The 72,089-nt window shown below is 41.5% G+C and overlaps 2 protein-coding genes across 3 annotated transcripts; one reads left to right on the top strand and one right to left on the bottom strand.

Moving 5' to 3' along the window:
- Positions 1-12,534: 12,534 nt before the first annotated feature.
- Positions 12,535-47,003, bottom strand: jak3 (Janus kinase 3 (a protein tyrosine kinase, leukocyte)). Of its 2 annotated transcripts, XM_041890375.2 has the most exons (24): positions 46,915-47,003; positions 46,213-46,443; positions 45,693-45,810; positions 45,359-45,476; positions 44,956-45,101; positions 44,534-44,846; positions 31,361-31,483; positions 31,071-31,228; positions 30,874-30,985; positions 23,692-23,872; positions 23,304-23,428; positions 22,977-23,108; positions 22,150-22,237; positions 21,606-21,730; positions 21,204-21,342; positions 20,851-21,002; positions 20,338-20,488; positions 16,256-16,380; positions 15,370-15,559; positions 14,757-14,881; positions 14,484-14,656; positions 13,998-14,115; positions 13,649-13,762; positions 12,535-13,319 (listed from the first exon to the last, which is right to left on the bottom strand). In XM_041890375.2, the coding sequence occupies exons 2-24, from the start codon at positions 46,403-46,405 to the stop codon at positions 13,200-13,202; spliced, it is 3,339 nt and encodes a 1,112-aa protein (XP_041746309.2). In that variant the 5' UTR covers positions 46,406-46,443; positions 46,915-47,003; the 3' UTR covers positions 12,535-13,199. The 2 variants fall into 2 exon arrangements, with proteins under 2 accessions (XP_041746309.2, XP_041746310.2); XM_041890376.2 differs by lacking the exons at positions 12,535-13,319; positions 13,649-13,762; positions 13,998-14,115 and having other exon boundaries at positions 14,520-14,656; positions 14,762-14,881.
- A 4,268-nt stretch (positions 47,004-51,271) lies between these two features.
- Positions 51,272-70,227, top strand: slc5a5 (solute carrier family 5 member 5). Its single transcript, XM_041891082.1, has 15 exons — positions 51,272-51,426; positions 57,711-58,136; positions 58,375-58,440; positions 60,909-60,960; positions 62,529-62,596; positions 62,704-62,858; positions 62,978-63,118; positions 64,269-64,398; positions 64,800-64,888; positions 64,985-65,097; positions 65,265-65,335; positions 65,485-65,571; positions 65,871-66,073; positions 66,305-66,408; positions 69,937-70,227. Exons 2-15 carry the CDS (start codon positions 57,771-57,773, stop codon positions 70,137-70,139), a joined length of 1,848 nt encoding a protein of 615 aa, XP_041747016.1. The 5' UTR covers positions 51,272-51,426; positions 57,711-57,770; the 3' UTR covers positions 70,140-70,227.
- The last annotated feature ends 1,862 nt before the right edge of the window (positions 70,228-72,089 follow it).

Raw genomic sequence — 72,089 nt, 5'->3', positions numbered from 1 at the left:
TAATCCATGGCTTCTGGTTGGGGTATGTACGTACGGTCACTGTGGGGACGATATCATCGATGCACTTATTGATGAAGCCAGTGACTGATGTGGTGTACTCCTCAATGCTGTCTGAAGAATCCCGGAACATGTTCCAGTCTGTGCTAGCAAAACAGTCCTGTAGCTTAGCATCTGCGTCATCTGACCACTTTTTTATTAACCGAATCACTGGTGCTTCCTATTTGCACATAATCTCTTGCACATCTAGCATTCCAGTGTTAATACTATTGTAATCATTCTGCACTATAGCCTATTTATTGCCTTACCTCCATAACTTGCTACATTTGCACACACTGTATATATATTTTCTGTTGTATTTTTGACTTTATGTTTTTTACCCCATATGTAACTCTGTGTTGTTTTTATTGCACTGCTTTCCTTTATCTTGGCCAGGTCGCAGTTGTAAATGATAACCTGTTCTCAACTGGCTTACCTGGTTAAATAAAGGTGAAATAAAAAAAATAAAAAAAATCCTTCCAGTGTCAGGTGCGAGCGTGGATGTGGTGTGGGAATCAAGCGCAGGACAACAGAGGCTTCATCCAAAAGTCTTTAGTAAAGACACGAAAAACAAACAAACGGCTACAAACGAGCCGGAGGCAAGTGAACTTACGCACACTGCGTAAACCACAAAGTACAAACAAATGCGCACAACAGCGCGGACACTCTCTCAAAATAAACAAATGGAGAAAATATAACTCACAGCTCCTGCTGACCGGTGAAACAATTACACACAACACAAGACTCAAACAACGAGAACTTATAGGACACATAATAAGCACAAAACAGAAACAGGTGTACCAATAAGACAAAACCAAACAAACATCGAAACATACAACGGTGGCAGCTAGTACTCCGGGGACGACGACTGCCGAAGCCTGCCCGAACAAGGAGGAGGAGCAGCCTCGGCCGAAACCGTGACATCCAGCACCTAAAAGTCTGTCACTATCTAGGTTTCCATCCAATCGGCGACAGATTTTTATGCGAATATTCTAGAATCCTTGTAAAGAAAATATGTGCATTTTCCCATCAATGGTATGTTTCCACCAAATGGATTTGTTGCGGATAAAAATCAGTGCGTGATGACATAGTGGACACAAAATATACTTTTTCGCTCAAGTTTTCATGTACTGAATAAAAATCTAAAATGCAATGTGTTTCCATCGCATTTTAAACTCTACCGATAGTTTTGTTACAAAAACTGTTGTGGCCCTGTGTAGCTCAGTTGGTAAAGCATGGCGCTTGCAACGCCAGGGTTGTGGGTTTGATTCCCACGGTGGGCCAGTATGAAGAATGTATGCACTCACTTAACTGTAAGTCACTCTGGATAAGAGCGTCTACTAAATGACTAAAATGTAAATGTTAAATAGCAAATGTGCCTACTCTGGTATCAGGTCTTGGCACCTGCGCTCTAGCCAACAGCTTGCAGATGCTGTGCGGGTTGGCTAGTTTACATGTTGACATTAGTATGGATAAGAGTGAGAATATTCTTATTTGTCAAGCATCATTCATGTCACCAGAATAAGACCCTCGATATTTATTGGAAATCAGCATCAAGCTCATCAAGTGAAGCTCATCACCGTGCACTTTCACCACTATGTGAAGTTCATCATAATTTAGTTGATCTGTAGCCTACTAAACTGCTTGGTTTCCCGAGTGGTAGTGGGAGGACCACACACCATATCATCGCGTGACTCCAAATTTCCTTCAATATGATGGTTATTATATCAATATTTGCGCATAAACACATTTACACTGCCATTTCCTGCGTAATTAATTTTACCGACACAAAAAGATCCCACCATGTCGAACGAACAAATTATCAGTCTGCATTTATAAAATTACACCGAAAGTTGTTGCCATCACAGCTGTTCTTGATTTTTTTTTATATTATATGACTTTACTCGCATAAAAACTGTGGATGGACACTTGATTAGTGATATGAACACTTAGTAGAACTGTAATACAGAAACCAGCTACCCTCTGAATGTACACATTGTGTGTATTATCTGAAAAAATAGTTATTCTATGGAAAATGTTATTCCTATAATTTCCTCCAATATTCTATATGTACAACTTGTTATGTTATTTGGGTTGCTATAACACTTGGTTTGAAGTGGCATTTAGGATTTGAGCATGCTTTTTGATGTATCCTGCCATAGGCCCTACCACCAGTCCCATTGTTTCACTAGCAGTGATGCTAATGCTGGCTGTGGAGTAAGTAAATAAAGAAAACTGAGCCATATTTTTTGTCATTGTCTCACAGGATCAATGGATGAATCACTTTCTGTCAATAAAATTACGTTTATTTCAAATCTTAGTGTACCGCCCCGTTCTTACCACATAAATATGGCAACATTAATATTTACTTCTACAATCAAATGAAGGCAAATCAGCTTTTTAGTACTAATAAGGATTGTACTTTGGAAAAAAGCTGCACATTATTTAAGGAGAAAATGCATATTTTCGTTGTACATAATATGCAAATTAACAGTAATTTTGCTCAAATAACAGTCTGTTGTGTAATTTTTTTGTTGTTGATAACATTACATGTCTAATGATATTTTGATAAGAATTAAGTTTATATTTTGCTATGATTGTTGCTCTATGATTGTCGCTTCAAAATGACCCCAGTTGGTAATCCATGTATGTAAAATATGTTGGTAGTATGAGAGTTAAGTCGTCACCTATAGTACTTTGTTTGTAATGCAGTTAGTGTTGAATAATCAACTTTTATTTAATATACTTGATAAAAATGGCAAAAACTTCAATCTGAGGCGCTTTTTAGAGTACTGTAGACAATTAGCCTTTTAAAAGCAATGCTCCTGTGTTTTAATAAAACCAATTAATGTGGTCACAATCACACTGAGCCAGTTGCACAAAGTACAACTACCACTCTTCTGCTATGATATCTATCAATTTTTTGAATTCTATATTCCCAGGCTAGGTTTTGTGAAGTAATTCTAGCAAGTCCTTTAGAATATTGGTTTAATACAACATGTCTCTTGGTTTAATATGACAGCATGTCCTCATTGGTTAGATTCAATGTATGTTTTCTTTAAAGATTAATTAAAGTGGAACTGACAGCGTTTTAACTACTTTGCAGATATGAAACAAACAGACAATCATAATATCAGTCAAAAATATCAAATGCCCAGTTCATGCTACAAAACCAACTTTATAAGAGGTTTAAAAATAGGTTATATTTGCCTCAACATTCCATGACGTACAATAAGGCATTGTTGGCAGAATAGATTGATGCAGTTCAATGCATGATTCATATAATTCATCAATAGATTTCTTGGTAGTCCAAAAAATATTGCTATCAGGTTGTAAATCACAGCTGGCCTGGTACAATGTTTGCTGCCTCTATTTGGGATGCTCTGTTTCAGTTTCAATGGATCAATATTTTGGATAGAAACGGACAAATGTAACTAAGGCTGGGAATTACAATACAATCAAACTAACAAGGGCAATGATCACAAGTCAGTCATAAAGTGGCTAATAGGCTAGTGTATCTATTTATGTAGCAAGCTAAAATCATGGAGCCTAACGTTAGCTAGCTAGCTGCTAGGAGGATGTCATGTCATGTCATTGGAGGAGTGGTGAGTGACTGACCTTTTCCTCTCATATCATTTTTTGGTGGCTATAAATAGCTAGAGATGCAGATGTAATTTGGTTAGCTAGCATGAACTTGAACAACTGTTATCCAGTCAGCATATCTCTTGCTTTCGCAAACTCACTCTGGCTATCTAGCTATCTACTCTGATTTCAGAGCACTCTCGTCTGAGTGTGCCAGAGCGCAGAATAACTGATGAATTTACGAATGCGCAACATCCGCTGAATATGACCGGTGTAGCTACTAAGGGTAAGTTATAACCTACATTTAGTTTTGTTTTGTTTTTACATACTGGTAACCAGAGTCGTTCAAGGGAATTCGGGACATGGGTGACTAGTTAACGTTAGCTTGGCTCTCTCTGTGTGTTTGTGCCGTGGGAGGAGGGGTTGGTTCGTTGGCAGAGAGCAATGGCTAGCTAGTATGCTAACTATTCTAGCTAACTAACTGGCTGAATAAGTTGACGACGTACTCACTCAAACTGTCAAAACTAACCCAGAACTTTACACAACGTTAGACACGGACACTAATTATCTGTTTGCCGTGTTAACACACTGGTGGTTTGTTGTAACCGAGTATTGGTGCTAAACCGTGTTATTGGAGGCTGGCATGCTAGTTGGCTATGGCGTCATAGGATTCGGTGCCCTGGACGGTTTTCACGGAAGAATACTGTACCAAGTTAGCTAGCTGAATAAACTAAGTTAGAGTCTATTCCTAGAAAACATTGAACCGCTGTAGTTTACAACAATTATAATTTCTAAAGTGGAAGTTGGGAGAGTTATATTTGAGTGTTTCAGTGAAACGTAAGTGAGGGAGGCCCCGCTCTCTCGCTTTCCCAGATGTTTAGTTCATTTAATTCCAATCTCCTTTGCATTATTGTAGCCTTTTTCTGTAGCCTGTCAACTATGTGTCTGTCTATCCCTGTTCTCTCCTCTCAGCACAGGCCATACAAACACTTCACACCGCGTGGCTGCTGCCACTCTAATCTGGTGGTCCCTGCGCGCAAGACCCACGTGGAGTTCCAGGTCTCCGGCAGCCTCTGGAACTGCCGTTCTACGGCCAACAAGGCAGAGTTCATCTCAGCCTATGCTACCCTCCAGTCCCTCGACTTCTTGGCGCTGACGGAAACATGGATTACCACAGAAAACACTGCTACTCCTACTGCTCTTTCCTCGTCTGACCATGTGTTCTCGCAAACCCCGATAGCATCTGGTCAGCGCGGCGGTGGCACAGGAATCCTCATCTCTCCCAAGTGGACATTCTCTCTTTTCCCCTGACCCATCTGTCTATCTCCTCATTTGAATTCCATGCTGTCACAGTCACTAGCCCATTCAAGCTTAACATCCTTGTCATTTATCACCCTCCAGGTTCCCTTGGAGAGTTCATCAATGAGCTTGACGCCTTGATAAGTTCCTTTCCTGAGGATGGCTCACCCCTCACAGTTCTAGGTGACTTTAACCTCCCTACGTCTGCCTTTGACTCATTTCTCTCTGCCTCCTTCTTTCCACTCCTTTCCTCTTTTGACCTCACCCTCTCACCGTCCCCCCCTACTCACAAGGCAGGCAATACGCTTGACCTCATCTTTACTAGATGCTGTTCTTCTACTAATCTCACTGCAACTCCCCTCCAAGTCTCCGACCACTACTTTGTATCCTTTTCTCTCTCGCTCTCCTCCAACACTACTCACTCTGCCCCTACTCAGATGGTAATGTGCCATTGCAACTTCCGCTCTCTCTCTCCCGCTACTCTCTCCTCTTCCATCCTATCATCTCTTCACTCTGCTAAATCCTTCTCCCTCCGTTTTCCTGATTCTGCCTCCTCAACCCTCCTCTCCTCCCTTTCTGCATCTTTTGACTCTCTATGTCCCCTATCCTCCCGGCAGGTCCTCCCCTCCTGCTCCGTGGCTTGACGACTCATTGCGAGCTCACAGAAGAGGGCTCCGGGCAGCCGAGTGGAAATGGAGGAAAACTAGACTCCCTGCGGACCTGTCATCTTTTCACTCCCTCCTCTCTACATTCTCTTCCTCTGTTTCCGCTGCTAAAGCCACTTTCTACCACTCTAAATTTCAAGCCTCTGCCTCTAACCCTAGGAAGCTCTTTGCCACCTTCTCCTCCCTGCTGAATCCTCCTCCTCCTCCCCCTCCCTCCTCCCTCTCTGTGGATGACTTCGTCAACCATTTTGAAAAGAAGGTTGACGACATCCGATCCTCATTTATTAAGTCAAATGACACCGCTGGTCCTGCTCACACTGCCCTACCCTATGCTTTGACTTCTTTCTCCCCTCTCTCTCCAGATGAAATCTTGCAACTTGTGACAGCCGGCCGCCCAACAACCTGCCCGCTTGACCCTATCCCCTCCTCTCTTCTCCAGACCATTTCCGGAGACCTTCTCCCTTACCTCACCTCGCTCATCAACTCATCCTTGACCGCTGGCCATGTCCCTTCCGTCTTCAAAAGAGCGAGAGTTGCACCCCTCCTCAAAAAACCTACACTCAATCCCTCCGATGTCAACAACTACAGACCAGTATCCCTTCTTTCTTTTCTCTCCAAAACTCTTGAGCGTGCCGTCTCTAGCCAACTATCCTGCTATCTCTCTCAGAATGACCTTCTTAAACCAAACCAGTCAGGTTTCAAGACTGGTCATTCAACTGAGACTGCTCTTCTCTGTGTCACGGAGGCTTTCCGCACTGCTAAAGCTAACTCTCTCTCCTCTGCTCTTATCCTTGTAGACCTATCCGCTGCCTTTGATACTGTGAACCATCAGATCCTCCTCTCCACCCTCTCCGAGTTGGGCGTCTCCGGTGCTGCTTACTCTTGGATTGCGTCCTACCTGACAAGTCGCTCCTACCAGGTGGCGTGGCGAGAATCTGTCTCCGCACCACGTGCTCTCACCACGGATGTCCCCCAGGGCTCAGTTCTAGGCCCTCTCCTATTCTCTCTATACACCAAGTCACTTGGCTCTGTCATAGCCTCACATGGTCCTATCATTGCTACGCAGACGACACACAATTAATTTTATCCTTTCCCCCTTCTGATAACCAGGTGGCGAATCGCATCTCTGCATGTCTGGCAGACATATCAGTGTGGATGTTGGATCACCACCTCAAGCTGAACCTCGGCAAGACGGAGCTGCTCTTCCTCCCGGGGAAGGACTGCCCGCTCCATGATCTCGCCATCACGGTTGACAACTCCATTGTGTCCTCCTCCCAGAGTGCAAAGAACCTTGGCATGACCCTGGACAACACCCTGTTGTTCTCCGCTAACATCAAAGCGGTGACCCGATCCTGCAGGTTCATGCTCTACAACATTCGCAGAGTACGACCCTACCTTACACAGAAAGCGGCACAGGTCCTAATCCAGGCACTTGTGATCTCCCGTCTGGATTACTGCAACTCGCTGTTGGCTGGGCTCCCTGCCTGTGCCATTAAACCCCTACAACTTATCCAGAACGCTGCAGCCCGTCTGGTGTTCAACCTTCCCAAGTTCTCACCCCGCTCCTCCGCACACTCCACTGGCTTCCAGTTGAGGCTCGCATCTACTACAAGACCATGGAACGGCACCTCCTTATCTTCAGGCTCTGATCAGACCCTACACCCAAACGAGGGCACAACGTTCATCCACGTCTGGCCTGCTAGCTCCCCTACCTCTACGGAAGCACAGTTCCCGCTCAGCCCAGTCAAAGCTATTCGCTGCTCTGGCACCCCAATGGTGGAACAAGCTCCCCCACGACGCCAGGACAGAGGAGTCACTGACCACCTTCCGGAGACACTTGAAACCCTACCTCTTTAAGGAATACCTGGAATAGTATAAAGGAATCCTTCATCCTCCACCCCCCATTTAAAAAAAAAAAAAAAAAAAAGAAAAGGTGGTTGTCCCACAGGCTATCATAAGTTGAATGCACCAATTTGTAAATCGCTCTGGATAAGAGCATCTGCTAAATGATGTAAATGTAAATGTAATACAGTGAAAAAAATTGTAGTTGTTTACAATGTATTATGATGGTCTGTGTCCCACTGTTTCTTTGGGTAAAGTGACCAAAAACATAGTAATTTATGGTACTCACAGTATTCAACATTTGACTACTTGTGCTACAATGGCAAAGCGTAGGCCTCGTACCCTCTTAAACCCCTTTAGCTCATAGTGAAAAACCACAACACACATGGTATAGTAGTGTAGTGTACCCTCTTAAACCTTGGGACCTGGATAGGGTATGGTGAGAAGAATGAAGGGAGTCTGAAACCTTGAAGATTTAAAATAGTTTATCTGGTGCTTCTCTCTTCAATACAGATTTGAGTTGGCTCTCACTCATTCAACTGACTTGGCTACTCTTATACAATTCTAAATAGCCAACATACTAAAACAAACAATTTGTAAATGATTAATAATCATCTTATGCATAGATACATTTTCTTCATGTAATTCTCAACATATACCTAAAAACAGTAAATTACAATGATTATCTTTGTTTACACTCTGGGTGTGTTGCTAATTTCAATCTGGAGAGCCAGAGAGCGCTCAGAGTGCGCTCGTTGTCAGTTTGTCAGTTCGTAAATTCAGAGCGTTTCGCTCTTGGAGCGTTCAGAGCGCACACTGGACGCTCTCGTTGAGGATTAGGGTTGATCCGCGCGTTCTGACCTCACAACCTCAGTCAAGCACCCAGGCTAACTGGCTAACGTTGGCTAGCTTGTTAGCTACTTCCATACACAAATGAGAGAACACCTCACTCTGACCATTTTACTCGCCCTAGCAGAGCTGGTTAGGCTGTTTTCATGTTATCCAGAGCGTTGATGACTGTAACTGTGCTGCTGGCAACAATTTAATTACGCTTTTTTGCCAACTCACTTTATCAGAAATTTGCCCATACTTGTATATAAATAGATCAATATAATACCAACCAACCTCACTTGACCTTGGGGGGTTGATTTATTTAATGCATTATACTGCCATTGTACTATGGTAACGCACAATTAATAAAGATGGTACCATATGATAATTTTTGGGACCATTTATCATAATTGTGCGTTACCATGATAGAATGTATAATGCAGGTTAAAACCATGGTATTTCCATGATCCACATTTATACCATGGTAAAGATGAGGTAATACCATGGCACTATTTAGGTGGATGGCAGTACCATCATACATTAAAGCTAAAACCATGGTACATTTCAATGATTCAGATCAATACCATGGTATACATTATGCAATACCATGGTAATATTTAGGTACAATGGCAGAATCATGGTAGTACCATCATACTTCAAGGCTAAAACCATAGTACATTTCCATAATTCAGACTTTATCATGGCATAAGTTAAAGTACTGTAGCAGTACCATGGTATGAATGAAAGTACCATAGTAGTACCATGGTACATTTTTGTAAGTGAGCTACCGAAGGACGAGTAGGCTACAATTAATTCCCCATCGTTTGTCAGTGCAATTTTGACTGCCATCTAGCTGAATACGTTTGAGAGGGTTTATTTAATGTTCCTTCGTTAGATGTTAGCTCATCTTTCCACAAACTGTTAGGGCCTACATAAAGCTGTCCCAACAGCAGAGCTTTCTTTTCAGCACCATGGAGTTAATCCTTACCACTGCTACACCTGGCTATCATCGGAGCCTTGTCTGGCAGCGAAACAGTTCATTCAGCCTTTTAGTCATTTATTGCCTTTAAAAAAAACATAGCTGATTTGGCTGACTTGCTTAAACAAATGTGGTTTCTACTGACAATTGAGATGTACAAACTATGGCATAAAGGGACGACGAGCGGATAAGAGGCAATCCGTAATTTCGAGTAAGACATTAATGAGCGAGCTAGGACGGACGTACTGTAGTCAATATAACTATTTGTTCAGCACTTTTGAAATGTACAGCGACAGAATTCAGAACATGGGCCGTTCTTACAGTATTCTCCCTGTACAACAAGTCAGAACAGTAGGATAAATAAAGGGGGCATATAAGCAGACAATGAAAGCTCTTTAAATATTCAATGATTACATTTCTCTAAAACAGGCTTTAGGCTACATGTGCACCACCAAGTCAGAACAGTAGGCTAAGTTATGAGGGGGAAAGGGACCAAATTATTAAGGTGAGGCACATGGGCTACTAAGAGTTTACTACACAACATACACTTAGTATTACTTTCTTAGCTACAGTATACATATCTCCCTGGCATATTACATCATTTATGCAGTAGCATACAAGACATTTTTGGATTCACCTTGTTGTGCTGTGCTCACTTGAACAGGAAGGTGGCGCGGCGGTCCTTCGTGGGCAAATTCTGTAATCAACGTTTGTCATCAAAGTCTGGCATTCTCTGGATTTATGGTGCTTTCAAGACAACTGGGAACTCGGAAAAAAAAAAACAGGTCGAATCATGACGTCAGTGATCTTCAGGTCGGAGCTCTAGAAAGAGGCCCGAGTTGGAGCTTGTTTTTTTCAGAGTTCCCAGATGTCTTGAACTCACTGAAGTCTGAGATTTCCCAGTTCTGAGTTTCCAGTTGTTTTGAATGCGGCAGAAGTCATGCTGGATTGACAGCATGGCCAATGTATTCAACCTTTTATGGCTGTTGAATGTTTATCCTTTTAAGCTTGGAAAAGAGACCCTTTAAACCCAGACTTTGACATGATCAGTCCAATCAAAGCTATGGTAGATATAATGTGATTTGACGTCATTTTATCTGTGACCAATGACCTTGAGCCTTCTTGGATGGACACTTCTAATGTAACTCTATGAACTCAATGATTTTTTTTTTTACATTGTTTGCAAACTGATATGTGACACGTATTAATGCCAAAATAACATGCAAAACAGGCAACAAAACAAAAACAAAAACGTGTTTTTATTTGTATTTTAGCTAAACAGGTTGGGCTCTGCCCCACCTGCCCTGAATGACGGGTCGCCACTGCTGCTTTCCCACTCTATATTGCTATAGAATTTTCCAAAATGCTAAGAATTGATGTAAACTTGAAAATTACCATATCTAAGTGCTCGCTTGTCAGAAAATATTTAAACAAATGTCATATTCTTCCTGGGGGTGTATATGAACAGATTTTAATAAGATTTAATGTTGCTAAAATGCTGTCAGTTCCACTTTAAGTCAGCATGTACTGTAGGTGACGTCATCTGTCTGCTTGCATCACAAGCTGCAGTGTTGACATATTCAAGGAAGACACATTGTCCAGTGTAAGGAGTGCCCAGCCACCAAGTCATTTGCAATCAGTCATAGGTTTCTGATGCCTCAACTGTCTTTGCTGGCACTCCCCTTAATCTATTTACCAACCTGTAAAAAGTGGGTATTTTCAAAGCTTGTGTGCTAACAAGTGAGCTGTGCAGGCCTAAGCATGCATCCTAGTATGGTGACATTGAAAAGATGCTACACAATGAGTTTGCATTTGAATAAATAAATACAATAAACAAAAAGCACTTGAGTAGGCCTTATCATATTTCATTTTGGGAAAGCAGAAGCAAAGAGCAATGTTCTGCCGTTTGTCAACGTTCAGGTTCTTTTTCAGGTATCCAATCAGATTGCCTCGAGTGTGCGATTTGGTCAAGACCTCATAATTTATTCTCGTCACACTATACCCACAAAATTGTATTGACATTGCTGTTAACCTGTGAAAACAGCCCACTGTCAATTATTATATAGCCCTGGGCCCAGTTTTTCAAAAGTTATCTGATCGGATTTGGGCAATCGGATAGGATTAAATGCAAAGAAATAGAATGAACAGAACGGGTGTCCCCATTCAAGTCAATGATACTTCTCTAATAACTAATAATTCCTGTTTGTTAAAATACGGAAAAAAGGTCACTCTTGTGCATGGCCTGATCAACCTGCTTAAAGACATGGAGAGTGATATGAAATGGTATGGTCTATTGAATTTGGGTTCTTCACTTTTGTTTAAGGATTACCTGGGTCGGACTTAAAAATTGAATTTATGGAATTCAGCTTTAGGAATAGGGAAGCCTATATGTTCTTGAGAGATGAATGTCATCCCAGAACCCCTGGCCCCTGCTGGTATAATGTATCTGAGCTGTTTTGACCAGAAGATAGTATGGATTGCAGTTGGGTAGCAAAAAACTCTGGTCTCTGCTGGTCACATGATGATACAAAATAAGGCTAATTTCTAGGGTTGTGTCGGGATCTTTTATTTGTGTATCAACCAGTTTTACAGAAACGTCCTATGTCACAGGCGGGAACTGAACCTGGGTCCACCACATCTTACCAATTTGACGGGCTGAGGGCTGACACTGACTTTGAGATCGCAGGCAGGACTACCTCATCATGAGACTATGAGCCCGACTCATGTCTGCTACATACAGATATATGATCTTAATTTGAGAATGAGAATTTTCCTGCCCTGAGCTTCGTGATTTACATAAATTGACTGAAAACCCGCACTAACACACAGTTATATTAACAGTATTGCACTTTTCACGTAGCCTACTTTTGTCCAGCTAATAGCCTAACCACCGATCAAGCAACATTATGGACTAAACGTTCAAATCCCGTTGCTGCAGGATTATTTTGCTGTGACAATACTGGTCAAATTAATATCCAATATCGGTACCTATCTCACATCTGGTCACATGTTCCCCTGCACAGAACTAGGGAAAACCACATTTGGTTTCTGTACCCCTCAGCCATGGAATGAATTCCAACTGAAGTTGGAAAATGTTCTCCTTTACGGTTGTTGTAAGACTTTAATAGGCTACTTATTCTGTATTTTCTGTATATTCTGTAATGTATTTATGTATTTTGTATGTAGGGATTTTGTATGCAGGGCTCAATTGTAAAAGAGACCTGGGCCTCAATGTTGACTTCCCTGTTAAAATAACAGTTAAATTAAATAAGTTAAAAAGTAAACCTGAAGATGAAAAGCTCTTATAAGAGTATTGTTTATTTGTGTGCTTAGACACGCTAAAGATTACATCACGATTTACTCTCAAAAGGGTTCTTTCCAGTCGTTGTTAGGTTCTGAACAAACAGAGTAGAAACTCAAATGGATGATTAGAAAAAGCTCAAACCAAATGTATTCAACCCACTGGATGCTTCAGCTGCAAACACACCATACAAGCCACTCAATGATATACCTTCTGACTAGGGGGAGTCACATCCTTGTATGTCTAAAATAAACAATCTGTCTATGTTGCTAGGCAAAAACTCAGTCTGTTCCTCTTACTGGTATTGTCATGACCCTACTTAAGTTTCTTCTCTCTTCAACTGTTAACCTTATCTCGAGTTGAGTTCCACATCCTTCCTGGTACTACTTTCCTGGAAACTGGCCTGCCTTATCAGGAACTGAGACTGTACTGTTGATCTTTACCTCCTTCCTTAGGAACTTCATATTCAGCAATAACATGTTTGCCCCTTCTCTCACATGTTTGCCCCTTCCATACACAACGTTCCTATTCACCTTTCATTAACTCCTAACATATACATTTATTATACATGTAACGTAATCAATAAGTTCTAATATGGTAACATGAATAAGTATATTTCAAGTTAGAATCCAACATTGTCTAATAGGGTTGGCTTCAGTTATATTCATCCTTTTGAACCTTCTCTCTCATCCTGGATGCTGGTCTCAATCTGATCTCCCAGGGTGGAGAAAGTTGTCCGTTCCTCAGCGCTGTATGCCCAGCACGTCGTCATCATACTATAAATCTATCAAATAAAACAATGTAAGGTTACAAAAACAGGCGAAATAATCACTTTCAAACCTGAGACATCCCAATGTCTAGTGTCTACGTCTGTAAAAACTCAGCACAGGACCAATATTCATTTCTTTCTCTTAAAGTGTGACTTCGTGCACTCCTCTCCACGCATTTAAAAGCATTGTGTTGTTGTAAGCATGGACTAGCTAAAGCAGCGTTTCCCGAACTCTGTCCTCTGGACCCCAATTTTTCACCTTGTTGGCTTAGGTATTTGAACCAGTGATCTTTCGGTTACTGGCCCAACAATCTAACCACTAGGCTGTGTAAGGTGTCTCTTACTCTGGGAGGGCAGAGTGGTGGGGCAGGCAACCTCCAGTTGTCCTTCAGGATATCAACCAGATGCATTGAAATGGAGAGACCCTGCATGTCATTGCCAATCTCCTGCATGTATAGCTTTAAATGTGCAGTGGATGGGAGAGAAAATATGTCATTATCAAATTTGGCATTTATGGGCAGGTAATGTACAGTCATAACAATTGAGTTAAAATCATTGACACAAAAAAGACAAATATTTTTTATGAGCTTAAAGTAATGTCAGTGTGGGTAGATTTGAGATAGCTCAAGTTGAAAAACACATATTTAATGAGGCCAGTAGAACAATGTATTAAGGCTTGGTTTAGCCACTTACCCTCTTTGGGTTGTGGTTGTGCTCACAATAGGAGAAGAGCTCATGAAGGACAACTCCAAAACTCCAGACATCTGACTTGTGGGAGAATTTGGACTCTGTGATGGACTCGGGGGCATACCTGGGTATGAACAGAAGCCTTATTAGAAGACAACTTGCTTTAGAGCTAATTTCCATAGAAAATGACAATGCTCTCAGCAACACTTCAAGTCTATTGCCCTGGATTCATTGGAGAATCAGGTGCGTTAGTGCATGAACAGAAATGTGCACATACTAATATCCTTTCCACACTATCGCGCTAACCCTAACAGTACTGTACTTTTACTTTGTTCCAGCAACATTGATGGATGTTTATCCAGCATAGCGCAGTACAGCTCAGTTTGGATCAGTAGTGTGAAAAGGTAACAAGTGTCTCCAGGAAGAACACTGAAGTAGATCATGTCATTTCCACACGAGTGGAAAGTCAATTCCAAATGCAATGGCAGTTACCAGAAAATTGGGCTTTCTCCAGGATGTGTGACTCTGTAGTATTCCTTGTCAAAGGGAATGATCTTTGTCAGGCCAAAATCAGCTATTTTGACCAGTGTGTCACTCGCTACCAGAATGTTCCTAGCAGCCAGATCCCGGTGCACGTAGCGCATGCTCTGCAAGTACTCCAATCCCTAAGTGTGCAAAACAACACAAATTTCCCCTTTACAATGTAGAGATAAACAGTCTTGTATGGAATAGCCAGGAATTCTGCTATTTTAATTGGGCTCATACTTTACAGATTTGAGAGGCAAAGAGCAACATCCGCCTGTTGTTGACGTGCTGCCGGTTCTTCTCCAGGTATCCAATCAGACTGCCATAAGGCAAATACTCCATCACCAAGCTCATGCTGAGACGACCTACCCAAAATGTGGATAAACATGCAGAGAGTTAACACAAACATTCCTACCTTGAAACAGCTATCATTTACATATAGGCTGAAGGTTCTTCCTTCTAATACACTACTTAATATTTTACATGTTTTTCCAAGAATAGGAAGAGAAGGAAGTTCCCTCTGGGGAAAAACAAATATTTATATTTTATTCAGTGTGTTGAGTACAAATAACAAAGAGGGCACATTTAAGAACCTAATAAAGATATGGAGGTTGACAAAGACAGTTTTTAGATGGTCTAAAGTTATCAAGTAATGGCATTTCTGGCATTTCAGCTATGATTATGAAAATCACAAAGATTTCAGCCCATTTTATGGTCCATTGACTGTTGCATGGTCTATTGACATTGACTGAAAGGATACCAAATGCCCCAACAAACTTAAAATATCAGTTTGTCTAGCCTACAAAAAGTGTTATTGGGGTCTTGGTGTATGAATTATTTGCATTGTTCTTACCCATGCTGTAGCAGACGCCCCTGTATTTGACAATGTAGTCACAATGCAGGGAGCGAATGGTGTTGATCTCCTTTTGAAAGTCTTCCAGGTTTGACTGCTTGTTGGGCTGTAGCTTCTTCACAGCGATCAGCTCGCCTGTGTTGTCCCCCAGAGGATCATATCGGCACAGCTCAACACTGCCAAAGTTCCCCTAAATACAATGAGGACAGAACGTTGTATATTAAAACATGGACTGTAATATACAACAGGGTGGGGGTGTTTATATTTTAACCTAGTCAATTCTAGGATTGAGTTCTAAATGAGATGAAATTGATGTATTGAAAACTGTCATAATTGAAAGTAATGGTCACCTTTACAATTCCTGAAATAAAGTTGAAATAGATTTGACCCTTGGTACAGGGTGCCTAAAATGTTTTGTTCTGCATAGTGTGGATTGCAGAAGGATAGGAGAACACTGTCCTCTTGTGGTACATGATAAAAAGTGAAGTGACCATTTCTAGGGCTTCGTTTTAATACTTTAACATGCTTTTTTTCTCATTCTCTTCTTTCGTTCGCCAAATAACATCTGAAAACAGAGGGTCAGTTGGCTTGCATTCAGCCATGCGTTTTTCCAGAATCAACATAAAGGCACAATGGGTAATTTCAACTGCCTGACCCTGCCACTTTGTTGGTGAGCCAGGGGATAGGGCTGGGGAAATGCAACCACTCTCAATGTCATAGACGGAGCTATGGATGCAAGGACTGACAGTAGCCTATAAGAAATTGATCGTCATAGCTTTTTAAAGTTATAAATTGTTTGTTTACAAAGACTCAATTAACAACAAAAGGAGATGAGGAGAGGAAGCTACAGATTGTGGGAATGCAACTCATGCAGGTGACAACTTACCTTCCCCAGAGGGGAGATGTAGCGCAGGTGTCTCTCCTCATACACTGATTGGTCCTGCTGGTGGGAGTGGCTTAATGCTCTGTCCCTGTCAGGGAGAGGCTCCGCAGCATGGAGTATCACGTAATCTACGGCACAGGAAGAAAGGCACTCAGAGGCTATATCACTACTGATGCCTTTCATAAATCTGCCTGTCACATAGGGCCAGATGTAAAATTGTTTGCCTCAGAGCAAAGATATCCTACAAATTAAAGGAATAAAAGGTTTATCAATAAGTAGAGATCAGCTTAAGATAACTGTCCAGTGTTTCCAGATTTCTATGAAATATGACCTATAATTACTTACAATATGAGTGAAATAGTTTTCCTTCCAAAAAATGCTAATTAAGTATGTTAAAAGCAGATTTTCTGTGTTGGAATGGGTTCTTCGGCTATCCACATAGGAGAACCCTTTTTGGTTACAGGTAGAACCCTTTTGGGTTCTATGTAAAACCCTTTCCACAGAGGGTTCAGAGGGTTCTACATGGAACCCCAAAAGGTTCTACCTGACATCAACAAGGGTTCTACCTGTTAAGGCTGTCCCCGACAATTTGTTTTTTGGGTCAACCGAGAGTCTTCTGTTCTTTCAACCAATTGATTGGCCGAAATGTTAAAACTTGTATTTTTCCATATATATCAACTATATGTAGGCTACTGAGCTTGTCTGATGCTTTAAGTATTGTGATTAAAAATGGAGACACACAAATTACTAAAGAGGGAGCCAGAGATCAATATAGCTTAGCCAGAAGAAATAAACCTGTTCCCGACCCTCCTCCTCCCGCTGTCCGCTGCTGCTGGCCTTTGCAGATTCTGCCTTTAAGCTCCTGAAGTTGCTGGTAATAGGCTACACCTTTTTCATTTGGAGTGCCAAGTTATCGTACAATTTCTATTGAGCTGTGTGCCAGTTATGATTTTCATATGCACATTTTCGTGGAACAGTTTAATTTAATTTATAATGAAGTCTTTATATCTGAAAATCAATGTCATGTAGTTAATCAACATTTTATCTAAATGAAAATGATACAAATCTAAAAGTAACTTCTATTGCCATTGCCAATATGTAAAAATAGCCTACATAAAGACATTGCAGCCCGCAGGTAGAAAATATCCTGATAAAAATGTCCTATAAATCACATTGGCTAAGCATGGCCTGTCTGCAAGGAACTTGAAACATTGTATCAACTATTAACTTGGTCCTCCCTGAAGCTGGTGCTAGCAAACTTGCAACATTGTATAAAATATTTCCTGCGCCAGTGAGCTCCAGACAGACAGACACAGCTGTAGGCTATTTGCGCAAGGGATAAGAAGTACAGTGAGGGAAAAAAGTATTTGATCCCCTGCTGATTTTGTACGTTTGCCCACTGACAAAGACATGATTAGTCTATACTTTTAAAGGTAGGTTTATTTGAACAGTGAGAGACAGAATAACAACAAAAAAATTCAGAAAAACACATGTCAGAAATGTTATAAATTGATTTGCATTTTAATGAGGGAAATAAGTATTTGACCCCTCTGCAAAACATGACTTAGTACTTGGTGGCAAAACCCTTGTTGGCAATCACAGAGGTCAGACGTTTCTTGTAGTTGGCCACCAGGTTTGCACACATCTCAGGAGGGATTTTGTCCCACTCCTCTTTGCAGATCTTCTCCAAGTCATTAAGGTTTCGAGGCTGACGTTTGGCAACTCAAACCTTCAGCTCCCTCCACAGATTTTCTATGGGATTAAGGTCTGGAGACTGGCTAGGCCACTCCAGCACCTTAATGTGCTTCTTCTTGAGCCACTCCTTTGTTGCCTTGGCCGTGTGTTTTGGGTCATTGTATTAATATTTAATAATATTTGGTAATTTAGCAGACGCTCTTATCCAGAGCGACTTACAGGAGCAATTAGGGTTAAGTGCCTTGCTCAAGGGCACATCGACAGATTTTTCACCTAGTCGGCTCGGGGATTAGAACCAGCGACCTTTCGGTTACTGGCACAACGCTCTTAACCACTAAGCTACCTGCCGCCCATTGTAATGCTGGAATACCCATCCACGACCCATTTTCAATGCCCTGGCTGAGGGAAGGAGGTTCTCACCCAAGATTTGACGGTACATGGCCCCGTCCATCGTAACTTTGATGCAGTGAAGTTGTCCTGTCCCCTTAGCAGAAAAACACCCCCAAAGCATAATGTTTCCACCTCCATGTTTGACGGTGGGGATGGTGTTCTTGGGGTCATAGGCAGCATTCCTCCTCCTCCAAACACGGCGAGTTGAGTTGATGCCAAAGAGCTCGATTTTGGTCTCATCTGACCACAACACTTTCACCCAGTTCTCCTCTGAATCATTCAGATGTTCATTGGCAAACTTCAGACGGCCCTGTCTATGTGCTTTCTTGAGCAGGGGGACCTTGCGGGCGCTGCAGGATTTCAGTCCTTCACGGCGTAATGTGTTACCAATTGTTTTCTTGGTGACTATGGTCCCAGCTGCCTTGAGATCATTGACAAGATCCTCCCGTGTAGTTCTGGGCTGATTCCTCACTGTTCTCATGATCATTGCAACTCCACGAGGTGAGATCTTGCTTGGAGCCCCAGGCCGAGGGAGATTGACAGTTATTTTGTGTTTCTTCCATTTGCGAATAATCGCACCAACTGTTGTCATCTTCTCACCAAGCTGCTTGGCGATGGTCTTGTAGCCCATTCCAGCCTTGTGTAGGTCTACAATCTTGTCCCTGACATCCTTGGAGAGCTCTTTGGTCTTGGTCATGGTGGAGAGTTTGGAATCTGATTGATTGATTGCTTCTGTGGACAGGTGTCTTTTATACAGGTAACAAGCTGAGATTAGGAGCACTCCCTTTAAGAGTGTGCTCCTAATCTCAGCTCGTTACCTGTATAAAAGACACCTGGGAGCCAGAAATCTTTCTGATTGAGAGGGGGTCAAATACTTATTTCCTTCATTAAAATATAAATCAATTTATAACATTTTTGACATGCGTTTTTCTGGATTTTTTTGTTGTTATTCTGTCTCTCACTGTTCAAATAAACCTACCATTAAAATTATAGACTGATAATTTCTTTGTCAGTGGGCAAACGTACAAAATCAGCAGGGGATCAAATACTTTTTTCCCTCACTGTAATCAGGTAGACGTTTCCACCCGATCACAGCATGACATTTCTTCCCCCTTTCATGCTGAGTGGTTATCGAAAGGGAGAGAGCTGGAAAGATTTTTCAAATAGGCTTCATTGAGGAACTATTGTCATTCTCAATGGATGTAATAACAGACTTCCTTTACTTGCTGTTTGAGGCGAAGAAAAAATTACTTAGAGAAGCTCCACAGTGATGGTGAGTTAAGACAATCAGAAATAGTATCAGATCCCCAAATGGGCACATTTATAGGCCTACATTTGCACGCAGGTCAGGTAGCCTAGGCCTACTTCTATGCGTAATCAGGTGTTTGTCCTTACTCAAGATTGACAGGAGCACTCCAAACAAAAGACAACTCGTAAATAGAATGAAATAAACCAAAACTTTTTTCAAGTGTAGCCTAGGTTGTGCACTCTGCAAACAATGTGTCCACTTCTACAATGACAACAGTAAGACTGTAATAATAATATATTAATGGAAATTACCCTAACCAAACAAACACTGTAGATTTTAAATTATGGGAATTAACAGTAGGCTAAATGTAGCCTACTACTGGTGATACTGGCCTATCGACCAAACCATCAACAGCCTATCGACCAAACCATCGACAGCCTATCGACCAAACCATCGACAGCCTATCGACCAAACAATCGACCAGTCGACTAAATGGGGTCAGCCCTACTTCCTGGAACCAAAAAGGGTTCTCCTATGTGGACAGCCGAAGAACCCTTTTGGAACTCTTTTTTCTAAGAGTGTAGAACAAACAGGTCAATAAAAAGACACAGCCCCTAAACTAAAGGACACTTTGGGTTTAGCTGTGTTTTATTAAACAAATTCCCACCTGAAAATAACAGGTAGAAACTCTAATTCTGGACCACACAGGGTGTTTTAAGTAATATGGTTTGGGTTCATTAGTGAGAAGTACCTGACGTTATCAGACTGTTCAGTTGGCGAATTATGCTCCGACAGGAGGGCCTGAATGCAGGCTGGTAGTTCATACACTGGCTGATAAGATCCGCCAGCTCTGACCACTCTGAGGAGGGTAACTGCTTGTAGGTCTTGTAAAACTGCAGCTTCTGCTTAAAAGAAGCAGAGGTTAATTCAACGTATTGGGTTTGTACAAAAAACTTCAACGCCGTGGTGAATTTGAGTGGAATTTGACCACATATTTTCTGAAAACCGCTTAAAAAGTAATCAAGATTGGATTAATGTAAGTTTAATACTCAGGCTGTTGACAAAGCCTAAGCCAAGGAGAATTAACAGTTGGCATTTTCATGTGGGTTTTACAGAGAAAATAAACTGCACCTGATTTTCCTGAAACTCGGGTGATAATTGCATAGGTTTCATGAATAAACTAATTTGGCCCTTATCCACAGGGTAAGTCAATATCAGATACTGTACATTGTTGTGTTAGTGGTAGTTAAAGGTAGGAGTTTACCCTCTCGAGGTCCAGGCCCTGTAGTGGTGCCTGTCCTCCATTGAATATCTCCCACAGCGTGGCACCAAAGCTCCACTTATCACACTCCAGCTCAAGCTTCTCTGGAGCCTCCAGCACCTCCGGAGCTACCCATGGAATCCTGTCAAGCACCACTATACATACATACATACATACATACATACATACATACATACATACATACATACATACACACACACACACACACAACCCATACAGTAGATACAGAACACAAACAGTTAAAAGCATTAGGTTTTTAAATATAATATCACTTTTTGGAAGCCATTCCCAGTGTGCATGTATACTCTCTGCATTACATTATGATGACTGTTTACCATCTCTGCCCAACATTGCCACGTTGATGCCCGGGTCACTCAGCTTGATGAAAGGAGAGCTTCCTTGGGATGCGTCCCCCTCTCTGGCCAGGAGCAGATTTTTGGCACAAATATTCCCATGAATAATGTTCTTCTCTTCCTATTTGATGAAGAAAGAGACAGACTAAAATTGTAACCGTTTATTTGAATAGTTCAAACAATGAGCAAGCAGTAGCAGTTTAACTAGTGTATACACTAGTATTGACACTGAAGGAATGTCTAAGGACAGTTAATCAAACATCTATAGATAATCTATTTGAACAAAAGTGCTTCCTCAGAAAACATACAAAATACTTCAGCTGAAGTGAAGTATTATCAACTGAAGAGAAATAGAAATCAGACCAAAGATCAGCTTCATCTCACCAGGAAATGTAGGGCACAAGCCAACTGTTTGGCCACGTCAAGTTTCCAGCTGACCGACACTGACCCTTCCCTCTTCAGGAACAGGTCAAGGGCCCCACACTTGACAAACTCCTGCACCATGACATCTGCAAGGTTAAGAGATAACCAGCGTAGCATGATTAGATGTGTTACGATAGCAGCAGCTCCTTGAGAGAGAGTTGAGTGAGCACTGCTCAAAACCCCCACAGAAAATGAAGTGGAACTGCGTTAGCAGACTCAGTAGCACTTTACATTACAGTGCCCTTAATACTGTGTCACTACTCATATAATTACAATGTAACAAGTATTGTAATTACTCATTGTTATAATGAGTTAGGGTATTTACAGCAGTAACCTTAACCCTGACCGTAACCTTAACATTGACCTTAGCCCTAACCCTATAAATTGTAGTTCATTTAAATTGTGCATGTCATTTTATTAAATTTTTTCAAGTTTAGGTGATTCTGTAGAAATCTGTGAGAAGTAGGATGTTAAGTTGAGAGGTTGAGGTGTTACGGTTACTCACTCTTGGATCTATGAACACTTATCCCATAGACCAGGAGAAGGTGCTTGTGGGAAATCTGGCTCATCAAGCTGGCAGCTTCAAAGAATGACTTAGAGGAGAAAAACAAGAGAACGTACACTTAGAATGGGTGACCACTGTAGCTACTTTCTTTCTATTTGTACAGGGTTTTCTTCAGTAAGGAGGGGTTGCAACAAGGGGTTGATACGGGCTTCGGTATCCTATCTTAGCTACTGTTTCATGTGGCAAAAAGCTACGGCCACCTGCTCTAGAACTACATATCCCATAGGGTTCAAGAGGCAATGAAACACATCCATTTTTAGAATATTCCAAAAAGAGCTGATATAACACGAGACAAGTTAACGAAACCCCCCCAAAAAGTTTTCTACGTTTGCATACCTGCTTAGTTTGTTATACGATAGACAACACCTTCCTAAATGGAAAAAACCTCCAACTGCAACTGGCTACTACAATTGATCCATGTTCTTTCTTTGACGTTGTAATTGTTGTTAAAGAGTAATTATATTGTGGCGTGTGAATTGCTCTTACGATTGATCGGATCATTTGACTCAATACAGGTCAATTAAGTTAAAGTAGGATATTAAAATGGTCCTCTTATTATTGATTCATAACTAAAGGACTCATAACATTCAGAAAGAAACTCAGCACCTGGGTTGAAACAAGGACACCTTTGGGTAGATATGGACTAATGCCATGAATGGGGAAAAGAACAAGAAACAAATTCCAATTACAGTTCTGATCCAGTCTGATGCAGCTACAGTATCACATTCTATTTGACTTCTGAAATGCACATTATCAGTGTTGCCTACCTCCCAGCAGTTTTTGTGGTTTGCATCCAGCTCCTTAAGCAGAACATCTGTCACATGTCTCTCCCCATCGCGTATGTCTATCTTGCTGCCTTTGAAGATTCGTGTGAAGGATCCCTGTCCCAAGCTTTCACACTGACAGAAATGATACACACAGTAAAGTGAGTAAGCCATTCATTCATTCAAACTGTTATTGATGGCCTTGCCAGTTTTCCCTTATACAGGATCTGTCATATGACGGAATTCATTTAAACTTGAACTGCATTAAACCCACATGACAGAGAACTGACAGGATGTTTGAGTGAAGCTCCAGGCTTCTGCTAAACTCACCCATCGCAGATCCTCGTACTTGATCATGTGGAACTGGATATGACTGGGTTTGGTCCTTTGCAGTGTCGGGGACCCCTGTGTCTCTACTGAGCTGCTGCCACGCATGATGACCAGGTTTGAGAGTTCTACAGAAAGAACGGGGTAGTTCTTGTGATGAATGATGCAGCATTACAATTAACTATGCAGATGTATCATTGCTAAGTGTGATGATTGAGATTTGTATAATCAAATATATATTATTTCTTCTGATTTCAATATGAAATATATTTTAGTCTAATTTGATTGTGAAGTAACCAATGTTCAATGATCAGTTGTGCATGGTACGATTCCTACGATTGAGCTTTAAGTTTGAGCAATAAAAACATCAAACTGGCTTGTTGCCCTGTACCTTTCGGTCGAGGTGGACAACATCTTTCCAGTTTGACAGGAACCTCAGCCAGGAGCAGCTTGCTTTGTTGGAAGAAGTCAGTGAGTTCCCTCAAGCTGAGGAAGGACTTGTGGACCCCCGAAAGACAGAACTGTTCATTCTTCGTAATTAGACAGTCTTTGTAATCCAGCCCAAGAGGAGTCTAAGAGAATGTCAAAAAGTATATCCGGTAACACTTTATTTGGATAGTCCATCTGTAGATACGCTACAGAGTATCAGTAACATTTCAACTAATTATCTACTAACCCTAGCCCTAACCCTAACCTTAACCCTTATCCTAACCCTAAACTTAACCCTTGCACTAACCATAACCTTAAACCTTACCCTAAACCTTATTCTAAACCTAACCGTAACCTTAGCAAGAAGTTGCTTATCAAAATATTGTTTGTTGGTAGTATGACCATCTGTAGAGCATCTCATGTCAAATACTGTTGAAGTAATATGGCTACATGTTCACCTGCCTCACCTAAAGCCCATTCTTGTGGGAAGTTACTATAGACCACCAATAATAGTAAAGACAATAGTGAATAATAGTGAAGACATCAAAACTATGAAATAACATATATGGAATCATGTAGTAACCAAAAAAGTGTTAAACAAATCCAAATATATTTTATATTTGAGATTCTTCAAATAGCCACCCTTTGCCTTGATGACAGCTTTGCACACTCTTGGCATTCTCTCAACCAGCTTCATGAGGTAGTCACCTGGAATGCATTTCAATTAACAGGTGTGCATCCTTAAAAGTTAATTTGTGGAATTTCTTTCCTTCTTAATGCGTTTGAGCCAATCAGTTGTGTTGTGACAAGGTAGGGGGGGATACAGAAGATAGCCCTATTTGGTAAAATACCAAGTTCATATTATGGCAAGAACAGCTCAAATAAGCAAAGAGAAACGACAGTCCATCATTACTTTAAGACATGAAGGTCAGTCAATACAGAACATTTCATGAACTTTGAAAGTTTCTTCAATTGCAGTCGCAAAAACCATCGAGCGCTATGATAAAACTGGCTCTCATGAGGACCGCCACAGGAATGGAAGACCCAGAGTTACCTCTGCTGCAGAGGATAAGTTCATTAGAGTTACCAGCCTCATAAATTGCAGCCCAAATAAATGCTTCACAGAGTTCAAGTAACAGACACATCTCAACATCAACTGTTCAGAGGAGACTGTGTGAATCAGGCCTTCATGGTCGAATTGCTGCAAAGAAGCCACTACTAAAGGACACCAATAAGAAGAAGAGACACGAGGAATGGACATTAGACTGGTGGAAATGTGTCCTTTGGTCTGGAGTCCAAATTGTAGATTTATTGGTTCCAACCGCCGTGTCTTTGTGAGACGCAGTGTGGGTGAACGGATGATCTCCGCATGTGTATTTCCCACCGTAAAGCTTGGAGGAGGAGGTGTTAAGCTTGTGACACTGTCAGTGATTTATTTAGAATTCAAGGCACACTTAACCAGCAGGGCTACCACAGCATTCTGCAGCGATACACCATCCCATCTGGTTTGGGCTTAGTGGGACTATCATTTGTTTTTCAACAGGACAATGACCCAACACACCTCCAGGCTGTGTAAGGGCTATTTTACCAAGAAGGAGAGTGATGGAGTGCTGCATCAGATGACCTGGCCTCCACAATCCCCCGACCCCAACCAAATTGAGATGGTTTGGGATGAGTCGGACCGCAGCGTGAAAGAAAAGCAGCCAACAAGTGCTCAGCAGATGTGGGAACTCCTTCAAAACTGTTGGAAAAGCATTCCAGGTGAAGCTGGTTGAGAGAATGCCAAGAGTGTGCAAAGCTGTCATCAAGGCAAGGGGTGGCTATTTGAAGAATCTCAAATATAAAATATATTTTGATTTGTTTAACATTTTATTTGGTTACTACATGATTCCATATGTGTTATTTCATAGTTTTGATGTCTTCACTATTATTCTACAATGTAGAAAATTGTAAAATTAAATAAAAACCCTTGAATGAGTAGGAGTTCTAAAACTTTTGACCGGTAGTGTATATGCCTAAACTACAGAAATCATGATGATGATAACTAGGAGTAATGTATAGTGTCTATGCTAAATTGTCATACATTCTTCTTCTCCACCACAGATTCTCATAAGGTCTCAGACTCCAGGATGGGAAAATGCTTACAAGAAAGAAATAGATGAAGACAGAGTCAGAGACAGAGTTGTTGATTTCCATTGTTACTTGTAATGTTAAAAAGGGAAGAAAAAGACAATCATATTTTTCTAAATTAGCTATCTATCTAGGCTACTCACCATACTATAGCCTACAGATTTGAATCACCACTAGAATAGTTATTTTAATGTTATTGAGTATGCCTGCATCTTTGTTTTAATTTAATTAATCTAATTATTAATCTAACAATACAAATCCTTATTGTTTTGTAAGAAATGTAAGGTATTTTAACATGTTGCAATAAAGTTGACTAAAGTAGTAGAAAATATTTTGTTTGTATGTATTTTCACTTGGTAATGAGTAATAAGTAATTATATAGAAATTGCTTATAGTTAACTATAAAGTTACACTTCACTTTAAATAGCTAAATCCTGTGTAACAACTAGTGACAACCTTGTACTTATGCAGATATTCAATTTGTAAGTCGCTCTGGATAAGAGCGTTTGCTAAATGATGTAAATGTAAATATTACATATATGTACTCTGTGGTGTATCACTTTGTTTATTTTCTCACCTGGATGGCGCTTTCAGAAGCTGACGATTAGATTGTCAGAATGGGTAATGTACTTTGTAAGTACACAATACAAGTAAGTACAATTCAAGATATACTTAAATTTAAATAGATAAATCCTGTGTAACACCTAGTAATTACATTGTACTTATGCTCTGTGGTGTACTTGTGGGTTTATCCTCTCACTTGGATTGTGCTTCCAGAAGCTTTAAAATTAGGGCCAGGTTGTCAGGATGGCTAACGTACTATATAAGTACACATTCATTACAAGTGATGCCACCTGTATGGTAGACCTCAGTCAGCGAGGTTTACCTACAGTATATCTGATCTGTTTTTGTAAACTCAACCGAGTTAACCCAGATGGTACACTTTTTGGGGGCAAGTGCTAGCAAAAACAGTAGGCAGGTTTCCATTGACCCAGGTTTATTCAACTTAAGCAATGTCACAGAAAAAATCATTGCGACATGTAATGAAAACGGCAGATGTAACACATTTCCGAAAGATCAACTAACATTTTATCCATTAGACGGGTGGATTTTTATTTTGTCGAACTTCCTTTATTGTGAAAATTGATGATGGAAACAGTGTTTTTTTTCTCGAAAAAATGATGATTGTCTAATCATTTTGAAGGTGCGGGGCACGTGATGGCATCACCAAAATGCCTACTGCTTGCAAAATCAATTTATTCAACTATAAAAAAATGATGTTCCTTTGCAGGACAAGGATTGTCTTGACTTTCAAGAATGCTAGCAATTTCAAATCAAATTAGGCTAAATGGGTAATGGAAACACTTTAACCACTTCATTGTAATTCAACATTCTATGTTTTTTTGTTTAAAGTTGTGACTTCATTACGTCCAGCTGTTTTAATCAAAACAAGCTCAATGGAAACGCACTGTGGCAGGCAATTGTCACATCTACTTTTTATGCAAACTTTGTAAATGTCGACAAAAAGTCACTGGACAAGGTAATGGAAACATAGCTACTGAGTGGAGATATATCTAGGAAAACCAAAGTTCCAAAGGCTGGGCCTAATATAGTGTATAAGAGATCATACAAAAGGTTTTGTAGTGATTCTTATGATGAAGAGAATATTTGCTGGTCTGTGGTGTGTAATGAGGAGCAATTATTGCATCTGAGCTCTCCTTTTCTTTTTCAAGTGTAATGAGGAGCAACCAGACGCTGCACGTGACACATTTATGAATTTGCTTATTCCAGTTACTAATAAGCATGCACCCATTAAGAAAATGACTGTAAAAACGGTTAAATCCCCATGGAATGATGAGGAATTGAAAAATTGTATGGTTGAGCGGAACGAAGCAAAAGGAATGGCAAATAAGTCTGTCTGCACAGCTGGTACAGTAAATTGAGAAATCATGTGACTAAACTTAAAACCCCCTAAGGTTCTCCAAATTAGTGTAATAAAGCAATCCCCATCAAAATCCGTCAGTTTAAGCTAGTTTAACAGTTGAAGTCGAAAGTTTACATACACTTAGGTTGGAGTCATTAAAACTCGTTTTTCAATCACTCCACACATTTCTTGTTAACAAACTATAGTTTTGGCAAGTCGGTTAGGACATCTACTTTGTGCATGCAAGTAATTTTTCCAACAATTGTTTACAGACAGATTATTTCACTTATAATTCACTGCATCACAATTCCAGTGGGTCAGAAGTTTACATACACTAAGTTGACTGTGCCTTTAAATAGCTTGGAAAATTCCAGAAAATGATGTCATGGTTTTAGAAGCTTCTGATAGGCTAAATGACATCATTTGAGTCAATTGGAGGAGTACCTGTGGATGTATTTCAAGGCCTACCTTCAAACTCAGTGCCTCTTTGCTTGACATCATGGGAAAATCAAAAGAAATCAGCCAAGACCTCAGAAAAAAATGGTAGACCTCCACAAGTCTGGTTCATCCTTGGGAGCAATTTCCAAATGGCTGAAGGTACCACGTTCATCTGTACAAACAATAGTACGCAAGTATGAACACCATGGGACCACACAGCCGTCCTACCGTTCAGGAAGGAGACGCGTTCTGTCTCCTAGAGATGAACGTACTCTGGTGCGAAAAGTGCAAATCAATCCCAGAACAACAGCATAGGACCTTGTGAAGATGCTGGAGGAAACAGGTACAAAGGTATCTATATCCACAGTAAAACGAGTCCTATATCGATATAACCTGAAAGGCCGCTCAGCAAGGAAGAAGCCACTGCTCCAAATCCGCCATAAAAAAGCCAGACTACGGTTTGCAACTACACATGGGGACAAAGATCGTACTTTTTTGAGAAATGTCCTCTGGTCTGATGAAACAAAAATATAACTGTTTGGCCATAATGACCATCGTTATGTTTGGAGGAAAAAGGGGGTTGCTTGCAAGCCGAAGAACACCATCCCAACTGTGAAGCACGGGGGTGGCAGCATCATGCTGTGGGGGTGCTTTGCTGCAGGAGGGACTGGTGCACTTCACAAAATAGATGGCATCATGAGGAAGGAAAATTATGTGGATATATTGAAGCAACATCTCAAGACATCAGTCAGGAAGTTAAAGCTTGGTCGCAAATGGACAATGACCCCAAGCATACTTCCAAAGTTGTGGCAAAATGGCTTAAGGACAACAAAGTCAAGGTATTGGAGTGGCCATCACAAAGCCCTGACCTCAATCATATAGAACATTTGTGGGCAGAATTGTAAAAGCATGTGTGAGCAAGGAGGCCTACAAACCTGACTCAGTTACACCAGCTCTGTCAGGAGGAATGGACCAAAATTCACCCAACGTATTGTGGGAAGCTTGTGGAAGGCTACCTGAAATGTTTGACCCAAGTTAAACAATTAAGGCAATGCTGCCAAATACTAATTGAGTGTATGTAAACTTCTGACCCACGGAAATGTGAAATAAATCATTCTCTCTACTATTATTCTGACATTTCAATTTTTTTAAATAAAGTGGTGATCCTAACTGACCTAAGACAGGGAATTTTTTAATGTCAGGAATTGTGAAAAACTGAGTTGAAATGTATTTGGCTAAGGTGTATGTAAACTTCCGACTTCAACTGTATCTGTTTTGCATTGGATGCGTCTCAATCCACCGCATCTGCCTATGTGACAGAGCTAGAGCGGTGTTTGTCAGACCATGAGACATCCCGAAAATCGGTCTTCTCTCAAAATTGTCTGTAGTGTCCGAACGGTTTGGCCTACTAACTATGGAAAGATGAAACTCTCACGAACAGGATGGTGTTCTCCATTTTGCTCTACGACCTCCACAAGTGTCAGGAGACTCACAAACATGTACATGTTGGTTGTTTAGGCCTCACAAGACCCGTCTTAAAGTCCCCTGGTACCAGTTGAAAAAACAAATGGAAGTATATACAGTTTGTGAAATCACTGCAACACTTAACAAAGAGCTGCAGTCAGTTTTAGAATGGGTGGCAAGTAATAAGCTAGTACAAAATATTTAAAAAACTAAAAGCATTATTCACTAAACCCTAAAACTCAACTAAATATTGTAATAAATAATGTGGAAATTGAGCAAGTTGAGAAGACTAAACTGCTTGGAGTAACCCTGGATTGTAAACAGTCATGGTAAAAACATATTGATGCAACGGTCGCTAAGATGGGGAGAGGTCTCTCCTTAATAAAGTGCTGCTCTGCTTTCTTGACAAAACTAGTCCTACAGGCCCAAGTTTTGTCGCACCTGGACTACTGCCCAGTCATATGGTCAAGTGCCACAAAGAGGGACATAGGCAAATTACATTTGGCCCAAAACAGAGCAGCACGGCTGGCCCTTAAATGTATATGGAGAGTTAACATCAATGACATGCATGTCAATCTCTCCTGGCTCAAGAGATTGAATGCATCACTACTTGTCTTTGTGAGAGCTATTGACATGTTGAAAGCACCGAGTTGTCTGTTCAAATGACTAGCATACAGCTCAGACCCCCATGCATACCCCACAAGACATGCCACCAGGGGTCTATTCACAGTCCCCAAGTCAAGAACAGACTCTGGGAAATGCGCAGTACTACATAGAGCCATTGCTACATGGAACTCTATTCCACATCAAGTAACTGATGCAAGCACTAAAATCAGATTTAAAAACAGATAAAACTACACCTTATGGAACAATGCTAACTGTGAAGAGACACACACACACACAAGCACACACACACGCATACGTGCATTAACACGCTGGAACACACACTCTACACACAGGTACATTGTAATATTGTTGTGTGGTGGTATTATACATTTTCTATTGTAGATATGCAGTGTAATAATGTTATATGATGTACTGTTTAATTTGTAGAGGATTTCTAATAAATACAATACAAATGCAATACATATGGACCATCCAGACTATCTAATAAAAGTGTGACCAAAAGTATATCCAGATTAAAGCAATTTGAGGATTGACTATGCTTTGTAATTGTTTACTTTTTACCTGAACGCAGACGGTAAGAAATAACTTTTCATAGTCTTTGGGGCTGCGTCTTAGCAGAAACCTGCCATCTTTGGCGCCTACTTTTTTCAGCTTGTGCACTGCAAACTCAGACCTGAGGAAACAACATATAAAGGCACACTGAGATGTTTAAATCTAATGTATCTCTATGGGTTTGATATAAGTCTTGAAGGACCTACGTGATTGGCCCATGGCAGTGGCTTTCAATGTCTTCAAGCAGGCTGGGAGGGGCAACGTCTTGACAGAAATAGTGACTGGAGTCTGTAGTCAGCCTGAAGTAACCATCCACAAGCGAAACAAATGAAAGCGCCTCGGTCACTGTTCGAAACTCGGCCTCCTGTGGAGAAGAATTGTGACATGCACACTTTTTCATTAGCTATACACCCCCCGAAATGGATGTTGCCCAGGTGTTGTTGATTAAGCATTAATTAAGGATGTATTGCGCATTGATTCAGTGTTTTCAACCAACCAGGCATCTGTCGTCCTGCCGGGTGACCGTGACCACCCTGCTGTCCTGGGGAACCTGCTCGTGGCACGCCCTCTTGATGTTGATGTCGATGATCTCTGGGAAGTCACAGAATGTCTGCCACTCCTGAGACAGAACGTACAGTTATGAATATACTACTGTTCCCTGAAGGAGGGAACAAAGTATAACATACTATGGGGAGTTAACAACCAATCCTATTCACCTAAAGCAAACTGAAATCATGCCCAACGTGCCAATGGATGCGAGCCCGCCCTCGGAAGCCCCGCCTTCCTGGCTATAGTACTGGGGCTCGCAGTCATTTCCTCAATTTAGTACTGCCCTTCCTTCAGTGAACAGTAGTTATAGTCATAACTGTATGTTCCCTTGTTCCCTTTCAGTCGGTCACTTGATATAACATACTATTGGGTCATACAATCACGTCCCAAGCCAGCTCAGAGGTTACCAAACTAGGAGGCCCACGGCAGCCCAAGCACACACAGGTTCCACCGGCTCAAAAAAGGTTACAGAAGCCACCTTTTTCCCTTATACTTACCCGAGAAGCCTGAACAGTCAGAGCCTCATGAGGCCTGAACTGTCAGAGCCCCATATAGGGAACCAGAACCTGCTGCAACTTGTCTATGTGCACTGACATGCTGCCACTGCAGCCAAGTCCCTATACCCCACAGTTCCAAGAACAATATTTACATTGCCAGCCTGAAATGTCAGAACTCGTACAAGGAACCGCAAGTCCAAAAACAACAGAACACCTGTCGTAACTTGGTAAAGCGCACGCGTGCGCTGCATAGCATCGACCAAAGTCGATGAACCCCGGCAGCCCAAGGTTCAAACCCACAGGGAACTGTGGTAATCCTCTGCGCGGGATTACCAAAAAATATGTATTCACTAACTGTATGTCGCTCTGGATAAGAGCGTCTGCTAAATGACTAAAATGTCAATTAGATCACTTATTTTGGTATTGCCCCTATGTAACTTGTTTCTGGTCACAGGTTCGGGAATGGCTGAAAAATCACAACATTTATCTCAAATTAACCCTACAAATAGCACTGTTGGGAGATTTGGAAAACCAGATACCATGCGATTAGACAGGTTTAGAATGTATGTGAAACATCACAGCACAGTTGAAAAATATATGGCACATGGAAATCATAAGACGGCGGTTTACGGAGATAGGTGGGATGGACTGAGAGTAGCTGATGGGTGGGTTTAAAAGCTCATGTTCTATAATAGTTATGACTGAAAACACACATAATGTATAAGTACTATCTATCTAGATGTAATGTATATAAAAATATCAAATTACTTTATTCTCGCTATGTAAGTAGATAAAAAAAATAAAAAAAATTGGCATGTATGTAAAATGTGTGTAGAATGTACATGTAACAACAAAAGAAAAAGCTGTAAAAACACATTTTGTTTTTGTCCTCCGAAGAGGGGGGGGATGGGCCACAAAAACAAAACAAAATTGGAATGATTGTGTGGTGAAAACGTTAGTCTGTGTAATGTAGTAACATGTTCTGTCCACCATAGGGAAATTAGCGTAATATAACATAATTCAATGTCAAAGTAATTCGATATTTTAATATATGATGATAGTAAATGTAGCAAACTCACACATTTTTACAACAATTACATCTATTTCCTCCTACTTTAACCATGGAGAGAGTTTAAAAATGCTCCTAAGTACAATTTAACCAGGCGCTCTAGACTAGAGCGTCCATAGGGTCTGTGCAGCAGGCTGAATGTTTGACGTCCCAATTATAAACGTTATCCGTAACCATTTCCATGGCTTGGTGCGACGAGTAGCTACAGGAATATATATTTAAAAATGACTGCCAGTAGAAAACACCCCCCGGCCTCCCGAGTGGCGCAGCGGTCTAAGGCACTGCATCGCAGTGCTTGAAGCGTCACTACAGACCCGGGTTCGATCCGGCCATGACTGGGAGTCCCACAGGGCGGAGCGCAATTGGTCCAGCGTCGTCCGGGTTAGGGGAGGGTTTGGCCGGGTGGGCTTTACTTGGCTCATCGCGCTCTAGCGACTCCTTGTGGAGGGCCGGGCGCCTGCAGGCTGACTTCGGTCGTCAGTTGAACGGTGTTTCCTCCGACACATTGGTGCTTCTGGGTTAAGCGGGCAGGTGTTAAGAAGCACGGTTTAGTATAAATAAAATCTAAAATAAATAAAATGAAACCACTTCTTGTCCCATCAAAACTCTCGGAGACAAGTATATGGTTGCTCCAGCTGAGACGGAAGAGGAAGCGAGACATTTCACTGGCTAATTTTTCTGGTTCATAGACAAGTAGACCAGACCCAGCTGCTATCGCATTGGGAGAGCCACCCCTTAAGTAGACCAGAACTGTGACTATTTTTTCAATGGTAAACGGCCTGAGTAAGACATCTTTATTTATCCACCATCTTTGGCTCTAGGTGCACAGATCCACGCTCAAAGCTAGTGTACATCGATAATATATCATAACAATTTATAAAGTTGGCTACTTTATTGCCAGGCCTTTCAGGCCCTTGTTTTTTTCAATGTCATTCTATTAAACACTTTTATTAGAAACTTTTTTTGTTAGTGTGATGTTTTTAACTTTCACCACCATCTTTTTATCTGTTCAACAACACAGATTCAGGTCGAACTCACACAGGTTGCAACAAATGCCTGCAGAAATGTCCATGGAAATGGAAGACCAAGGCAGAGAGGGAAACAATAGAGACTGAAACTGGGGCCAGATTCTCTGAGCTATTTAAATTGCCATATTTCATGCCCATAGACATGGCTGTAGTGGACCCTATGCATAATCTTTTACTGGGGACAGCAAAACATGTTTTTACCGTCTGGAAGAATATTGGTGTGCTGGATGATGGAATACTAAGAAATATGCAGCTTAAAGTCGATGCACTGAAAGCACCTGCAGACATGGGCCAACTACCCGCTAAAATCTCATCAAGGTTTTCTAATTTCAATTCACAAGAATGGAAAAATGTAACATGCGTTTACTCCTTATTCACTCTTAAGGGACTTGTGGAGATGCCCATTATGATTGCTGGACCCAATTTGTCAAAGTGGAGCGTTTTCTGTTTTCCATACAACCTTGCAAAGCTCTCACAGAACTGTTGCAAGTGGCTATGGGCCTCTCTAAGTGGCTATGGGCCTCTCCATTGTTAATGTAGGAGGAAATATATGTAATTGTTTAAAAAAATGTATGAACTAGGTTATAGGCATACTAAATACATGTTTGGAGTAGATTGCCTGCTGAGCTGAACTGGGCGTGATATGAGTACAATAATAGACAAGGTCTTAGGGGCATTTTTTTATTTTCACTAGTTTATTTAGCATAAACTCTTATTTTTCTTAAGGGCTTGTAAGTAAGCATTTCACCTGTTGTATTTGGCGCATGTGACAAATGAAATTAGATTTAATTTGATTTAGCATGTGTAAAGATCCATGATCTTCCAGAGCCGACTAAACAAGACTGGTCAAGCTCTGTTTTTATTCTGACTTCTCAATACTCAGCTTCTTCTTATCATTAAAGATATTCTGGCTTACATGTACACACTCGGAAACAGGCCATTTTACACAGTATTGGCCTCATTGACTGAGCCACTTTGGAGCACTGTTGCCACAGTAAATGCTTATGTGTCACATACAGTGGGGAAAAAAAGTATTTAGTCAGCCACCAATTGTGCAAGTTCTCCCACTTAAAAAGATGAGAGAGGCCTGTAATTTTCATCATAGGTACACGTCAACTATGACAGACAAATTTAGGAAAAGATTTCCTGAAAATCACATTGTAGGATTTTTAATGAATTTATTTGCAAATTATGATGGAAAATAAGTATTTGGTCACCTACAAACAAGCAAGATTTCTGGCTCTCACAGACCTGTAACTTCTTCTTTAAGAGGCTCCTCTGTCCTCCACTCGTTACCTGTATTAATGGCACCTGTTTGAACTTGTTATCAGTATAAAAGACACCTGTCCACAACCTCAAACAGTCACACTCCAAACTCCACTATGGCCAAGACCAAAGAGCTGTCAAAGGACACCAGAAACAAAATTGTAGACCTGCACCAGGCTGGGAAGACTGAATCTGCAATAGGTAAGCAGCTTGGTTTGAAGAAATCAACTGTGGGAGCAATTATTAGGAAATGGAAGACATACAAGACCACTGATAATCTCCCCTCGATCTGGGGCTCCACGCAAGATCTCACCCCGTGGGGTCAAAATGATCACAAGAACGGTGAGCAAAAATCCCAGAACCACACGGGGGACCTAGTGAATGACCTGCAGAGAGCTGGGACCAAAGTAACAAAGCCTACCATCAGTAACACACTACGCCGCCAGGGACTCAAATCCTGCAGTGCCAGACGTGTCCCCCTGCTTAAGCCAGTACATGTCCAGGCCCGTCTGAAGTTTGCTAGAGTGCATTTGGATGATCCAGAAGAGGATTGGGAGAATGTCATATGGTCAGATGAAACCAAAATAGAACTTTTTGGTAAAAACTCAACTCGTCGTGTTTGGAGGACAAAGAATGCTGAGTTGCATCCAAAGAACACCATACCTACTGTGAAGCATGGGGGTGGAAACATCATGCTTTGGCGCTGTTTTTCTGCAAAGGGACCAGGACGACTGATCCGTGTAAAGGAAAGAATGAATGGAGCCATGTATCGTGAGATTTTGAGTAAAAACCTCCTTCCATCAGCAAGGGTATTGAAGATGAAACGTGGCTGGTTCTTTCAGCATGACAATGATCCCAAACACACCGCCCGGGCAACGAAGGAGTGGCTTCGTAAGAAGCATTTCAAGGTCCTGGAGTGGCCTAGCCAGTCTCCAGATCTCAACTCCATAGAAAATCTTTGGAGGGAGTTGAAAGTCCGTGTTGCCCAGCGACAGCCCCAAAACATCACTGCTCTAGAGGAGATCTGCATGGAGGAATGGGCCAAAATAGCAGCAACAGTGTGTGAAAACCTTGTGAAGACTTACAGAAAACGTTTGACCTGTGTCATTGCCAACAAAGGGTATATAACAAAGTATTGAGAAACTTTTGTTATTGACCAAATACTTATTTTCCACCATAATTTGCAAATAAATTCATAAAAAATACTACAATGTGATTTTCCGGATTTTTTTTTCTCATTATGTCTGTCATAGTTGACGTGTACCTATGATGAAAATTACAGGCCTCTCTCATCTTTTTAAGTGGGAGAACTTGCACAATTGGTGGCTGACTAAATACTTTTTTCCCCCACTGTATCAGTTTGCAAACAATGTAAAAAATATATAATAATTGAGTTAATAAAGCCGCATACAAACTTGGTCTCTTTTTTGCTTTCTTGAGTAAGGCAGCTCCAAAATGCAGGTGTTTCAGCCTAGCTCAGTGCTTTCTGTGGTGGTGGGACAGCCAGCGGAAATCTAAGGGTAGAGCTCGAAAACTCAAGCCCAATGGGTACTGCCATGGAGTTACATTAGAAGTGCCCATCCAAGAAGGCTCAAGGTCATTGGCCACAGATAAAATTTTGTCAAATCACGTTATATCTACAGTAGCTTTGATTAAACTGATCATGTCAACATCATACTTTCAAAATCTTAGCTAGCAAGCTAACAGTCATCATCATGAATCAAGTCGACAATCTACTGGGAAATCCTTTTTAATCCTTCTCATCTGAAAATAAATTATGAAGAGAAATTATAGATAAAACGTATCAGTGCTCATCGACCATTGGACATAAACATTACACAACAAGTTGGAAATCACCAATTCAACAGTGAGTGGTCATCCAACTCGGAATTCTAAGTCAGGAACTTGGGCCTCTTTCTAGAGCTCCGACCTGAAGATCATTAATGTGATGATTCAACCTTGTTTTTTTCAGAGTTCCCAATTGTTTTGAAAGCACCAAAAATCCAGAGAATGCCAGACTTTGATGACAAAGTTTGATGACAAAATTTGCCCATGAAGAACCGCCGCGCCACCTTCCTGTTCAAGTGAGCACAACAAGGTGAGTCCAAAAATGTATTAGATGCTGCTGCATAAATGATGTAATATGCCAGGGAGATACAGTGGGGAAAAAAAGTATTTAGTCAGCCACCAACTGTGCAAGTTCTCCCACTTAAAAAGATGAGAGAGGCCTGTAATTTTCATCATAGGTACACGTCAACTATGACAGACAAAATGAGGAAAAAAAATCCAGAAAATCACATTGTAGGATTTTTAATGAATTTATTTGCAAATTATGGTGGAAAATAAGTATTTGGTCACCTACAAACAAGCAAGATTTCTGGCTCTCACAGACCTGTAACTTCTTCTTTAAGAGGCCTCCACTCGTTACCTGTATCCTCCACTCGTTACCTGTATTAATGGCACCTGTTTGAACTTGTTATCAGTATAAAAAGACACCTGTCCACAACCTCAAACAGTCATACTCCAAACTCCACTACGGCCAAGACCAAAGAGCTGTCAAAGGACACCAGAAACAAAATTGTACACCTGCACCAGGCTGGGAAGACTGAATCTGCAATAGGTAAGCAGCTTGGTTTGAAGAAATCAACTGTGGGAGCAATTATTAGGAAATGGAAGACATACAAGGCCACTGATAATCTCCCTCGATCTGGGGCTCCACGCAAGATCTCACCCCGTGGGGTCAAAATGATCACAAGAACGGTGAGCAAAAATCCCAGAACCACACAGGGGGACCTAGTGAATGACCTGCAGAGAGCTGGGACCAAAGTAACAAAGCCTACCATCAGTAACACACTACGCCGCCAGGGACTCAAATCCTGCAGTGCCAGACGTGTCCCCCTGCTTAAGCCAGGCCCGTCTGAAGTTTGCTAGAGTGCATTTGGATGATCCAGAAGAGGATTAGGAGAATGTCAAATGGTCAGATGAATCCAAAATAGAACTTTTTGGTAAAAACTCAACTCGTCGTGTTTGGAGGACAAAGAATGCTGAGTTGCATCCAAAGAACACCATACCTACTGTGAAGCATGGGGGTGGAAACATCATGCTTTGGGGCTGTTTTTCTGCAAAGGGACCAGGTCGACTGATCCGTGTAAAGGAAAGAATGAATGGGGCCATGTATCGTGAGATTTTGAGTGAAAACCTCCTTCCATCAGCAAGGGCATTGAAGATGAAACGTGGCTGGGTCTTTCAGCATGACAATGATCCCAAACAAACCGCCCGGGCAACGAAGGAGTGGCTTCATAAGAAGCATTTCAAGGTCCTGGAGTGGCCTAGGCAGTCTCCAGATCTCAACCCCATAGAATATCTTTGGAGGGAGCTGAAAGTCCGTGTTGCCCAGCGACAGCCCCAAAACATCACTGCTCTAGAGGAGATCTGCATGGAGGAATGGGCCAAAATAGCAGCAACAGTGTGTGAATACCTTGTGAAGACTTACAGAAAACGTTTGACCTGTGTCATTGCCAACAAAGGGTATATAACAAAGTATTGAGAAACTTTTGTTATTGACCAAATACTTATTTTCCACCATAATTTGCAAATCAATTCATTAAAAATCCTACAGTGTGATTTTCTGGAATTTATTTTCTCAATTTGTCTGTTATAGTTGACGTGTACCTATGATGAAAAGTACAGGCCTCTCTCATCTTTTTAAGTGGGAGAACATGCACAATTGGTGGCTGACTAAATACTTTTTTCCCCCACTGTATGTATACTGTAGCTAAGAAAGTAATAGTATGTGTATGTTGTGTAGTAAGCTGTTGTGGTAGCCCATGAGCCTCACCCTAATAATTTCCCCTCATAATTTAGCCTACTGTTCTGACTTTGTGTTGCACATGTAGCCTATAGCCTGTTTTAGAGAAATGTCATCATCGAATATTGTAAGAGCTTTCATTGTCTGCTTATATGTCCACTTTTATATGTCCCCTTCCGTCTTCAAGAGAGCGAGAGTTGCACCCCTTCTCAAAAAACCTACACTCGATCCCTCCAACTACAGACCAGTATCCCTTCTTTCTTTTCTCTCCAAAACTCTTGAGCGTGCCGTCTTTAGCCAACTCTCTTGCTATCTCTCTCAGAATGACCTTCTTGATCAAAACCAGTCAGGTTTCAAGACTGGTAATTCAACTGAGACTGCTCTTCTCTGTGTCACGGAGGCTCTCCACACTGCTAAAGCTAACTCTCTCTCCTCTGCTCCCGTCCTTCTAGACCTATCTGCTGCCTTTGATACTGTGAACCATCAGATCCTCCTCTCCACCCTCTCCGAGTTGGGCATCTCCGGCGCGGCTCACTCTTGGATTGCGTCCTACCTGACAGGTCGCTCCTACCAGGTGGCGTGGCGAGAATCTGTCTCCGCACCACGTGCTCTCACCACTGGTGTCCCCCAGGGCTCAGTTCTAGGCCCTCTCCTATTCTCGCTATACACCAAGTCACTTGGCTCTGTCATATCCTCACATGGCCTCTCCTATCATTGCTACGCAGACGACACACAATTAATTTTCTCCTTTCCCCCTTCTGATAACCAGGTGGCGAATCGCATCTCTACATGTCTGGCAGACATATCAATGTGGATGACGGATCACAACCTCAAGCTGAACCTCGGCAAGACGGAGCTGCTCTTCCTCCCGGGGAAGGACTGCCCGTTCCATGATCTCGCCATCACGGTTGACAACTCCGTTGTGTCCTCCTCCCAGAGTGCAAAGAGCCTTGGCGTGACCCTGGACAACACCCTGTCGTTCTCCGCTAACATCAAGGCGGTGACCCGATCCTGTAGGTTCATGCTCTACAACATTCGTAGAGTACGACCCTGCCTTACACAGGAAGCAGTACAGGTCCTAATCCAGGCACTTGTCATCTCCCGTCTGGATTACTGCAACTCGCTGTTGGCTGGGCTCCCTGCCTGTGCCATTAAACCCCTACAACTCATCCAGAATGCCGCAGCCCGTCTGGTCTTCAACCTTCCCAAGTTCTCTCACGTCACCCCGCTCCTCCGCACACTCCACTGGCTTCCAGTTGAAGCTCGCATTTGCTACAAGACCATGGTGCTTGCCTACGGAGCTGTGAGGGGAACGGCACCTCCGTACCTTCAGGCTCTGATCAGTCCCTACACCCAAACGAGGGCATTGCGTTCATCCACCTCTGGCCTGCTGGCCCCCCTACCTCTGCGGAAGCACAGTTCCCGCTCAGCCCAGTCAAAACTGTTCGCTGCTCTGGCACCCCAATGGTGGAACAAGCTCCCTCACGACGCCAGGACAGCGGAGTCACTCACCACCTTCCGGAGACACTTGAAACCCCACCTCTTTAAGGAATACCTGGGATAGGATAAAGTAATCCTTCTACCCCCCCTTACCCCACCCCAAAGAAAAATAAAATAATTATTGTAAAGTGGTTGTCCCACTGGCTATCATAAGGTGAATGCACCAATTTGTAAGTCGCTCTGGATAAGAGCGTCTGCTAAATGACAAAAATGTAATGTAATGTAATTTATCCTACGGTTCTGACTTGGTGTACAGGGAGAATACTGTAAGAACGGCCCATGTTCTGAATTCTGTCGCTGTACATTTCAAAAGTGCTGAACAATAGTTATATTGACTACGTCCGTCCTAGCTCGATCATGAATGTCTTAATCGAAATTACGAATTGCCTCTTATCCACTCGTCGTCCCCTAGTTTGTACATCTCAATTGTCAGTAGAAACCACATTTGTTTAAGCAAGTCAGCCATATCAGCTATGTTTTTTTTAAAGGCAGTAAATGTGGCTGAATGAACTGTTTCGCTGCCAGACATGGCTCCGCTGATAGCTACAGTGGGGAAAAAAAGTATTTAGTCAGCCACCAATTGTGCAAGTTCTCCCATTTAAAAAGATGAGAGATGCCTGTAATTTTCATCATAGGTACACGTCAACTATGACAGACAAATTGAGAAAAAAAAATCCAGAAAATCACATTGTAGGATTTTTAATGAATTTATTTGCAAATTATGGTGGAAAATAAGTATTTGGTCACCTACAAACAAGCAAGATTTCTGGCTCTCACAGACCTGTAACTTCTTCTTTAAGAGGCTCCTCTGTCCTCCCCTCGTTTCCTGTATTAATGGCACCTGTTTGAACTTGTTATCAGTATAAAATACACCTGTCCACAACCTCAAACAGTCACACTCCAAACTCCACTATGGCCAAGACCAAAGAGCTGTCAAAGGACACCAGAAACAAAATTGTAGACCTGCACCAGGATGGGAAGACTGAATCTGCAATAGGTAAGCAGCTTGGTTTGAAGAAATCAACTGTGGGAGCAATTATTAGGAAATGGAAGACATACAACACCACTGATAATCTCCCTCGATCTGGGGCTCCACGCAAGATCTCACCCCGTGGGGTCAAAATGATCACAAGAACGGTGAGCAAAAATCCCAGAACCACACGGGGGGACCTAGTGAATGACCTGCAGAGAGCTGGGACCAAAGTAACAAAGCCTACCATCAGTAACACACTACGCCGCCAGGGACTCAAATCCTGCTGTGTCCCCCTGCTTAAGCCAGTACATGTCCAGGCCCGTCTGAAGTTTGCTAGAGTGCATTTGGATGATCCAGAAGAGGATTGGGAGAATGTCATATGGTCAGATGAAACCAAAATATAACTTTTTTGGTAAAAACTCAACTCGTCGTGTTTGGAGTACAAAGAATGCTGAGTTGCATCCAAAGAACACCATACCTACTGTGAAGCATGGGGATGGAAACATCATGCTTTGGGGCTGTTTTTCTGCAAAGGGACCAGGACGACTGATCCGTGTAAAGGAAAGAATGAATGGGGCCATGTATCGTGAGATTTTGAGTGAAAACCTCCTTCCATCAGCAAGGGCATTGAAGATGAAACGTGGCTGGGTCTTTCAGCATGACAATGATCCCAAACACACCGCCCGGGCAACGAAGGAGTGGCTTCGTAAGAAGCATTTCAAGGTCCTGGAGTGCCCTAGCCAGTCTCCAGATCTCAACACCATAGAAAATCTTTGGAGGGAGTTGAAAATCCGTGTTGCCCAGCGACAGCCCCAAAACCTCACTGCTCTAGAGGAGATCTGCATGGAGGAATGGGCCAAAATACCAGCAACAGTGTGTGAAAACCTTGTGAAGACTTACAGAAAACGTTTGACCTGTGTCATTGCCAACAAAGGGTATATAACAAAGTATTGAGAAACTTTTTTGTTATTGACCAAATACTTATTTTCCACCATAATTTGCAAATAAATTCATAAAAAATCCTACAATGTGATTTTCTGGAATTTCTTTTCTCATTTTGTCTGTCATAGTTGACGTGTACCTATGATGAAAATTACAGGCCTCTCTCATCTTTTTAAGTGGGAGAACTTGCACAATTGGTGGCTGACTAAATACTTTTTTTCCCCACTGTATATGTAGCGGTGGTAAGGTGCTGGGACTGCTATTGGGACTCTGCTGTTGGGACAGCTATATGTAGGCCCTAACAGTTTGTCGGCACCGTTTGTCACCGTTATAGTCCCATTAATGTATTGTTTAGTGTTGTGTTGTGTAGTGGCTTTGCTGGCATGCATCGATTTTTTGGGTTGTTGAGTTTGCCCCACCAATATTTACATGCTAAAATCGCCACTGATCCATATAGATCCGCCTGTCCCTCTCAGGAATCCCTAGAACTGGCGCTGTTTATTCGGAAGCACCGTGCTATGATTAGCCCCCTTGTTAGCCTCTGGAGCTAAGTAACTCTCCACTCATCGGCAAAATCTTTAAACAGGGGTAAGTGATGTTTCACCTCTGTCGGGACAGGAAGTAAATACCTTCCCCCAAACCTGGAGGAGCTCCGCTGTGGGGGACAAAACGCCATCAAAAGCACATTCACCACCAATGGTTCATTCTCCACCTGCCGAATCCAAAGCCGGGGCTTCAGGCTGCCCCGGACAGATGTCATCAGATTCACACACTGAAAATCATCCAGAGCCAACCAGGGATAGTATATAATCTCCGGAATCCAGACTTTGAACACTGCCGGAAAAACAGAATGAGCCTCACTCGGCTGGGATGACACCCCTATCAACTCCGACCACTGATCTTTCTCACAAAGTCACCCTGACTCCCAATGGAAGTTGAACCCAGCCGGAGACAATGGTCACACAAACTGGTCCGAGCCAAGGCCTCCTGAGCGTGTGTAGTATATGAAGAATTATGAGTTTGCTAATGTTTTCAAGTGGAACCTGAGAGGATGTTTATTTAGTGTCAGAGGGAATTGTTTTTAGGGTGATGCCCCATAGAAGACAGGGGATTGGACAGTAGAGGGAGCCACCCATATTTTGGGGAATATTATAAGTACTGGATGGAGACAAAGAAGAGCAGAGCGGCCATTGCAATTTGGGAAACACTGCTCTCCGGATGCTATATATATCTGTACACTTATGCTGAAATCTTGTGATATGAATAAAACTTATGATCAAAGTTCAGTATTAGCGGACTCCTTTGTTTAACAGCAATAATTAGCAACATTGACTCGACACTACACGTGTTTCCACCCCAGGCAACAGGAAAGCACTTGAGAGTATCTTACATGTTTCATTGTGAAACCACATGTCCTAGGTTAAGGTCGGAGGTTCAAACTCGGCTGGTTAGCCTTTTTGAACTTACTCTTACCACTGGCCATCTTACTCAAGTAAGGAAGCACATGCTACACAAGCAGAGCAGAAAGTAGTGTGGTTTTAGCTAACACAAATCCTTCCCAAGCAAAGAAGCATTAGCTACACAAGCAGAGTAGAAAGTAGTTTGCTTTTCCCAAACACAAAAACCGATACCAAGACCCAAAACTTGCAACATCTAGGGGGACGAGTACTCTCTGCCCACTAATAGACACTTATGTCGGATCCGAATCTCATAGCGTTTGTGTGCTTGAAAAGTTTGTAAATTGTGTGACACGTTCTTTATTCAGGTGAACTGAAGAAATTAGGAAATGGATGTGAGCCCCGCTATTATAGCCAAGAAGGCAGTGCTTCTGAGGGCGGGCTCAGCATCCATTGGCCAGTTGGGCGTGATTGAAGTTTGCTTCAAGGGGAATAGGATTGGTCATTGACTCCCCATAGTATGCTATATCGAGTGACTGACTGAAAGGGAACATTATTTATGTTTTGTGTTCAGTCAATGTAGATACAGCATGATAATCATGATCATGACCCACAGTAGGGACTTTGCACTTTGTCTCACCAGGACTTCGGCAGGGCAATAACTTCCACTGATTTGTATGCCACTCTCCCCGGCGACCCGCATAAGGCTGAACGTCGGTTCCTTCTGCTGCAGCTGGGAGCCGGGGTGGTTCACCTGAAAGGTCTCAGTGCCATGGGAAGGCTCCACCCCTGCCAGCTCCATCAGGTACTTCAGCTTCAGACTGCGTTCCCCCACCGAGCAGCGGCCCAGCTTCTTCAGGAACTGTTTCAGAGTGTTGCGGATTCTGTAACGCGCAAGCCGGCTCAGTTGCTGGATGTCCTGCCGATGCGTCTCGGGAAGGCATGACTTGTAACTGAAAAAACAGGAAATGGATCTATTCTGCACAGCCAAATAAGAAACCAAGAGACCCGTTGACATAAAGAAATGTACTCATTTTCATACCCTCTTTATAGTATTCATACCTGACTGTCTTGCACACCTCCCTGACGCTCTGGTTGTGTTCCTTAGCCAGTCGCCATAGGTCGAGCACTGCCAGGCCAAGACACTCCTCCTGGACGCTCAAGGGAGGTGAGACCCCCGCCTGGCCAGCCACAAAGTCACTGCGGGACTACAGGTCACAAAAAATGAAGACTATACACAGAACACAGGAAGTAATTTAGTAGAACACTTACATGTACATGCCCTTGTGGAAATTCTAGAAATACCATTAAAAGCGAATCATTCACCACAAATAGCCTTTATCGCACCACAATTGTGTGAGAATGTAATTTCACATGATCTATTGCCATATGTTAACATCCAAATAGTGCATATCTAAATGTGAGTTTTGGCTTACTGCAAAGGTTGGAAGTGTTTTCTATGTACCTGGGCAAAGAGATAATCAATGACACAGTAGTCGAGCACTGCACTGATTCTGCCTCTTCTCAGACAGTAGCGGTATGATGTTTTTGACCCCTCTCCAAACCAGTTGGCAAAGAAAAACCTTTGTAACCACGGGAAATAAAAAAAGTACAATTTAATACATAAGTCATCCAGTTCACATTCACAGCTAATAAAATCCCTTTGTATGAGGAAACATTATTGTGGTGCACTACACATGACAGACTAAGACCAAATAAAGTGCAACATAATAGTTAATATGAGGCATAAAATGTATTTCTAGTCAAATGTTTCTTTTTTACATAACGTTTTTTCTCACCTGACTCTGTAGTGAATGCTAATGCTTTCATCAGTGTTGAAAACATGTGTTGGGGGGTAAAAGTAGGAGAGATCATCAAACGCCAAAGCAAATAGGCTGTGGTACACTGGTAGGATTCCTAAGGAGTGAGAAACGTTATTGTAAGAAATGTTTTTTGCAGGTTTGAACATCCAAGCTAATACGTGACTGCATTCTCAATAAATAGAAGGCTTGGAGACAGCAAGGTCCTGAAGGAGGATACACAAGGCTCCAATACATATTTTGTAATTCCAGAAGAAATGGGTATGCACACTCAAAAGGTGGCGTAGTCTAGGACATTTCCAAAATTCCTCCCTTAAAGGGGCAATTTGGGATTTAAACAACAACAAAGCAATCAACTCGCCACTTTTTTGGTAAACAGCGTAAGGATGTCTATTTCACACCATATTACAATTATTCCTCACACGGTTACAGCATATGCTCTTCAACAGGGTTAAATACAAAAATTACAACCATATTCATATAAAAACACATATCTTACCACATTTTTTTGCTGCCAGGACACAGACCCTTTCAGCAGAGATTTGGCCAGAGGATATGTTGAACGTTGTTCCCGCCTTTGTGGCAGGGAGGAAGTAGAGATGGACTTGTAAACCAGAGCCAGAACCGGACCTTTGGCTGCCCCCCCTCTCCCTGTCCACTAGAGGTGCTGTCTCCTCCTCAGTGAGATCCATTGGTAGAACCACTCCTGAGACACAAATTACCTGAGAAACTGCAAGTAAATTGAGGGAAGAGGAAGGATAGTGACGTCCTAGATTTTACAAGAAGAGGATGACGTCAACAAGCTCGCCACTGAAGCCACAAGGGGAAATGAAATGTTATTAAGAACTAGGGGTTTCCAAAACAGAGGAACTAACCCATGGGAATCTACACAATACATTTTGTTGAATCTATTTCAACAAGACCAGGTCGAAGATTTTTGGATCAGAAAACTGACAATATATACAATAGTGAAAAACATACCATGTGGAGAGCAACACTCTCATTTGAACAAACCTAACATTTCAACACAGTTTTGAGTCTTAACATCCAAAGATTAACATTTGAACTGGACTCAAGCACTTAATCAGTGTTGTCTTGACACTACCTAGTGTCAGCTTGACAATAATAAGCAGTAAAAGACATCAATTGAAGTTCAGTCTTTACCACTACATCCACAAAGCAGCCTATGTACAGCCATTACCTCAAAATATGATGGGCAGAAAGGTGTCTTCTTTATGAACAGGCATCCATGTCTTCGATGTCTCTTGTTGATGAGACACTGTGTTTCATGGTGGTGGGAGGAGGAAAGTAATACAGTTTCCTGTTTCAGACAGCGCAACATATTTCCTGACAAAGAAAATGTATCTTGATTAGTATCTTCAACCTGTTTTTACCTCACCCTGTTCTAGTTGGTAGAACAGACATCTGTCAATACCATTTCCTCTGTAGTGAAAGGGAATTTAAGACATGAAAGTGACAATAAGTGTACATTTTTTGCAATAGTAAATTATGATAAATTATTTTTGCCTTTTTCACATGTAGCAGAGACTGAAAATGTGTGAAAGGACTTGAACAGGAGTTGGAATGTTATTCAACTGTGACTTGTTCAAGACAAAAAGAAAGCTCTTTGAAGCTGTACTGTGGTTTCCTCTTCCACTGACAAGCAGTGGGTTTTTGTAGTTTCCTGTCACGAACCAAACAAAAAGATACCCCAGTTATATGAAAGTGAAAACCCTGTGTTGTTCAATGGGCACACTTAGTTTCCCCTTAGGCATCGACTGTATTTGCCATACGAGGTTGTTCCTCTTAATATAATTTAGATTTCACCATAGCCTCAAGCCTCTATAACGGTATATGATATTATTCAATCTTGCCCTTGATTATTTTAATCAGGTGTGTGTATGCTGTACTACAGTTCGTAATCTTCCATTGTTTAGATTATAGGGCCATACGATTATTGGTCTTCCGTTAAGAGTTCATATCATATGTGCTCAGTGTACCATAACAAACTGCCAATGCAGTCCAACTTGCAGATGTTCATCCGAATGTTGTGCGTGGAGTGCGGGTTTGCAATTACTCTTTATGGAGTGCAGGAGCACTTCAAGACTTCTGGTCTGCCAGGTTCCAGAGACATTGGTAGTTCCAAGCATATGAGCTAGTTGACATCAATGAATGTGTCATGGGGTGGAAAAGTGAGAGGTTCTAGGTCTGGGATTGAGCAGGCAGCAAAGGCAGAACAAAAGACAGTTTAATATTTATTTTCTTAAGGCATGATTCAGTTTCAGCATACAGCACAGTCTCAATACAGTTAAATTCCTTTGTTTCCAAACTCTATCCATAAATATAACTTCTTACTTTTACTATAAAAAAAACACGCTACTTAAAAATCAGACATACAAACCAAACTAAAAGGGGGCACAGGAAGCGACGCAGACCAGCAGCCAGGTGTCCATCTTAATTTCTAAGACTTAGTCAATTACAGCACAAACTCCATTTGCCACGTGCTCTTCTATGGTATATTGCCGTTTGCACAATTTAGTGTGCATGCTGCCATCTACTGTGTGGGATGGAAACTGGATTCCATGCAAACTACCAAATTAAATAAACTACACCAAATCAAACTACTTTTCTGTTAAAAATAAAAACAGATCTTATCCCTACACAGGCTCAAGGGGAGCCTGGGAGGGCGGGCCATCTTCTGGCGCCAGTACCCCTTGCAAGTCTTTCGATGTAAACTCTTGAAGTCCCAAATAACTTTTCTGCCGCAGCCACAATAATGTCCAGTTTCTTTGACACTTCAGCCATACAGTTCATAACTGTGGCAATGAACGCCACAGAATCTACCTTTTTAACACAAAGGGTATATTTTGACTGGCAGCAAACATTTACTACTGGATATGGTGCATCCACTACCATATCTTCACTAGTCACTATTTTCCTCAATGCTTTTAAATTGCCGCCGCATAGGAGATTTGATTGACCGCTCTAACTTTAGCGCACCAACTATCCCTGGAATTCTCTTCAGGTATTTAATGTTAACGTCTGTTTTCACCCCTGAAATAACTCATTTAAAGGGCGCTCTGCTCCGAAGTTCAAAACACAATACTTATGTTATATGGATTGTTTTGAAGCCAACCACAATCTTCCTCTATTCTTCAGAAACACAATTAATCAGTATAAGACCGCCTCGATATGACCGATCCCCCATGCCTCTGGACTGCATCACTTCCTGTGGGCTGCCACCAAACAAAAATTTAAAAAACAGGGGGTTTAAATACGTTCAGCGCAAATCACATGACCAGTCAATTATCCAATAGAAATGATTGTTTCTGATTGCATGCAAATGAGTCACACCTGTGACACACACATAAGATATTGTTAAGTAATCACCAGAGTTGTGGACTCAAGTCATACATTTGATGACTTGAGACTCGACTTGATATAAAATAACTTGAGACTTGGAGCCTCAAGACTCGACTTTGACTTGAGACTGATGACTTGAATTTATCTGGTCAGGTTTTGTAATGTTTTGTCAGTCATTTTGTGGCACAGAGTCTACATGGATTACTCTACACACACAGCCAGAGACAGTAGGCAACATCGCCCTTGCAAAAAAAAACTGCAACAGATTGGCTAGTGAAACGCATTCACAGCGCTCTGATTGGACCAGCAAACTGTCAATCAACTCAGGTCGGGTGAGCTAGCGAACAGATTGCTGATTTGCTGTACAGCTATAGGATCAGGTGCAGCGCAAACGTCAAATTGTAGGAAGAGAGGATTGCCATAAATAAATATGCAGCTCCAAAAATGTAATATTAACTCTTTACTTTACAAGCTCACCGGCAATGGAGCAACAATTACTAGCATAGGCCTACTGGTCTTTTGGTATGTAACAATTGCTTGAAAATGATAATTTACTTATGTTTGCTTTTGGAATTTGTTTCAAATGAATTATTACTGTGGTGAAGACGCACCATAGGCGCAGTCAACTCCTGCCAGAGGAGAGTACTTTTTTTCTGCTGGTTGAAATGTTTGCTGTTGCTTTCACACAATGTTAATTGTGCACCTGAACGTTCACAAGACTCATGAGGTAGAAGTTCTGTTTATTTAATTCAATGTATGGTTTCCTGGGTTATGTCTGAGTTGTGTGTCTGTGTCCTCTATCTTTCTGGTTGTTGGTAATAGGAGAGTGCGCGCCTCAGTGCGTATAGAAATAGGCTACATGGCCTGCGCGCCACGTTTTGGAGTCAGAAGGTAAAATGAGTGTTCCATGTATGCATGGTATTGAAATATCATGAATAATCATAAAGTCTGATTATGACGAATGTAACAATGGATGTGGAAATTGCCTTTTAACTTGTAGAACCAGTTTATTGGTTGTAATTGCAAATTGGGTAGTTGTATGGTCCTGGGGCCCAAGTGCTTATGTAGGCCTACCAGTTTAAGCTCCTGTTAGACAGATTCGAGGCAGCAGCTACTCTTCCTGGGGTCCATCAACATTAAGGCAGTTATATACACAATTAAAAAGATTACATTTCATAACACTTTTCACAACACATTAAGTGTGTGCCCTCAGGCCACTACTCTACTACCACATATCTACAATACAAAATCCATGTGTGTGTTTGTATGTGTATGCGTGTGCCTGTGTGTGTGTGTTTGTCTCTTCACAGCCCCCGCTGTTCCATAAGGTGTATTTTTTTTATTTATTTTTTATCGAATTCTACTGCTTGCCTCAGTTACCTGATGTGGAATAGAGTTCCATGTAGCACTTGAAGAAACTTTTAAAGTTCTTAACATTTTCCGGATTGACTGACCTTCATGTCTTAAAGTAATGATGGACTGTCGTTTCTCTTTGCTTATTTGAGCTGTTCTTGCCGTAATATGGACTTGGTCTTTTACCAAATAGGGCTAGCTTCTGTATACCACCCTACCTTGTCACAACACAACTGATTGGCTCAAACGCATTAAGAAGGAAAGAAATTCCACAAATTAACTTTTAACAAGGCACACCTGTTAATTTGAAATGCATTTCATGTGACTACCTCATGAAGCTGGTTGAGAGAATGCCAAGAGTGTGCAAAGCTGTCATCAAGGCAAAGGGTGGCTACTTCGAAGAATATAAAATATATTTTGATTTGTTTAACAGTTTTTTGGTTACTACATGATTCCATATGTGTTATTTCATAGTTATGATTTCTTCACTATTATTCTACAATGTAGAAAATAGTAAAAATAAAGAAAAATCCTGGAATGAGTAGTTGTGTCCAAACTTTTGACTGGTACTATAAGTGAAAGTGATTTGCTTATGCTCAATTAAACATAATCAAGATCTAAACCAGTGTTCATTCTGATGCATTTACAGTGTTTTTTAACACAACATATGATTCGCCATTGGTTAATTTCAGCAGCATGAAAATAAGGAACAATTCTATTTATTAAAATCCCTCTTATTCTAATCCTCCAGGCATGTTCTACTCTTGCTCCTCCCCCAATACCTTGTTCAACACATAAAGTACCTTCCACTCAGTGTAACAGACTGAGTTTGCAGAGCCACTTTTAATGAAAGGTGCTGCTATTCTTCGTCCTCACTTGGCATTCTACAAATGTCCTAGTGTCTTAGACTATTGCCAATTGAAAGTCTGCAGAAGAAGAAGGTTAGAAGGTAAAGGGTTTTCAGAGACTGGGGATTTGAGTTTTAGAGAGGACACAGGTAAGGTTATTTGAACTTTTAAGTCAATATTTTCAAGTTTGTCAAATTGTTTTGTGGTTCTAATCTGATCACGGATACAGGTTATAATGGAATGTGTTTCCCACTTAAAACCTGTATAATGGTCTCATAACCAAACGTTGGGTTATTGAGCCAATATTTATGAACTCACTAAAAGTGCCAATGTGCGCAACTATGGTTTTAGAGGTGGGGGGGGGGTCCTCCCCCAGACATTTTTTTGCCACCTAAAGCCAATTTCCTGCATTTCTAGACAATTTCACATGATCCATGGCCCTTCTATCCAGTTATTTTTAGAACAGCAAAAAGGGCCACAGTCATCAAGCTAGCTAAGTATTAAACATGTTTAGGGGATTGATAAAAGACCGAACTAGAGCAAAGGTAATTCAATAATCAATATTGTGTTGCACTTTGAACCAAATAGCCTAACAAATGGAACAACTCTTAAAGAAGCAAAGTACAATGACTTTTGATGGTCTTTATGAAGACTTCCTCTATATCAAACGTATTTAGTCAGACAATTGTTAAAGTTTTCATGAATATATAGTTATACTCTTCACCTTTTCTGACTCTGTTTTGTCATTTACCCAGAAAGTAGTCCATGGGGTCAGGAGAGACAGTCATCTATGGTTCAAATTTGTTTCAAAAGCCACTACCAACTTAAGCTAACTTTAGGCAACAATAACCCAAAAACAATGGGAGTGATGGGGACAAGCTCACCATGTAATTGTTTTTGGGCCAAATCACCTCTAAGTAACTTCGAACCAAGTTTTTGAGTTGATTTGGTCATGCAATTTTAAACATGGTGAGCTTGCCCCTCTCCATAGTTTTTTTTGTTAAGTTAGCTCAAGTTAGCAGTGGCTCTTGAAACAAAACAAAACTGTGGATGACAGTCTCTCCTGGCCCCATATACTTCTTTCAGGGTACATGGACAAATTGAAACACCTTAGCCCCGGAACATTTAGTTTCATACCCTCATCATATAATGAAATGATGTGCCAGAACAGGAGCTACACAGACCTTTATCTGAAGGAGGAGTCCTTCACTGATTCACGTTATTTAGGCTGTATTTTGTGATGACATTGGCCTATCAGGTTTGACAAGCAACTTTTATTAGGGCTCTGATTTGCTAACCACTTTTTAGGGATGGTGAGTGCCAGAGGCAGATGTGGCAGACCTTTACAATGCTGAAGTACATTGCATTACTCTGAATACTAAGCATTTTCTGTATTATATTACTGCCCTATTAACACATATTTGTTTGAAGATAGTGATAACATGGACCACCAAGCTATTTCATTCTCTATTTTAGGACACTTGGGATCCAAAAATGGAAGGCACATATACAGTGAGCTCCAAAAGTATTGGGACAGTGACACATTTTTTGTTGTTTTGTCTCTGTACTCCAGCACTTTGGATTTTAAATGATAAAATGACTATGAGGCTCAAGTGCAGATTGTCAGCTTTAATTTGAGGTTATTGTCATCCATTCTGGGTTAACCGTTTAGAAATTACAACACTTTTTGTACATAGTTCCCCCATTTTTAGGGGACCAAATGTATTGGGACAAATTCACTTATGTGTATTGAAGTAGTCAAAAGTGTAGTATTTGGTCCCACATCCCTAGCACGCAATGATTACATCAAGCTTGTGACTCTACAAACGTATTGGTTGCATTTGCCGTTTGGTTGTGTTTCAGATTATTTTGTGCCCAATAGAAATGAATGGTAAATAATGTATTGTGTCATTTTGGAGTCATTTTTATTGTAAATGAGAATAGAATATGTTTCTAAACACTTCTACATTAATGTGGATGCTACCATGATTATGGATAGTCCTGAATGAATGGTGAATAATGATGAGTAAGAAACAGGGCATAAAATTCACACCCGCCACCTGCCAAATGCGGGTAGATTTAGGTATTGGCGAGTAAGAATGTCTATTTTACCAGCCACGTTGCAAATAAAAATGGTCAAAAGTCAAGTATGAGCACGTGCAAGTTATTGTAGAAAAATGCTGCAGCTGCAGTTTTCAAAGTATTTCAGCTGTTTTGTTTCATAGCTGCTAATCGCACAAAGAAATACTAATTCTACATCCCACCTCAGGCAGCAACACTACCTGGCAGGAGAGCTGTGCGCTCTGAGTGAAGTGCTGATAGATTATTTTTGGAGGCGCTGTGCATAACAGCTGGTCTAATTTACTCAAATCTACAAAGTGAGACTTTGTCCTCGTGTTTCTTGGATATTTACATCATTTTGATCACAAGCTCGGTTGTTTTTCAACGTTAGTTTGAGTCTGCTGCTTCAACTGATAGCGAAGAGAAGCCCTAGTTAGAGCCTACATCTCAGGCCCCGTTACCACAGTAACCTCCCGCACTTGAACATTTTGTCTCATCTGATATTTTTGTTAAAAGACTCAGGTCACACAAAAGATAAAATGAAATTGAGCAATATACAGTGAGGGAAAAAAGTATTTGATCCCCTGCTGATTTTGTACGTTTGCCCACTGACAAAGAAATGATCAGTCTATAATTTTAATGGTAGGTTTATTTGAACAGTGAGAGACAGAATAACAACAAAAAAATCCAGAAAAACGCATGTCAAAAATGTTATAAATTGATTTGCATTTTAATGAGGGAAATAAGTATTTGACCCCCTCTCAATCAGACAGATTTCTGGCTTCCAGGTGTCTTTTATACAGGTAACGAGCTGAGATTAGGAGCACACTCTTAAAGGGAGTGCTCCTAACCTCAGCTTGTTACCTGTATAAAAGACACCTGTCCACAGAAGCAATCAATCAATCAGATTCCAAACTCTCCACCATGGCCAAGACCAAAGAGCTTTTCAAGGATGTCAGGGACAAGATTGTAGACCTACACAAGGCTGGAATGGGCTACAAGACCATCGCCAAGCAGCTTGGTGAGAAGGTGACAACAGTTGGTGCAATTATTCGCAAATGGAAGAAACACAAAATAACTGTCAATCTCCCTCGGCCTGGGGCTCCATGCAAGATCTCACCTCGTGGAGTTGCAATGATCATGAGAGGCGCAGTATCGCAGTGCTAACTGTGCCACTAGAGATCCTGGTTTGAATCCAGGCTTTGTCGCAGCCGGCCGCGACCAGGAGACTCATGGGCGGCGCACAATTGGCCCAGCGTCGTCCAGGGTAGGGGAGGGAATGGCCGGCAGGGAGGTAGCTCAGTTGAAAGAGCATGGCGTTTGCAATGCCAGGATTGTGGGTTCGATTCCCACGGGGGGCCAGTATAAAAAATTAATAAAACATGTATTCACTAACTGTAAGTCGCTCTGGATAAGAGCGTCTGCTAAATGACTAAAATGTAATGTAAATGTAAACGATGAGGAATCAGCCCAGAACTACACGGGAGGATCTTGTCAATGATCTCAAGGCAGCTGGGACCATAGTCACCAAGAAAACAATTGGTAACACACTACGCCGTGAAGGACTGAAATCCTGCAGCGCCCGCAAGGTCCCCCTGCTCAAGAAAGCACATATACATGCCCATCTGAAGTTTGCCAATGAACATCTGAATGATTCAGAGGAGAACTGGGTGAAAGTGTTGTGGTCAGATGAGACCAAAATGGAGCTCTTTGGCATCAACTCAACTCGCTGTGTTTGGAGGAGGAGGAATGCTGCCTATGACCCCAAGAACACCATCCCCACCGTCAAACATGGAGGTGGAAACATTTTGCTTTGGGGGTGTTTTTCTGCTAAGGGGACAGGACAACTTCACCGCATCAAAGGGACGATGGACGGGGCCATGTACCGTCAAATCTTGGGTGAGAACCTCCTTCCCTCAGCCAGGGCATTGAAAATGGGTGGTGGATGGGTATTCCAGCATGACAATGACCCAAAACACACGGCCAAGGCAACAAAGGAGTGACTCAAGAAGAAGCACATTAAGGTTCTGGAGTGGCCTAGCCAGTCTCCAGACCTTAATCCCATAGAACATCTGAGGAGGGAGCTGAAGGTTCGAGTTGCCAAACGTCAGCCTCGAAACCTTAATGACTTGGAGAAGATCTGCAAAGAGGAGTGGGACAAAATCCCTCCTGAGATGTGTGCAAACCTGGTGGCCAACTACAAGAAAGGTCTGACCTCTGTGATTGCCAACAAGGGTTTTGCCACCAAGTACTAAGTCATGTTTTGCAGAGGGGTCAAATACTTATTTCCCTCATTAAAATGCAAATCAATTTATAACATTTTTGACATGCGTTTTTCTGGATTTTTTTGTTGTTATTCTGTCTCTCGCTGTTCAAATAAACCTACTATTAAAATTATAGACTGAACATTTCTTTGTCAGTGGGCAAACGTACAAAATCAGCAGGGGATCAAATACTTTTTCCCCTCACTGTACCACATTACTTATTACAAATTCATTTATTGTTTTAGACACATTATAAAGCATGGTCATCTGTTTAGTTATTTTCATGTAATTATGTCAAATATATTTTGACTGGTAAAAAATCTGTGTGGCTGGTCGACGTTTTTTTCATCTACCTGCCACAGTGGCTGGTGGACCAAAATGTAAATTTTAGGCCCAGGTGAGAAAGTTACAGACGCACAAATATCATACCCCCAAGACATGCTAACCTCTCACCATTACAATAACAGGGGAGCTTAGCATTTTTGGGGGGGTATGATATTTGTGCATCTAACTTTCAGACATCATTATTCACGAATCATTCAGGATTATCTCCTGTAGCTCAGTTGGTAGAGCATGGCGCTTGCAATGCCAGGGTTGTGGGTTTGATTCCCATGGGGGGCCAGTATGAAAAATGTATGCACTCACTAACTGTTAGTCGCTCTGGATAAGAGCGTCTGCTACATGACTAAAATGTAAAAAATGTAATCTGTAATCATGTTAGCATCCACATTAATGTAGTAGTGTTTAGAAACGTATTCTATTCTTATTTACAATAAATGTGACTCCAAAAAGACACAATACATTATTTATCATTCATTTTTATTGGACACAAAATAATTTGAAACGCAACCAAAACAAACAGTAAATGCATCCAACAAGTTTGGGGGGGGGGTATTGTCGGGGAAGTTGTGCCCTTGTTTATTATACAGTATAAAATGTTGTCCTGCAAACACTTGAAGAACACAAAGCTAGTGCCTTCAGAAAGTATTCATACCCCTTGATTTATTCCACATTTTGTTGTTACAGCCTGAATAAAAAATTGATTAAATATTTATATTTCTCACCCATCTACATACAATACCCCATAATGACAAAGTGAAGACATGTTTTTAGGAATTATTGCTAATTATTGAAAATGAAATGCAGAAATATCTAATTTACATAAGTATTCACACCCCTGAGTCAATACATGTTAGAATCACCTTTGGCAGCGATTATAGCTGTGAGTCTTTTTGATACACCATTCAAAGTGTAATTAATAACTTCACCATGCTCAAAGGGTTGCTTTTTTTTTTTTTACCCATCCACCAACAGGTGCCCTTCTTTTTGATGCATTGGAAAACCTCTCTGGTCTTTGTGTTGAATCTGTGTTTGAAATTCACTGCTCAACTGAGGGACCTTACAGATAATTGTATGTGTGGGGTATGTTAAACACTATTATTGCACACAGAGTGAGTCCATGCAACTTATTATGTGACTTGTTTGCTAATTTTTACTCCAGAATTTATTTAGGCTTGCCTAAACAAAGGGATTGAATACTTATTGACTCAAGACATTTGTGAACATTTCTAAAAACAATATGGGGTATTGTGTGTAGGCCAGTTACACATCTAAATTTAATCCATTTTAAATTCTGGCTGTAACACAACAACATTTGGAAAAAGTCAAGGGTTGTAAATACTTTCTGAAGGCACTATATATGGGCTCCTGAGTGGCGCAGCGGTCTAAGGCACTGCATCTCAGTGCTTAAGGCGTCACTACAGACTCCCTGGTTCGATTCCATGCTGTATCACAACCGGCCGTGATTGGGAGTCCCATAGGGCAGCGCACAATTGGCCCAGTGTCGTCCGGGTTTGGCCGGTGTAGGCCATCATTGTAAATAAGAATTTGTTCTTAACTGACTTGCCTAGTTAAATAAATAAAAAAAATGACTGGGACTAATTTTATCTGTAAATGAAAGTTTTTATGTCATTCATTTTTCTTTCTCCTAGCAACCATTTATCAGATGCTCCAATTGCAGTTGAAATGTCAAAACAGCAGTTTAAAGGTGCTATATCATATCCTCTACGTCGTAATTTATACTCATATTATGCATACATCCTATTCAGTACCAAGAAACACCTGGAGCATCTGATTCTACCGTCCAACACGATAAGGAGGACAAAGCAATGGACGGAGAACATATCACCGAACAACCACGACCAGGCTTTGTCCTGGCAGACTACGTAGTCTTTTCTGCCATGCTGCTAGTTTCCATGGGAATAGGGCTGTTCCAGGCCCTGAAGAAGAAACCGGGTGATGCCAAGGTGGATGACTTCTTCACCGGTGGCCGTAGTATGCCAGCCATACCTGTGGGAATGTCACTGTGTGCCAGTTTCATGTCAGCTGTCCAGGTCCTGGGAGTGCCAGCCGAGGCCTCCCTCTATGGTTTTAAGTTCCTCTACATGTGCCTCGGGCAAACCATCAACTCCTGTCTGACTGCATACCTGTTCCTGCCAGTGTTCTACCGCCTTGGTATCACCAGCACCAATCAGGTTTTGTTACCCTTTACATTGACAGAATCCGTAGAGATGCCATGCACACACAATACATAGCTACTAAACCTATACAAGTAAGAAATAGGGAAATAGTAACTGTTGAACTTTAAATGTTTGTGTGTGTGTGTGTGTGTGTGTGTGTGTGTGTGTGTGTGTGGGTGGGGGGGAATAGGGGAAACAGTATGTGTGGAAGGATGGTGTTTTGTTACAATTACTCTTTGCTTTGCTGTCACAGTACCTCAAGATGAGATTTGGCAGAGGGATGCAGCTGCTTGGAAGTGTCCAGTTTATAGTCTCAACAGTAAGTAAGGCAAACAGATAGAGCATACGCAAAGTCATCCTCATATGACTTATTCATAATGTTGAGGACAGAATGTGTGTATATAGACGTATAACATATATACACTACCAGTCAAAAGTTTGGACACACCTACTCATTCAAGGGTTTTTCTTTATTTTTTATATTTTTTACATTGTAGAATAATAGTGAAGACATCAAAACTATGAAATAACACATGGAATCATGTAGTAACCCAAAAAGTGTTAAACAAATCAAAATATATTTTATATTTGACATTCTTCAAATGGCCACCCTTTGCTTTGATGACAGCTTTGCACACTTGGCATTATCTCAACCAGCTTCATGAGTTAGTCACCTGGAATGCATTTCAATTAACAACTGTGCCTTCTTAAAAGTTAATTTGTGGAATTTCTTTCCTTCTTAATGCGTTTGAGACAATCAGTTGTGTTGTGACAAGGTAGGGGGGGTATACAGATGATAGCGCTATTTGGTAAAATACCAAGTCCATATTATGTCAAGAACAGTTCAAATAAGCAAAGAGAAACGACAGTCCATCATTACTTTAAACATGAAGGTCAGTCAATCCGGAAAATATCAAGAACTTTGAACTGAAGTGCAGTCACAAAGACCATCAAGCGCTATGATGAAACTGGCTCTCATGAGGACCGCCACAGGAATGGAGTTCAAGTCACAGACACATCTCAACATCAACTGTTCAGAGGGACTGTGTGAATCAGGCCTTCATGGTCGAATTGCTGCAAAGAAACCACTACTAAAGGACACCAATAATAAGAAGAGACCTGCTTGGGCCAAGACACACGAGCAATGGACATTCGATTTTTGGTTCCAACCACCGTGTCTTTGTGAGACGCAGTGTAGGTTAACAGATGATCTCTGTATGTGTAGTTCCCACCGTAAAGCATGGAGGAGGAGGTGTTACGGTGTGGGGTGCTTTGCTGGTGACACTGTCTGAGATTTATTTAGAATTCAAGGCACACTTAACCAGCATGGCTACCACAGCATTCTGCAGCGATACGCCAGTCCCACTAAGCCCAAACCAGATGGGATATCATTTGTTTTTCAACAGGACAATGACCCAACACACCTCCAGGTTGTGTAAGGGCTATTTTACCAAGAGGAGAGATGGAGTGCTGCATCAGATGACCTGGCCTCCACAATCCCCCGACCTCAACCCAATTGAGATGGTTTGGGATGAGTCGGACGGCAGAGTGAAGGAAAAGCAGCCAACAAGTGCTCAGCATATGAGGGAACTCCTTCAAGAATGGGAACTAAAGAAAAATAAAGAAAAACCCTTGAAAAACAATCCTGGTTAAGTGTGTCTTGAATTCTAAATAAATCACAGACAGTGTCACCAGCAAAGCACCATAACACATTTACATTTTAGTCATTTAGCAGACGCTCTTATCCAGAGCGACTTACAGTTAGTGAGTGTATACATTTTCATATTGCCCCCCCGTGGGAAACAAACCCACAACCCTGGCATTGCAAGCGCCATGCTCTACCAACTGAGCTACAGGGGACACCTCTCCTCCATGCTTTATGGTGGGAACTACACATGCGGAGATCATCCGTTCACCCACACCGCGTCTCACAAAGACACAGCTGTTTGAACCAAATATCTTCAATTTGGACTCCAGACCAAAGGACACATTTCCACCGGTCTAATGTCCATTGCTCATGATTCTTGGCCCAAGCAGGTCTCCTCTTCTTATTGGTGTCCTTTAGTAGTGGTTTCTTTGTAGCAATTCGACCATGAAGGCCTGATTCACGCATTCTCCTCTGAACAGTTGATGTTGAGATGTGTCTGTGACTTGAACTCCATTCCTGTGGCGGTCCTCATGAGAGCCAGTTTCATCATAGTGCTTGATGGTTTTTGCGACTGCACTTGAAGAAACTTTCAAAGTTCTTGAAATGTTCCGTATTGGCCTTCATGTCTTAAAGTAATGATGGACTGTCGTTTCTCTTTGCCTATTTGAGCTGTTCTTGCCATAATATGGACTTGGTCTTTTACCAAATAAGGCTATCTTCTGTATACCCCCCCTTGTCACAACACAACTGATTGGCTCAAACGCATTAAGAAGGAAAGAAATTCCACAAATAAACGTTTAAGAAGGCACAGCTGTTAATTTAAATGCATTCCAGGTGACTACCTCATGAAGCTGGTTGAGAGAATGCCAAGAGTGTGCAAAGCTGTCATCAAGGCAAAGGGTGGCTATTTGAAGAATCTCAAATCTTTTGATTTAACACTTTTTGGGTTACTACATGATTCCATATGTGTTATTTCATTGTTTTGATGTCTTCACTATTATTCTACAATGTAAACATTTTTAAAAATAAAGAAAGACCCTTGGTTAGGAGTAGGTGTGTCCAAACTTTTGACTGGTAGTGTATATATAAAACATCAGTTGGCCATTGATTTATGCTTTATACTTTATCATTTTCTTCAGCTGCTCTACACAGGAATAGTGATCTATGCACCATCCTCAATCCTGAGCCAAGGTATGACCTCTGGAGAAGCACAATAATGTGTTTGCAACCTCCTGTATGTAATGCATTATAAATGCATGTACAGTGGCTTGCGAACGTATTCACCCCCCTTGGCATTTTTCCTATTTTGTTGCCTTACAACCTGGAATTAAAATGGATTTTTGGGGGGGTTTGTATCATTTGATTTACATTACATGCCTACCACTTTGAAGATGCAAAATATTTTTTATTGTGAAACAAACAAGAAATAACACAAAAAAACAGAACTTGAGCGTGCATAACTAGGCCATTCCAAGACATTTAAATGTTTTGAGTGTTGCTTTAACAGTATGCTTAGGGTCATTGTCCTGCTGGAAGGTGAACCTCCGTTCCAGCCTCAAATATCTGGAAGACTGAAACAGGTTTCCCTCAAGAATTTCCCTGTATTTAGCGCCATCCATCATTCCTTCAATTCTGACCAGTTTCCCAGTCCCTGCCGATGGAAAACATCCCCACAACATGATGCTGCCACCACCATGCTTTACTGTGGGGATGGTGTTCTCGGGGTGATGAGAGGTGTTGGGTTTGCGCCAGACATTGCGTTTTCCTTGAAGGCCAAAAAGCTAGTCTCATCTGACCAGAGTACCTTCTTCCATATGTTTGGGGAGTCTCCCACATGCCTTTTGGCGAACACCAAACGTGTTTGCTTATTTTTTTCTTTAAGCAATGGCTTTTTTCTGGCCACTCTTCCGTTAAGCCCAGCTCTGTGGAGTGTACGGCTTAAAGTGGTCCTATGGACCGATAATACAATCTCCGCTGTGGATCTTTGCAGCTCCTTCAGGGTTATCTTTGGCCTCTTTGTTGCCTCTCTGATTAATGCCCTCCTTGCCTGGTCCATGAGTTTTGGTGGGTGGCCCTCTCTTGGCAGGTTTGTTGTGGTGCCATATTCTTTCCATTTTTTAATAATGGATTTAATGGTGCTCCGTGGGATGTTCAGAGTTTCTGATATTTTTTTATAACCCAACCCTGATCTGTACTTCTCCACAACTTTGTCTCTGACCTGTTTGGAGAGCTCCTTGGTCTTCATGGTGCCGCTTGTTTGGTGGTGCCACTTGCTTAGTGGTGTTGCAGACTCTGGGGCCTTTCAGAACAGATGTGTGTATATATACTGAGATCATGTGACAGATCATGTGTCACTTAGATTGCACACAGGTGGACTTTATTTAACTAATTATGTGACTTCTGAAGGTAATTAGTTGCACCAGATCTTATTTAGGGGCTTCATAGCAAAGGGGGTGAATACATATGCACGCACCACTTTTCCGTTATTTTTTTCATTTCACTTCACCAATTTGGACTATTTTGTGTATGTCCATTACATGAAATCAAAATCCATTTAAATTACAGGTTGTAATGCAACAAAATAGGAAAAACACCAAGGGGGATGAATACTTTTGCAAGGCACTGTATGCCTATAGAGACCATGAGCTGTTGTGAAGGCGTAGTAAGCGTTATAATGCTCTATCCCACCTGTGTGTGATACATTAGCAATGTGTTATGTACAATTGTTATTAATAAATGTTTTAATTATTGTATTCCAGCCACTGGGCTCAATATGTGGGCGTCCCTCTTCTCAACTGGGTTCATTTGTACTCTTTACACCACATTGGTAAGACTTAGAGAACGCCTTCTCCATACTTCACATCAAATGGACTGTATTAGAGCAGGCTGCTACTCTGAGCCTGTCTGTCTGTCTGTCTGTCCTCCGCACCACAGGGGGGCATGAAAGCAGTCATCTGGACAGACGTGTTCCAGATCCTGGTCATGCTCTCTGGCTTCATCGCCATCTTCATCCAGGGCACTGTTTTGGTTGGTGGGCCAGCAATGGTTTTGGAGATTGCCAACAATGGATCACGCATGAACTTTAATGAGTAAAAAAACTGCCTTTTATTCAACTAACAATATGCCTTTCAGCTATCCATTGCATAATGGGCTAAAATAAAATCACACTTACCATTACTACACCATCAATACCTTCTCTTTTGATCAGTTTTGACTTCGACCCAAGGAGGCGATACACATTCTGGAGCTTTACTGTTGGCGGTACGCTGGTGTGGCTGTCCATGTATGGTGTAAACCAGGCACAGGTGCAACGCTACATCTCCTGCAGAACAGAGCGACAGGCCCAGTGGTGAGTGCAGACGTCCGCTTTCAGCAAAGCCTATGGTGGATCACAGTTTCTTATTTTCACATAAGATAATGCAAGATCATGTAAGATCAAGATCATAAGATCATGTGCAAATTCACGTTTTGTGAAATATATTAATTTTTAGCGCTGCCAATGAATAAAAGCAGATTCTAGATTCTTTAGACCTTCCTATATAAAAAAGGGAGGAATATAACTGTGACCAACTGGACTAGTAGTATAAAATAAACTGGTAGTATGCAACCTCTTGGTTTATACAGAAGCAAAGGGAAGTTCTGAAATACTAAGGAACCCTGACGCATACAGGCTATCAAATGAACGTTAAGAGAAGCACAGTGCACGTTCAATAGTTTGTTATACAGTAAGTAAAATGAGCAATGGTGTTTTATCATTTACAAATAAGAGACACAAATCACAATAGCTTCACACATGAAAGGCTGATTACTGATAGAAAGGTTCAGAGTAATTAGACTAGAAGGATGTAACGATTCCCAAATCACTCCAGAATGACTCCCTTTACCCTATAAGATGCACAGCACTTCTGTAAGGAACATTTTCAGTATTTGTTTAGACCAGGGCTATCCAACCCTGTTCCTGGAGAGCTACTCTCCTGTAGGTTTTCAATCCAACTCCAGTTGAAACTAACATGATTCATCTTATCAACCAGCTGATTGTTAGAATCAGGTGCGCTAGATTACGGTTGGAGATAGAACCTACAGGACAGTAGCTCTCCAGGAAAAGGGTTGGAGATAGAACCTACAGGACAGTAGCTCTCCAGGAAAAGGGTTGGCGAGCCCTGGTTTAGACCATCCCTTTTGACAACTCACTCAAATGATGGCAGTCCAGCAGAGTCCCTGTCCCTATCCCAGATTAGTTGGACTAGAGGGAATGGTGTCCATGTCTTGCCCACAAGACCAGGGCCCTTATTCATAAAGTGCGATCCTCAGATAACGAGTGCTGATCTAGGATCAGTTTTACCTTTTAGAATATAATGAATAAGATCAGCACACAGGACGTCTACTGATAAAACACTGTCTATTGACCGATAATATAAAACAAGGATGTTTGCTGAAAAATAATGTCTCACAAGGCTGCACTGGAATAAACGTGGATGTTTGCTTATCCTTCTCTGCAGGGCGTTGTTCGTCAACCAAGTGGGCTTGTGTCTCGTTGTGGGCAGTGCAGCCACCTGTGGCATTGTCATGTTTGCCTTGTACTCTCACTGTGACCCTTTGAAATCTGGAAAGATTGCTGCTCCAGACCAGGTAATGAGTAATGACATAACTACTACAATCTACACCAGTGGTTGCCAACTTTTGTTGTAGCTTCAGACAAACATACCTGATTCAACTCATTGAGGGCCTGATGATTAGTTGACAAGTTGAATCAGGTGTGCTTGTCTGGGACTACAATACAAATGTGTACTGTTGGGGGTATTCGAAGACCGGAGTGGTCCTAAAGGGGTATTCGAAGACCGGAGTGGTCCTAAAGGGGTGGTCCTAAAGTGAAATCTACATCCACTCATGGTACCAGGCGAGCTAAAGTGAATACACCCAATGAACTCTCACAGAATCGTAAACATTTTATTTTCTCCCTTCTTATGAAATGATTGCGCTTGTGTTAATATTTGGGCTCTCATACATTTCCCCTCTCCTCTCTTTCAAAGTATATGCCATACTTGGTGCTGGACATCTTTCAAGACCACCCTGGCTTTCCCGGTCTTTTTCTGGCTTGTGCATACAGTGGCACCCTGAGGTATCCAATCCCTGTCTGTAATATGCATCAAATCATAAATCAGCATATGACTGACACCACTGATGACATCATTGCTGGTAATTCACTGCTTTACAGTACCGCCTCCACCAGCATCAACGCCATGGCAGCTGTTACCATGGATGATCTACTGAAACCACATCTAGCCAACATGTCACAGAAGAGGTTGATTTTCATTTCCAGAGGGTTGTGTAAGCGCAATTTTAAAGTTATATTTTTATATTAGGTCAGCAACTCTTTCTATGAAGTGAAAAACACCCTAAATAGTTAGATTTTTTAAATAATTTGGTACAAAACAATGTGACCTTTATCAAGCTGGCATTGTAGCGTCTAATGTGTCACTGTGTTTTGGTTTTAGCTTTCATGTATGGGTCTGGATGTATCACAGTGGCTGCTCTCTCATCCTTCTTGGACTGGGGAGTTCTTCAAGTAGGTCCCTCCCTTCACCATATTACATTCCTCCTCATGTTTAAAGTCTCCGTAGGCCACAGACTATGTCCTGTATGTCCTGACATACAGCCATAAGCCTTGGGGACTGAGAATAATGAAGGAGTTGTCCTTATTCCTCTCCTCCTCAGGGGTCCTTCACAGTCATGGGAGTGGTCAGTGGCCCACTTCTTGGGGCTTTCATCCTGGGGATGTTTGTTCCAGCTAGTAACAGGCCGGTGAGTTGGACAAGATTATGTTTGCTTTGTACAATGGGAACATTTGGGAGGAGAGTGAAGATCAGCTGTTCATGTAATCAGAGTTACAGGGGTGTCCATCCATGGTTATATTTTGATGCTTAGGAGGGTGCCCTGATTTGTTATGGGGGTATTGCCCAGTACCCTTTTTCACCTTTGTAATTATAACCCTCCATAGGAAGAATATCAGTACAGCTAATGCCACAGTTTTGTTTTAGCTGATTCCAGAGAATTCCATAATGACTTCTGAGTGTGGATCGCCTTTTTACTTTTGTCTTCAGGGCGTGTTTAGTGGTGTGGTGGTGGGCTTCTCCATCTCCTTGTGGCTGGTCATTGGATCAACCCTCCATCCTCCCAGTCTGCAGACCATGGGAGTCCTGCCCACCTATACAGATCAGTGTCCATCAAGTAACAGCACAGTCAACAGCAGCCTGGGCATGGACACACCCTCCGTCTCCACGCCTCTTCCCCTATTTCAACATGGGTGAGGAAGAGATATGGAGAGACATACTAACAAACTGAGAGTAGTGTACCACCAGTACAAGTAGAAAAAGTGTGTTATTATCAGAAATCATATATCTAATTAAAGTGTTCATAACTCATTAACTCGTCTCTTACCTTGAATGTTGGCCCAGATTTTCCTGGTCGGGTCACATAGTCAGGAAAAGTTATTGGCCTTATGAGGTACGCTAACCAAGGAAACATTTCTCCACAGACTGACGAGTCTGCAGAACTTTTATTCCATGTCCTACCTCTACTTTGGTGCTGTGGGGACAATTTCAGTGGTGCTGGTTGGGGTAGCTGTGAGCTATGCAACAGGTAATGAAAACACTTTTATTACTGCAAAAGGACATGTCTGTTTTTTTAAATTTCTTTATCGTTTCCTTCATTTCCTCCTCAATGTTCTTATTGTTAATACCATGTCATGGCCATTCAGCTCAGGCAGACACAGTGCATTCGGAAAGTATTCAGACCCCTTGACTTTTTCCACATTTTGTTACGTTACAGCCTTATTCTAAAATTGATTACATTGTTTTTTCCCTCAATCTACACACAATACCCCATAAAAAAGTTTTTTAGAAATTTGTGCAAATCTATTACAAATAAAAAACTGAAATATCACATTTACATAAGTATTCAGACCCTTTACTCAGTACTTTGTTGAAGCACCTTTGGCAGCGATTACAGCCTATAGTCTTCTTGGGTATGACGCTACACGCTTGGCACACCTGTATTTGGGGAGTTTCTCCCATTCTTCTCTGCAGATCCTCTCAAGCTCTGTCAGGTTGGATGGGGAGCGTCGCTGCACAGCTATTTTCAGGTCTCTCCAGAGATGTTTGATCGGGTTCAAGTCCGGGCTCTGGCTGGGCCACTCAAGGACATTCAGATAGTTGTCCCGAAGGCACTCCTGCATTGTTTTGGCTGTGTGCTTAGGGTCGTTGTCCTGTTGGAAGGTGAACCTTCTCCCCAGTCTGAGGTCCTGAGGGCTCTGGAGCAGGTTTTCATCAAGGATCTCTCTGTACTTTGCTCTGTTAATATTTCCCTCGATCCTGACTAGTCTCCCAGTCCCTGCCGCTGAAAAACATCCCCACAGCATGATGCTACCACCACCATACTTTACCATAGGGATGGTGCCTGGTTTCCTCCAGATGTGACACTTGACATTCAGGACGAAGAGTTCAATCTTTGTTTCATCAGACAGGAGAATCTTGTTGTACAAGTGGGCTGTCGTGCCTTTTACTGAGGAGTGGCTTCCGTCTGGCCACTCTACCATAAAGGCCTGATTGGTGGAGTGCTGCAGAGATGGTTGTCCTTTTGGAAGGTTCTCCCATCTCCACAGAGGAACTCTGGAGCTCTACGGACAATTACTTCGACCTCATGGCTTGGTTTTTGCTCTGACATGCACTGTCAACTGTGGGACCTTATATAGACAGGTGTGTGCCTTTCCAAATCATGTCCAATCAATTTAATTTACCACAGGTGGACTCCAATCAAGTTGTACAAACATCTGAAGGATGATCAATGGAAACAGGATGCACCTGAGCTCAATTTCAAGTCTCATAGCAAAGGGTCTGAATACGTATGTAAATATATTTATTTTTTATAAATTAGCAAACATTTCTAAAACCCTATTTTCGCTTTCTCGTTATGGGATATTGTGTGTACATTGATGAAGAAAAATGTAATCCATTTTAGAATAAGGCTGTAACGTAACAAAATGTGGAAAAAGGGAAGGGGTCTGAATACTTTCCGAATGCACTGTATATATATATTACAGTGGTGTGAAAAAGTGTTTGCCCCCTTCCTGATTTGTTATTTGTTTGCATGTTTGTCACACTTAAATGTTTCAGATCATCAAACTAATTTAAATATTAGTCAAAGATAACACAAGTAAACACAAAATGCAGTTTTGAAATGAAGGTTGTTATTATTAAGGGTAAACTAAATCCAAACCTACATGGCCCTGTGTGAAAAGGTGTTTGCCCCCCTGTTATAACACAACTCAACTGTGGTTTATCACACCTGAGTTCAATTCCTCTAGCCACACCCAGGCCTGATTACTGCCACACCTGTTCTCAATCAAAGAATCGCTTAAATAGGACCTGCCTGACAAAGTAGACCAAAAGATCCTCAAAAGCTAGACGTCATGCCGAGATCCAAAGAAATTCAGGAACAAATGAGAAAGAAAGTAATTGAGATCCATCAGTCTGGAAAAGGTTATAAAGCCATTTCTAAAGCTTTGGGACTCCAGCTGTCAAGGGGTGCTGAAGGTGGGTGTGGTGCATGAATCAAGCACAGGACGCAGAAGCTCAGTCCAAAAGACTTTAGTGCAATATTCACGTAGAAAATAAGCACAATAAGCCCGAAGGCGAAATAACGGCGCACACAGGCGTCAAACAAACGGCGCACTAACATGTGCGAAAAACCTCTCCAAAACACTGGAGGGAAGTACGTAGCTCCAACACAAAACAGAAGAGCAATCACACACAAAGACAAACACACACAACGAGAACTAAATAGGACACTAACGAGGACTAACAAGACACAGGTGTACAACATCAAGACAAAACCAAACGAACATGAAACATAGATCGGTGGCAGCTAGTACTCCGGGGACGACGACCGCCGAAGCCTGCCCGAACCAGGAGGAGGAGCAGCCTCGGCCGAAACCGTGACACCAGCGAACCACAGTGAGAGCCATTATCCACAAATGGCGAAAACATGGAACAGTGGTGAACCTTCCCAGGAGTGGCCGGCCGACCAAAATTACCCCAAGAGCGCAGCGACGACTCATCCAAGAGGTCACAAAAGACCCCACAACAACATCCAAAGAGCTGCAGGCCTCACTTGCCTCACTTAAGGTCAGTGTTCATGACTCCACCATAAGAAAGAGACTGGGCAAAAATGGCCTGCATGGCAGAGTTCCAAGACGAAAACCACTGCTGAGCAAAAATAACATTAAGGCTCGTCTCATTTTTGCCAGAAAACATCTTGATGATCCCCAAGACCTTTGGGAAAATACGCTGTGGACTGACGAGACATAAGTTGAACTTTTTGGAAGGTGTGTGTCCCATTACATCTGGCGTAAAAGTAACACCGCATTTCAGAAAAAGAACATCATACCAACAGTAAAATATGGTGGTGGTAGTGTGATGGTCTGGGCCTGTTTTGCTGCTTCAGGACCTGGAAGACTTGCTGTGATAAATGGAACCATGAATTCTGCTGTCTACCAAAAAATCCTGAAGGAGAATGTCCGGCCATCTGTTCGTGACCTCAAGCTGAAGCGAACTTGGGTTCTGCAGCAGGACAATGATCCAAAACACACCAGCAAGTCCACTTCTGATGAAAATGAAGACTTTGGAGTGGCCTAGTCAAAGTCCTGACCTGAATCCTATTGAGATGCTGTGGCATGACCTTAAAAAGGCAGTTCATACTCGAAAACCCTCCAATGTGGCTGAATTACAACAATTCTGCAAAGATGAGTGGGCCAAAATTCCTCCACAGCGCTGTAAAAGACTCATTGCAAGTTATCGCAAACGCTTGATTGCAGTTGTTGCTGCTAAGGGTGGCCCAACCAGTTATTAGGTTGTAGGGGTCAATCACTTTTTAACACAGGGCCATGTGGGTTTGGATTTTGTTTTCCCTTAATAATAACAACCTTCATTTCAAAACTACATTTTGTGTTTACTTGTGTTATCTTTGACTAATATTTAAATTTGTTTGATCTGAAACATTTAAGTGTGACAAACATGCAAACAAATAAGAAATCAGGAAGGGGGCAAACACTTTTTCACACCACTGTATATATATATATATCTATATATGATTTTTTCTGTTTATAAACAGGACCTACCAAGAGAAATACCATTGACCCTGGCTTGCTCTGGTGGGACCTGCAAAAGAAAACCCTGGACAGTCAGATGGACAATCCACAGATAGTGCCTCTACACCACTTGCACAATGAAGATGTTGATGAAAAAGAGGCCCTGAGTGCTACGCGGAAAACAACCTTACCTCAATGTTCCCCAATAAAGTATAGAGAGCTTTGAGAGAAGAAGGGTGGACATATATACACAGTACTAGTCAAAAGTTGACACACCTACTCATTCTGGAGTTTGTCTTTATTTTTACTATTTTCTAAATTGTAGAATAATAGTGAAGACATCAAAACTATGAAATAACACATATGGAATCATGTAGTAACCATAAAAGTGTTAAACAAATCAAAATATATTTTATATTTGAGATTCTTCTAATAAAAACCCCTTGCCTTGATGACAGTGTGCAAAGCTGTCATCAAGGCAAATGGTTTTTATTTGAAGAATCTTGGATATAAAATATATTTTGATTTGTTTAACACTTTTATGGTTACTACATGATTCCATATGTGTTATTTCATAGTTTTGATGTCTTCACTATTATTCTACAATGTAGAAATAAAGATAAATCATTGAATGAGTAGGTGTGTCCAAACTTTTGACTGGTACTGTATATTGAAAGGGACAGAAATTGTCATCCTCAGGCACAGCAGTTTAATTGAGGTTCTTCAGCAACATGTATATCATGTATAATTATCTGAGGTAGCCAGTATATGTTCATATCATGTGTTTTGAATAGCATATTTTGGGTTGGTCTTTCATTTTAAAATGTGATTTCATTGTGGTTATATAAGGGGATATAGCAGACCTAGATCAATACTGATTTAGCTTGGAGTATGCACTTTTGGGACATTTCCCTTGGTTCCATAGTACCAGGAAAACAAAACCAAGTGCAGCTCAAGTATTTGAAAGCATTTGACCTTGGTCTGTTATGTATTATACTATGTTACATAGTTGTAAGCAATATAAAAGCCTGACTATACACTACAGTTTTACAGCATCTGCCTGTATAACTACCATGCAAATACAGTTATAGTAACACTTAAGTAGAATGGAAAGGTTTATTTAATTGTAGTCAGTTGGCAAGACTTGTTGAATGGCATCAATCAATAGAATAAAATAAAGCCACAGACGTTTTTTTGTCATTGATCAAAGGACCTTTCACAAAGGAGTCCATTATGGTTCTGTCCACACGCCTTATCGGCTACACACACACCTGCAATTCCAACAGTGGGCGATGATAAAAATGAAACCCAAAGAGAGCATCTGCAACCAAAGTGTTGACCCATCCTAATATCTCCAAGCCTCCTTTCCTCCTGATATAAGCTCAAAATAAGAAAAATCTCATATGAAAGAACTGGACAGATGAATGGACATTCCCAGCAGTTATTCATTATAATGCCTTCACTTGACTTCAGTGCAGATGAAGGAAAGGAGACAAGTATAGGAATCCACTTTAGACTATTGAGATGCAGCTTTATGCTCAGGGATATTCTTTGAAATCCAGGCTTATAGACTGGTTGGTTGTTTAGCAACAAAACCAACGAGTACGCAACTATGGGGCAAAACAGACGGGGTTGGCTTAGATTGTTCACAACATGTAAACTATATTTGAAAACATAAATGTGCACAATGAGCACTTGTCTCTCAAATATAGTTGTCGGAAGTTTACATACACCTTAGCCAAATACATTTAAACTCAGTTTTTCACAATTCCTGATATTTAATCCTAGAAAAAATTCCCTGTCTTAGGTCAGTTAGGATCACAACTTTTTATTTTAAGAATGTGAAATGTCAGAATAATAGTAGAGAGAATGATTTATTTTAGCTTTTATTTATTTCATCACATTCCCAGTGGGTCAGAAGTTTACATACACTCAATTAGTATTTGGTAGCATTGCCTTTAAATTGTTTAACTTGGGTCAAACGTTTCGGGTAGCCTTCCACAAGCTTCCCACAATAAATTGGGTGAATTTTGGCCCATTACTCCTGACAGAGCTGGTGTAACTGAGTCAGGTTTGTAGGCCTCCTTGCTCGCACATGCTTTTTCAGTTCTGCCCACAAATTTTCTATAGGATTGAGGTCAGGGCTTTGTGATGGCCACTCCAATACCTTGACTTT

The sequence above is a fragment of the Coregonus clupeaformis genome, chromosome 11 (genome assembly GCF_020615455.1).
Source record: "Coregonus clupeaformis isolate EN_2021a chromosome 11, ASM2061545v1, whole genome shotgun sequence".
Classification (NCBI taxonomy): Eukaryota; Metazoa; Chordata; class Actinopteri; order Salmoniformes; family Salmonidae; genus Coregonus; species Coregonus clupeaformis.
The sequence above is the reverse complement of the archived record's forward strand: the minus strand, read 5'-3'. Positions and strand labels throughout refer to the sequence as shown.

What these genes read in the sequence shown, in the direction of transcription:
- jak3 (XM_041890375.2), bottom strand. Translation starts at nt 46,405, where the DNA reads ATGGATCTCACTGAGGAGGAGACAGCACCTCTAGTGGACAGGGAGAGG. An exon ending in AGCATTCACTACAGAGTCAG is followed by an intron (nt 45,477 to 45,692) that starts GTGAGAAAAAAC and finishes GTGGTTACAAAG; the next exon opens with GTTTTTCTTTGCCAACTGGT. An exon ending in TTGCCTCTCAAATCTGTAAA is followed by an intron (nt 14,657 to 14,756) that starts GTATGAGCCCAA and finishes TTGCACACTTAG; the next exon opens with GGATTGGAGTACTTGCAGAG.
- slc5a5 (XM_041891082.1), top strand. Translation starts at nt 57,771, where the DNA reads ATGGACGGAGAACATATCACCGAACAACCACGACCAGGCTTTGTCCTG. An exon ending in GTATCACCAGCACCAATCAG is followed by an intron (nt 58,137 to 58,374) that starts GTTTTGTTACCC and finishes TTGCTGTCACAG; the next exon opens with TACCTCAAGATGAGATTTGG. An exon ending in CTTCCCCTATTTCAACATGG is followed by an intron (nt 66,074 to 66,304) that starts GTGAGGAAGAGA and finishes ATTTCTCCACAG; the next exon opens with ACTGACGAGTCTGCAGAACT.